The 72,089-nt window shown below is 34.0% G+C and overlaps 6 protein-coding genes across 6 annotated transcripts in view; 4 read left to right on the top strand and 2 right to left on the bottom strand.

The window, feature by feature from the left end:
- Window positions 1-15,117: 15,117 nt before the first annotated feature.
- Window positions 15,118-16,762, top strand: LOC133286350 (berberine bridge enzyme-like 8). The gene has a single exon (XM_061483754.1). It carries the CDS (start codon window positions 15,137-15,139, stop codon window positions 16,760-16,762), a length of 1,626 nt encoding a protein of 541 aa, XP_061339738.1. The 5' UTR covers window positions 15,118-15,136.
- An 11,656-nt stretch (window positions 16,763-28,418) lies between these two features.
- LOC133286320 (uncharacterized) lies at window positions 28,419-33,940 on the top strand. Its single transcript, XM_061483728.1, has 7 exons — window positions 28,419-28,434; window positions 29,987-30,057; window positions 30,519-30,611; window positions 31,140-31,241; window positions 32,985-33,215; window positions 33,676-33,729; window positions 33,872-33,940. The coding sequence occupies exons 1-7, from the start codon at window positions 28,419-28,421 to the stop codon at window positions 33,938-33,940; spliced, it is 636 nt and encodes a 211-aa protein (XP_061339712.1).
- A 10,692-nt stretch (window positions 33,941-44,632) lies between these two features.
- On the top strand, window positions 44,633-48,924 carry LOC133286307 (alpha-glucosidase). Its single transcript, XM_061483706.1, has 5 exons — window positions 44,633-44,958; window positions 45,111-45,829; window positions 46,623-46,853; window positions 46,963-47,609; window positions 47,787-48,924. Exons 1-5 carry the CDS (start codon window positions 44,705-44,707, stop codon window positions 48,684-48,686), a joined length of 2,751 nt encoding a protein of 916 aa, XP_061339690.1. The 5' UTR covers window positions 44,633-44,704; the 3' UTR covers window positions 48,687-48,924.
- Window positions 48,925-51,538: 2,614 nt separating this feature from the next.
- LOC133286348 (uncharacterized) lies at window positions 51,539-63,006 on the top strand. Its single transcript, XM_061483752.1, has 14 exons — window positions 51,539-51,617; window positions 51,701-51,762; window positions 51,847-51,958; window positions 52,766-52,848; window positions 53,336-53,401; window positions 54,266-54,366; window positions 55,664-55,782; window positions 57,762-57,802; window positions 59,221-59,309; window positions 59,493-59,670; window positions 59,748-59,864; window positions 60,548-60,592; window positions 61,956-62,084; window positions 62,642-63,006. The coding sequence occupies exons 1-14, from the start codon at window positions 51,569-51,571 to the stop codon at window positions 62,774-62,776; spliced, it is 1,326 nt and encodes a 441-aa protein (XP_061339736.1). The 5' UTR covers window positions 51,539-51,568; the 3' UTR covers window positions 62,777-63,006.
- Window positions 63,007-63,443: 437 nt separating this feature from the next.
- Window positions 63,444-66,824, bottom strand: LOC133286300 (wall-associated receptor kinase-like 1). The gene is made up of 3 exons (XM_061483700.1): window positions 65,951-66,824; window positions 64,937-64,990; window positions 63,444-64,817 (listed from the first exon to the last, which is right to left on the bottom strand). Exons 1-3 carry the CDS (start codon window positions 66,822-66,824, stop codon window positions 63,616-63,618), a joined length of 2,130 nt encoding a protein of 709 aa, XP_061339684.1. The 3' UTR covers window positions 63,444-63,615.
- Window positions 66,825-68,787: 1,963 nt separating this feature from the next.
- Window positions 68,788-72,089, bottom strand: part of LOC133286304 (wall-associated receptor kinase-like 10) — a 3,422-nt gene continuing 120 nt past the window's right edge. The window contains exons 1-3 of the mRNA XM_061483704.1: window positions 71,274-72,089; window positions 70,249-70,302; window positions 68,788-70,099 (exon numbers count right to left, since the gene is read on the bottom strand). The exon at window positions 71,274-72,089 is cut by the window's right edge and continues 120 nt beyond it. Of these exons, the coding sequence (XP_061339688.1) occupies window positions 68,946-70,099; window positions 70,249-70,302; window positions 71,274-72,089 (2,024 nt within the window). The 3' untranslated portion in view covers window positions 68,788-68,945. The remainder of the gene's footprint in view (window positions 70,100-70,248; window positions 70,303-71,273) is intronic.

Here is a 72,089-nt window from a genome sequence, read left to right on the forward strand (position 1 = left end):
AGAGATAATGATTGAATCCTTATCTCCATGATTATTAGCCCCATTTTCTGCACCTATTATCACGCAAAAACACCCCCCCTTTGTTAACTTACTGAACGAGGAAAAAAGTAGTTATTTTACACGCCGTGTTCGAGATAATCAAACTAAAATAGGTATTTTAAATTAACAATTTATAATCTTTGTTTTACTTTATATTGACTTAATTGCAATAAAAAGTGGGAGGAGTATGAATCGAACTTGTGACTCTGAAGTCACATAAGTTGCGCAGGACAATTATTCTGATTCCTGGTACTGTTTCTGAAAAGAAATGATTCTTTTCTATTTCTGTGCCTTGGAACAATTCTGAGAATCAGAATTACATTTGTTAACATATTTTATTTTTATTCCGAGAATCAGAATTACGTTTGATAACACATTTTTTTTATTCCGAGAATCAGAATTACTTTTGATAATACAATAAAAATTTATTTCTTTACTTTTGTTTATAGATTTTATCAACTATATAAAATAGCAAATGACTATAGATTTTAACCGAAATGCCAAATTTTATATTCAAAAAAAATTATCTAAAAATTTATAATATTTTAACCTTCGTTGTTTATAGCCATTTTATAAGGCACTGTTGAGTTGAGGAGGAAAAAAGAAAGAAAGGGTTTCTTGGTCCAATCCTTTTCACACTGTGGTGGAAGTCTTCATTTTTCAATTCTTTCATTCATGCACCCTTCTTCTTTAACCATTTCATCATCTGCATACCACTTCACTTCGCTTTCTAGAAATAAACCGTAGCAACAATCTAAGTAAAAAGTTATATGAGGTTTGTGTGTGATCCCTCAAGCAATCAGATAACCAGCCATAAAGAGAGAGAGAGGGAACGCAAAAGAGAGAGGGAAGGAGACAAAGAACTTCCGCGGTGAAGGAGGGTGGTGGTCTGGTGATACGTTGAAGGCCGATGATGGATTGGTGTTGGCGTGTGAGGGGTACCAAGAAGCGAGAGAGTGGGGGAAAACTGATTCTATTTTTGTGCCAGGAATGAGAAAAGTAGAAATTTTTTTATTCTTTTTTTTGTTCTCCAGCATAAAAATTAAACTGGTTCATCCGGAGAACAAAAAATTAAACCGATTTTACTAAACGAGTTTCTCATCCATTTTTATTCCCGGGAACAGAAATTAAAAAAAAATTCATTCCGGAAAGGTTGTCATGCACACTCATAGACTTTTATATAAAATAATCATTTTAACTAAAAGCTTAAGCTTGTAAGTGATGCACACTCTTTATGCAAGAGCTCTCGTGACCTTGTGGTTACCTTGACTCTGATATAATGGTAAACAACAATTTCACCCAATAGCTCAAGTTGTTAAGGTCCATTAATAATTTTATAATTATATTTTTCTAGGTTACCTAAACTTAGAGAGGATTAACGTTAGTTCCAAAATAATACATGTGAAATATATTGTTCGGGAGCAATCACATTAGCCGAGTTCAATGGGTCAATTATTAAGACTCATATAAGAGGTCACTCTTCTATATTTCTGTTGGACGTTTAGCAAGTGCACTAGTCGTACAAGTAATAAAATGATAAGTAAAGATCGTTCCCACGAGGATTTGTGTCAAGCACTGACTAACCATATGTACTTGAGTTGAATCAAACAAAAGTTTATAGATTGCATAGATTTCTTGTCACCAGAAACTACACTGAATTGAATTAAAACTTGATAAATAAATAAAATGTAAATTATAATGTAAACAAGTAGTCAAATGTCATTTCCCTCAAACATGAATCTATAGATGAACCAATTTCCATTATGAATTATCTACTATGTGATGTTGATCAACCTTTTTCTTATCATCTCAAGATGTAATCCCTTACTACCCTGATAGACACATTAATCAGAAACCCCAATCCCTTGGTGATTCCTTTCTTAATACATGCATTAATTACTAAGGTCTTAAGATCACATCAGAATCCTAGCATCAATCCCTTGACTACTAGAACACTGATGATGAAGTTGTCAAAAATAGAGAAACAATGTAAACATGTCTGTTCTACACTATTCCTCAACATGAAGAATTAATCAAGACAACTTCATACAATCATATAATAGATAAACAAAACATCTAATTAACCATTTATAAATTCAAACTTAGTTCCATTGAATTACAAAAGACTCTACTAAGACATAATTGAAATACAAACAAGAGAAGAAAGATCAAACTCCATTGACATGATAGTTGAGTCTTCAATCTCCAAGTGCAATTACATAGAAAATACTAACTATTACAAGAACTAATCCTAAAGAATTTGGAAATTCAGAGAAAATGAGAGTCAGATCAGATCTATGAAAGACCTGATCTGTTCTCCCTTCTCCTTGTGTGATGGGAAAAGTCAGAATGAGATATGATGGATTGGATCTGATGTGTGGAATCTGTCAGAATGTGAATCCTTTTATAATTTACAAATTACAACTGAAAACTGACATGGGCGCTAAAACTCTCATTTCTAGACATTTTAGCGCTCAACCTTGACGGATGCCCAACTGCTTTTAACTGTCTTGGGCGCTAAAACGCTCAGTTTTGGGCGTTTTAATGTTCAGGCGCTAAAACGCTCAGTTTTGGGCGTTTTAATGTTCAGCACCAGCATCTTTTGTGCAACAGGGCGCTAAAACGCTCACTAGCGCCCAACACATTTTCCCATTCTTCAGAATCTTCTTCCTTCTCTCTTTTGCTTCTTGAGCTTTATTTCCCTACAAAAACAATGTAAATTTTCAACATAAGCTTCAGAACTTGTATTTGAGAGATTTCCAGGACATTAACCTCTTTTCCATCCATTTAATCACACAAATTGATATTAATTCATGCTTGAAAACCTGATGAACTAAGGGTTCATCAATTTCTAGAGTAATATTTTTATACTTTCATGGTAAAGAATTTCACTCGCCTGTAGAGCTTGTGCTTATGCCTTTCGTTCAGGTAATCGCGCTTGCCTCACACATAATGAGGTTCATTGAGGCAAAATGGTTATGACTCATTCTCTCACTCATCATTGGAAAATTTTCCCTTATAAATACCTATCTTCAACCACTGAAAAGACACCTTCAACATACTAACGAGAGAGCAGTTACACTGCAAAAATATTATCAGAGTTAATGTGTCCTCACATATGAAATCTCCTTTTGCTCTCAACCTTCACCTAAGTCTATTCACATTGACTCTCCAAACAATCTTGGACTATACCATTGCCTATTTAATCACTGTTACATTGAGATATTACACCCTTTAAGAGAAATAAACCTAATCTTACTACAGAAACAGTTCATTGGTACGTCTCTAAGAATAAATCCACGACAATTTTATTTTTACATAAAGTTAGTCTCTAAAGTAATACATGCGAAAGACACTTAACAATTTTATTTCTATATATTTATATATATTTTTTGAACAACCAAAAGGGGGGTGGGGGTTGGAAACCATCCAAAACGACCGATCATAGGAGGTTGGTTCAAGTGATACATATTATGTTGGAATTTATGTTGATAATGTATAGACAATCTACTGGTTATGAATAAGAAGTGAGTTAAGTAAGAAAAGAGAAAAGAGAAGGTGAAGGGGTGTGTGGGTTTAAGAAGTTCCACATTGGACAACTAGTAGAAGGTGAGAGAGTTTATAAGCTCCCACTTCATATTCCTAAATTGACCCTTGGGTCACTACACATTTTGTGGAAGGGGAGGAGCTAGGTGGGCTTAGGTCTACCACAAACACACGCCGCACCGCTGCCGCCGTCTGTCCATCCGGCTCGGATCAGTTCGTACGTGTGTGTTAAATAAAAATAATTTTTTATTAAATAATTTTTAAATTTTTTGTCCAAAATGCCCCTATGATTATCAGTTACTTCCTCCAATTTTTCCAAATACCAAACATTTCTACCTGCCGATTTTTTGCGCGTTTTGAACCGAACCGGTTCTTACCTTTCGCGAACCGGTCATCGGTTATATTTGTTCACTGAACCGGTCACCGATTGTATCTGTTCACCGAACCGATCACCGGTCGTGCCGGTTCGCGGTCTTCAGTCACGGCGGTTCCCCGCTGGCGGCGGTTCATCATGACCGGTCAATATCTATAAATAGACATTGACCCCCCAAAAATTTTATCCGATTTTCTGCACTTTTACTCTGCCGGAATTTTTCCTTCTTCCGGTTTGCATTTTCCTTTCATACTTCTGGTGTAGTTCATCTGGCAATTGTTGTGTTCGTTTGGGCTGTTGACTGGTAGTGCCATCACTCTTCAGATGAAATCCATTCTATCTTTGGAGACTCTTGTCCATCAACCTTTGGCATCAGTGAGAGGGAAAATTGTCTTAAGGAGACACGTTCTGTGGGCTTAGATTTAATTACTCATAATGCATACATTCTTCATTCCGTCTCATCATCTGACATCAAGTGAGTATGTTCTGATTTTTTATAATTGCACTGTGTTTGATAATTCTTAATTCTCTTTTGTTCTATACATAGGTTCAAACCTCTTAGTGATATAATATCACCCACTGTCTTCAATAACAATCTTAAGACAATTTGGTGTTTTGAACCCGTGATCAGTATATTCTATTTTATGTTTATATACTATTTTTATTTTCTGCGTGATTAATCTGTGTGATTAATTTCTGTTTTTGTTTATGTAAGGTAAATGACAAGTGTAAGTACAAATGCTGCCAATCTTACTGCCTCTGTTCCAATGCATGCTGATAAACCTGAAAAACTCAATGGGACAAATTTCAAACGTTGGCAACATAAGATGTTGTTCTATTTGACAACTCTGAGTCTGGAACATTTTTTCAAGGAAGATGCTCCTAAACTGGATGAGGGAGAACATCCTGACAAGGAAAAGGTTGCTGCCATTGATGCTTGGAAGCATTCTGACTTCCTGTGCCGAAACTATATTCTCAATGCTCTAGATAACACACTGTATAATGTGTATAGTACCCTGAAAACTAGTAAGGAATTATGGGATAGTCTGGACAAGAAGTATAAAACTGAGGATGCTGCCTTAAAAAAATTCATAGTTGGCAGATTCTTGGACTTCAAGATGCAAGACTCCAAATCTGTTCTGAGTCAAGTTGAGGAACTTCAAGTGATTGTGCATGAAATTCTGTCAGAAGGAATGTCTTTTAGTGAGTCTTTCCAAGTTGTTGCTTTCATAGAAAAGTAACCAAATTCTTGGAAAGATTTCAAGAATTATCTGAAGCATAAGCGCAAGGAATTGTCACTTGAAGATCTAATTATGAGATTGAGGATAGAGAAAGATAATAAATTTTTTGATAAGAGGAATGGCAACAATCCTATGGTTTCTAAGGCTAATGTGGTTGAAGAGGGATCAAAGTCAAAGAAAAGGAAATATTCTGAAGATGGAAATGCTAAACAAGGAAAAGGCAATAAGTTCAAAGGCAACTATTACAACTGTGGGAATCCTGGCCACCGTGCAAAGGATTGTAAGAAGGAACAAAAGAAAGATCAGAGGAAGCCACAAAAGTTCAATACGAAAAAGAAGACCACTCAAGCCAACATGGTTCATATTGCTGATAAGGTTGAAGAACTAAATCTGGCAGCAGTGGTGATGGAGTGCAATCTGATGGGAGATACTAAGGAATGATGGGTGGACACTGGTGCCACCAGATATGTCTGTTCAAACAAATGGATGTTCTCCTCCTATACTCCTACTGATAATGATGAGAAGCTTTATATGAGTAACTCATCTACTTCAAAAGTTGAAGGTGTGGGTAAAGTGGCTTTAAAGATGACATCTGGCGACACTCAATGATGTGCTCCATGTGCCTGATATTCGCAAGAACCTAGTCTCTGGATCTCTGTTAAGCAAGAATGGCTTTAAACTTGTGTTTGTTTCTGATAAGTTTGTACTTATTAAGAATGATGTGTATCTAAGAAAGGGTTACCTTAGTGAGGGCCTTTTCAAACTGAATGTGATGACTGTAAACAATTCCAATAATATTAATAATACTACTATTTCTGTTTACTTGCTTGAGTCTTCTAATTTATGGCATAATAGATTAGGACAGGTTAATTTAAAATCAATTAAGAATTTAATTCATTTAGATTTACTACCTAAATTTAAATGTATTAATAAAAAGTGTCAAGTATGTGTTGAATCAAAATTTTCGAAATTGTTATCAAAAAAAAAAAAAAAAAAAAATTTCGAAATTACCTTTTAAATCAGTTGAAAGATCAACCGAGTTGTTAGATTTAATACATACTGATATATGTGACATGAAATCTACACCATCTAGGGGTAATAAAAAATACTTTATTACATTTATTGATGATTACAGTAGATATTGTTATTTATACTTACTTAATAGTAAAGATGAAGCTATTGTTGCTTTTAAGCAATATAAAAGTGAAGTTGAAAATCAATTTAACAAGAAAATTAAAATAGTAAGGAGCGATCGTGGGGGAGATTACGATGGCCCATTCGAGAAATTCTGTATAGAGTCTGGTATCATACACCAGACAATAGCTCCATATTCACCGCAATCAAATGAGATTGCAAAAAGGAAAAATTGGACATTAAAAGAAATGATGAACGCTATGTTAATTACATCCGGTTTACCACAGAATTTGTGGGGGGAAGCCATTTTGACGGCTAATTACATTATTAATAGAATGCCTCACAAAAGACAAACAACATACCATACGACATATAGAAAGGAAAGAAACCATCCTTGAAATACTTTAGAGTGTGGGGGTGCTTGGCTAAGGTTGCGGTTCCTAAACCTAAAAGGTTGAAAATCGAACCTAAAATTGTGGATTGCGTATTCATCGGTTATGCACTTAATAATAGTGCCTATTGGTTTTTAGTTTATAAATCTGATGTCTCAGATATACACGCTAATACGGTTATTGAGTCAAGGGAAGTTACTTTCTTTGAAGATGTATTTCCGTATATTAAAGTACACGAGTCAAGTGGTAACAATGATAATAACGATGTGCTACCTCGGGATGCTACAACTAATATTAATCCTGTAGAGGATGTAGAAGATGAACCTAGACGTAGCAAGTGGCAAAGAACAGCCACATCCTTTGGACCTGATTTTATGACGTATCTGTTAGAAAATGAGCCTCGAACGTATAAGAAAGCTATAACGTCCCCGAAAGAACCATTCTGGGAAGAGGCTATCAATAGTGAGATAGAGTCTATCTTATCCAACCACACCTGGGAATTGTTAAATCTTCCTCTTGGCAATAAGCCTTTAGAAAGTAAGTGGGTATTCAAAAGAAAAATGAATGAAAATGGCACTATTGATAAATATAAAGCTAGGCCCTTGGTAAAAAGCTAAAGGCAACGTGAAGGTCTCGACTATTTTGATACTTATTCACCTTTTACAAGGATCACATCCATTAGGATGTTGATCGCAGTAGCTGCATTGAATCAATTAGAAATACATCAAATGGATGTTAAGATCGCCTTTTTAAACGGCGACCTAGAAGAAGAGATATATTTAGAACAACCTGAAGGTTTTCGTTGTTCCAGGACAAGAACAGAAAGTTTGTCGCTTAATAAAATCCCTTTACGGGTTAAAACAAGCTCCAAAACAATGGCATGCGAAATTTGACAAAGTTATGTTATCAAATGAATTTCGAATTAATGAATGCGACAAATGTGTCTATGTTCGAAATACTGGAAAAGGATTTGCCATTGTCTGTCTTTATGTAGACGACTTGTTGATCATGGGTAGTAATAATCAAATGATTAAAGCTACCAAACAATTACTTAAAAGTAAATTCGATATGAAAGATATGGGGATAGCAGACGTTATCCTGGGTATTAAAATCCATAGAACATCGGGAGGGTTGGCCTTATCATAGGCTCACTATATAGCTAAAATTCTTGAGAAATTCAAAAGTTTGAATATAACCCCTGTGAAGAATCCCGTAGATTCTAATCTTAGTTTATTAAAGAACACTAGTAAAGCTACAACACAAAAGCTATATGCTCAAGTGTTGGGAAGCCTTATGTATGTTATGAACTGCACCAGACCTGATATTGCTTATGCAGTAAGTCTGTTAAGTCGCTTTACTAGTAATCCAAATGAAAATCATTGGAAAGCTATGGTAAGAGTTTTGGGATACTTGAAGTACATTCAAAATTTTTCTTTGAATTACAAGAAATACCCCGCAATTATCGAAGGGTATTGTGATGCAAATTGGATCATCGGCTCTAACGATACTAGATCCACAAGTGGATATGTGTTCACCCTTGGTGGGGGTGCTGTGTCTTGAAAATCGTCCAAACAAACTTGCAGTGCAAGGTTGACCATGGAAGCATAATTTATCGCTTTAGATAAAACCAGAGAAGAAGCCGAATGACTTCGTTATTTTTTGAGGATGTTCCTAATTGGCCAAAACTGGTACCAGCCGTATGCATACACTGTGATAGTCAAGCAGCTATTGGAAGGGTCAAGAATGTCATGTATAACGGTAAGTCTAGACATATACGTCGTAGACATGATACCGTAAGACAACTACTCTCGAATGGAATCATTACAATTGACTATGTTAAGTCTAAAGAGAACATAGCGGATCCGTTAACTAAAGGGATTCCTAGAGAATTGGTTGAGAATTTGTCGAAAGGAATGGGTTTAAGGCCTATCAATTGTTGATCATTGCGGTAACTCTACTTTGATGAGTGGAGATCCCACGAACTAGGTTTAAAGAGACAACTAAGTGATGATCGACTGTTCAAACTTCAAACACTTTGGAGTTTTTAAAACTCATACTCATTCCTATGTTGTGTTCAGATGATGTATAGTGAGTTACATCACAAGAAATAACCTAGTGAGAGTGAAGTGAGGGCTGCTTCTATGAGAAATTTTCAAATGCCGATTCTCTAAAACACTCGCAGAACCAGGCAGGTGTCCCACGACCAAAATGGGCACAACAAAGGACCAACAATGCTAGAGAAGCAATTGTGTGACTCCTATTGTCTAGGCATACACTAAAGGTCGACGGTTCAAGTCGGCCAGACCACCGATTGATCGAGTATATCTGATAGATTTTCACTAGAGAAGGTTCAAAGGTAACTCTAGCTATCTCGATGCAGTTGTTTCTCGTTGAGGAAATTACACTTTGCATTTATATTCTTATGCATTTTTTGTCACGATGAATTGACTTCTTATCCATGTGGGGGATTGTTGGAATTTATGTTGATAATGTATAGACAATCTATTGGTTATGAATAAGAAGTGTGTTAAGGAAGAAAAGAGAAAAGGGAAGTTGAAGGGGTGTGTGGGTTTAAGAAGTCTCACATTGGACAACTAGTAGGAGGTGAGAGAGTTTATAAGCTCCCACCTCACACTCCTAAATTTGCCCTTGGGTCACTACACATTTTGTGGAGGGAGAGGAGCTAGGTGGGTTTAGGTCCACCACACACACACGTGCGTCCGGCTCGGATCGGTTCGTACGTGTGTGTTAAATAAAAATAATTTTTTATTAAATAATTTTTTAATTTTTTGTCCAAAATTCCCCTATGACTATCCGTTGCTTCCCTTCAATTTTTCCAAAAACCAAACGTTTCTACCCGTCGGATTTTTGCGCGTTTTGAATCGAACCAGTTCTTACCTTTCGCGAACCGGTCATTGGTTGTATTTGTTCACCGAACCGGTCACCGATTGTATCTGTTCACCGAACCGATCACCGGTCGTGCCCGTTCTTGGCCATCAGTCACTGCGGTTCGCCGCCGACAGCGGTTCATCGTGACCGGTCAGTACTATAAATAGACACTGACCCCCCAAAAATTTTATCCGATTTTCTGCACTGTTATTCTGTCGGAATTTTTCCTTCTTCCGGTTTGCATTTTCCTTTCATACTTCCGGTGTAGTTCCTCCGACAATTGTTGTGTTCGTTTGGGCTGTTGACTGGTAGTGCCACCACTCTTCAGACGAAATTCGTTCTATCATGGGAGACTCTTGTCCATCAACCTTTGACATCAGTGAGGGGAAAAATTGTTTTAAGGAGACACGTTCTGTGGGTTCAGATTTAATTCCTCCTACTGCATACATTCTTCATTCTATCTAATCATCTGACATGAAGTGAGTATGTTCTGATTTTTTATAATTGCACTGTGTTTGATAATTCTGATAATTATTCTCTTCTGTTCTATACATGAGTTCAAACCTCTTAGTGATATAATATTACCCACTGTCTTCAATAACAAATTACGTTTAAGCAAGGTCTTGGGTTTAAGTCCTTGTGAATGCAAAAAACTCTTTTGGGAGAGTTAACTCCACCATAATGTGAAGGTTCAAGACTCGAACATAATTGCTTCCCATAGAGAATATTGGTTTATGCTAAAAAAATAAAAAATAAACCATCCAAAACGAAACCAAAAAAAGAAACACCCCTAGTTGAACCGCAACATGTTCAATGATCAACTGAACATTAAAATCGAGGAATGCTGGGTGCATGATCAACTGCTTCACATCTTTCTACAATGGAATTCCCTCATAATCAAATGAAATTGATTAAATAATTTGGAATCTCTATGATTAAATATATTCAAAATTTCCAACGTTATGTATTTTTTATTTTTTTGTAAGCTAATTCTCACAAGGGTTGTAATGAGGGCTTCGTTGAGATATTTTCCTCCCTCGTGATTCATGGGGTGGATGATATACACGGCATTCTTTAAGCTACCAAGCTTGCAGCAGGGTCAATTAATTCTCACAAGGTTAATTATCCCCAATATTGTTAGTTTTCGGTTCGAAGTGCTTATCATTTTGACATGAAATGAAGTTCGATTGGGCATTGACTTTAGGATAGAATCTTCTTCTGATAACTGGGGACTCCCGGTGATTAAATTTGGAATGCTTTATTGATAAGGTGGTTTTTCTTTGGATTATTTATCGCACTTTAATATTTGTTTAGGGACAAAATCATTTTATAACCATGTAAGTCATATTATTATTTTTTGTCATTATTCTATTTATATCTAACTGCTATGATTTATTAAATATGTTATATTAAATATAAACTGATCAATGATTAAGATTTATGGTATGACTTCTTATTTTTATATAAATGTAAGAATAACCTGTCTCATTTGGGATTTATATGCCAAGAATTAGTACAAACTACAAAGGCATTAGGTAATTAATGGTTTAGGAAGTTCAGTAATGAAGACCTATGAACACAACTTGACACGAGATGGAGCCATTACACGAGGGAAAATGAATTTTTTTTGAGTTTTCTCAAAGTATTCCTCGGTCAATGGCCGAAGACTGTTGGGAATGGTACGGGGGAGTCCAAAACCCATTGCAAAGGATACAACCATGGGCCAAGCGATGAATCACAATAAGTGGGCCGACACCATATTTTAACCCAAAACCTTAAGGCTGTAAGTTTATGGGTCTTTTGCACTTATATGGTCATCACTTGGTCTAGGTCTAGCCAATGTGGTACTTAATTACAACTCATACTTGAATACTTCCAACATCTTCCCCTCAAGTATGAGACCCAACATCATGTTCCCCCTTAAGGGCAACTTCTGCGGAAGTCTTTGTTCTTTAAGTATTGGAGTCACACTAGCCTTCTGCGGAGGCCTTGAAACATCATCTTCTCTAAATACCCAGCCCAGCCAAACCTTTGGCTCTGATACCACTGTTGGGAATGGTACGGGGGAGCCCAAAACCCATTGCAAGGGATACAACCATGGGCCAAGCGATAAATCACAATAAGTGGGCTGACACCACATTTTAACCCAAAACCTTAAGGCTGTAAGTTTATGGGTCTTTTGCACTTATATGGTCATCACTTGGTCTAGGTCTAGCCAATGTGGTACTTAATTACAACTCATACTTGAATACTTCCAACAAAGACTAATTATGTTGAGACGTAGAGATTATCGAAGTGAGTTTTGTCTCTACTAACAAGATATTTTCATACACACGACCGGAAATCGAACCCATATTTAAAGAACTCGGTCATCTACATGACGGAGATAGTCAAGTTTTAGCAAAGTATTTGCGTGGCTTGGTGGTCCTTCAATAATGCGGAAGAGAAGCGAGATTTTCAGAATTTTTATGAGCGTATGATATCTTAATTACGTTGTCCTATTCAGAAGAGGAAAGTAGTTTCGTAAGTTAAAGCACGTGGGACAGCATGTTTCCTCGTTTTTTCAACATTTCAATTTTATTCATTTTACATTAATTTTTTAGAAAAATTATATTTATAACGTATTTTATTTTATAATATCTTACAATTATTTTTTTACCATTCAATCAAAATTAAATTAACTGTCATAAAATTAAATAATATCAAGTGAAAGCTATTGATTTATTTAATTAAACGCTAAAAAATGAATATAAAAGGTTATAAAAAAATAGTTCTAATTAAGTACTTCATTATTGGGCTTTTTGACATAGAAATGCATTTTTCCAAAATTTTATGTCAAATGTATTATCAAACTAATGCAGGAAGATCTATATGTATATATAGTTGCACATCTAACACGTGCACATTTCATGTCAGTCCAATCAAGACACATTAGAACTAAGTGCACATCTCATGTCAGTCTAGTAATTAAACACATGTCAGAACGTGATGCATGTCTTAATATGGATGCGCCAGACCTAGGGCACATTTAAGTCCGTCTAATCTGATCACGTCATAGCGCATTTATGGCGTGTCACAGTCAATCTCCGTCATACACAACTACACACATCTACCTTATGCGCGACTATACGCGCAAACACCCAATACGCCTCTTGTTGCATTAGCCTGGTAATCTGTTTGACCAAAAAATTAAACTGGAGGAATATTTTGAAACACGCATATGTAAGGTAAAAAATGCTCATTATTGGCAGCATATTTTGTCAACGTTTTCCTTCTCATGCATTAATTCATTATCATTGCCAACGTTTACCCGGCACTCTCACATTTAGTGCTTTTCATATTTGGCTTTTTCCTTTGATTTGAAGCATAATATTCGTTTAATAAATTGTGATGACTTAGCAAGTATTGATATGATGCTAATTTATATTGTCAACATAATGCAAAATTTAAGTAGTTAATTGTCCGATAAATCTATTTGTTCCATCTTATCATATAAGATTTAAATTTTAACAACTCAATTTTTATTTTGTTTTTGAGTAAACGACTCTAGGAAATCTAGGCATGCACATGTGAAATTTAAATCTAATCAAACTTTGAATATAAAAAAATATAAATAGTAATATATATAGTTAATTTTGTCATTTTCTTGTGATGAGGAATGTTAGTAACACTATTTGATACTTTTTTAATATTCTGCTATTTGGTGAAATTACACGTTGCCCCATTAATAAAAAATAAGCTCAGATTATTATTTAGTGGATTAACATAAAATTTCAATCATATAATTAAAAAAGTGTCTAAAAAGAGGACCAACGGCAGCCCCTACCTAAATTTTATTTTTATTTTTATTTTATGTTTAAAACAATTTTTTTTTATTAATAATAGACTATTAATACTAATAATTAGCCCTTCTTCAAAAATATTTATAATAATTAGTATCTTCTACTAATTTTAATAATATATATAATTTTAAAATTTTATTTTTTCCCTATTATAAAAATTCCTGAATCTGCGAGTGTTAACTTCGTGATCAAAAGAGGGCTGGGCTGGGGAGTTTAATAAGGTGGAGTGCTCATCTCCCACAATCTGATTCTCCAATTTCCTATCTGATCGAACTCCCCCCTGTTCTACAGTTTGATATTGATCCAATTTTATTATTTAAAAAATTAGACCATTTAATTATATGATGCCAGCTACATTATTATTAAAAGTGTTTGACTAACTCTTTCCCAAGGTGGTAACATATATTGGATCTTTTAATTACAAAATGATGGCAAATGTTTTAATTCTTTAGTTCTTATAAACTACTTAAATACTTGATTATGAGTTCAATCTCAATGGCTAAAATGCTAAATGTGGAGTTCAATCTCCCTACCAAGTTTTACATTCAAATTCTGACATATAAATAATGTGAAATGAATGCACGAGCAACTATTTCACTTGCTACAATGTCATAAATCTAAACAAAATTATGTACCACAATAACTAAATGGCCCCAGAATTAATTATAATTAGCCCAGTCATCAATTTATATCGTAAATAAACAAAATGTTCAAACTCAAATTCATACATGGATAAGAAATAACCGAAATAATGTGAAAGTGAAACTGAGAAGTAGCAATGAATTCTACTTGGATTCACCACCAGAAATCACAGCTCCAGAAGACGACCACACCATAACTTTAGTCCTAATTATGCAAGCAAATCGTCACACGTAGATTTCAGAAATAAAAATATTGACCAACATATTATTGTCTCAAAAAAATAAAATACTATATATATATATGATAAAATAAAATCATTTTTCCAGCCACTTGACGTCCAGCAATTACAGATGTATGATTATGATTCCTCACATCTAATATTTTTACCTTTTGTATGATTATAATTTCACATATTTAATGTTTTCACCTATATATATGATAACTATTTGACTGCTGGACGTCAAGCGGCCGGAGGAAGGTAATATATATATATATATATATATATATATATATATATATATATATATAGTTTATCGTTTCTCAAGCTGGTTGAGATACTTTTATTTCCGGCTGCTAAATCATAACCATACAAAGATGGATCAATGGTGATAAAGGAAGAGAGAGAAAAGGAAAATCATAATTATTCAAAGATGAATCAATTAATATAAAGAAATAAATAAATAAAATGACGTAGTTTTGGGGTAGCCGGAGATAAACTTATCTCAAGCTGCTGCTTGAGAAATGTTTTTCTCATATATATATATATATATATATATATATATATATATATATATATATATATATTGACAATCATATTATGCAAGGTCAAAGAATGACAAATTACGTTTATAAATTTAGTCAGTTGAAATTTCTTTGGTCAAATTAAGAGGTAACGTAACCTAACCCATTTTCTCATTTATTCTTTAACAATTTTTGCTTCCAAGGGATCACTATAAATTCCAACACAGATCATGCCCAATAGACTCACCAAAAATCCTCTTTCCTTTCTAAGTAACACCCTCATTAAGATAAGCAAAAATGGGAGTCTTTTCTCCTAATAGAATACACCTAGCATTATTTCCCATTGTTGTGTTGCTTTCTATCCAATGGTCAACTTCAGTTGCAAATGCAAATTCAGCTCATCACAACACTTTCGTTCATTGCCTTGTAAACCATTCAGAGCCCTCTCAACCCATAACTGGAGCAATCTTCACACCAAACAATTCCTCATTCTCTTCAGTCTTACAAGCCTACATTAGAAACCTTCGTTTCAACACCTCCACAACAAGGAAACCATACCTTATAATCACTGCATTGCATGTATCCCATGTACAAGCAGCCATTGTTTGTGCTCAAAAGCATAACTTGCAGATGAAAATCCGAAGTGGAGGCCATGATTATGAGGGTGTGTCTTATGTGGCTGAGGTGCCATTCTTCATCCTTGACATGTTCAATCTCCGAACCGTTGAGGTTGACATAAACACTGAAACCGCTTCGATCCAAGCTGGTGCAACACTTGGTGAAGTTTATTATAGAATTGCTGAGAAAAGTAAAACTCATGGCTTCCCAGCTGGGGTTTGTCCCACAGTTGGAGTAGGAGGCCATATCAGTGGGGGTGGCTATGGCAATATGATGAGAAAATATGGTCTTTCAGTGGATAATATTATTGATGCACAAATGGTTGATGTTCAAGGTAGATTACTTGATAGAAAATCTATGGGTGAAGATCTCTTTTGGGCCATTAGAGGTGGTGGTGGAGCTAGCTTTGGTGTGGTCCTTTCCTACAAAATAAAGCTAGTTCGAGTTCCTGAGACAGTCACTGTTTTCCAAGTTAGAAGGACCCTTGAGCAAAATGCCACAGATATAGTCTATAATTGGCAGCATATTGCACCAACTATAGACAATGACCTTTTCATTAGGCTTATATTGGACGTGGTAAATGGCACACAAAATGGAACAAAGACTGTAAGGGGAACATTCATAGCTCTATTCCTTGGTGACTCCAAAAGTCTTCTTTCTCTCATGAATGAGAGTTTTCCTCAATTGGGTTTGGAGCAATCAGATTGCATTGAAACAAGCTGGCTTCAATCGGTGTTGTTTTGGACAAATATCAACATTACAACACCGGTTGAGATTTTGCTTGATAGACAACCACAATCACTTAATTACTTGAAAAGGAAATCTGATTATGTGAAGAAACCGATTTCCAAAGAGGGTTTGGAAGGGATTTGGAAGAAGATGATTGAGTTAGTGGATACAATACTATATTTCAATCCTTATGGTGGAAGAATGGCTGAGATTCCATCATCAGCAACTCCATTCCCTCATCGAGCTGGGAACCTATGGAAGGTTCAATACCAAGCAAATTGGAATCAGCCAGGGAAAGAGGTTGCAGATCACTACATAAACTTGACAAGAAAACTTCATAAATACATGACCCCTTTTGTCTCCAAGAAACCAAGAGAGGCTTTCTTCAATTATAAGGACCTTGATTTGGGAATTAACCACAATGGTAAGCATAGCTACTCTGAAGGAAAAGTTTATGGAGTTGAATATTTCAAGGATAACTTCAACAGGTTGGTTCAAATAAAGACCAAGGTTGATCCTGGCAATTTCTTTAGGAATGAACAAAGTATTCCTACTCTGCCACATCATAAGAGTTAGAATAATGGTGAACTCAAAAATTATTAATTTCTTATTTGTTGGTGTTTGTCAGTAATAGCTTTGATTATGGAAATAAATCTGGATGTTTAAAGCCAGTTACCTTCGGGTATATATATATATATATATGTTATTGTTGCACCATATATAGTTGTTCTTACGTGAAACTTGGCGAAATGTCGCAGTCACAAAAGTCAATGTATAGCTAAGAATGTCTAGTTTTTTATACTAGTAAATGGAACTTACCTTTAATTGTCTCTTATTTTATCTATACATTGGTTATAAACTTATATTGTTTAGTACATTTCGTATATATTCACACAACCTATTTTGTACATTTTGAAAGAATTTCTTTCATAAATATTTAATATAAATGCTGAGATTATTTTAAGTTTCATACATCAAATGCAAAGCTTACAGTTTTATAAAAGCAACCTTTCTCTTTATATTTTTCAAGATGAATAATTTTCACTCAAGTAATTTTAGTGGGTCAACAATTGAATAAAATTTGATGAAGTTTTAACATCCACTAAGCAACTGAAAGTAAAAAAAGGCTTGATTACAAGGGACAATTGGCTATATTTTTCCAGTTTAAAAATGTCTTGATTACAAGGGACATAAATTTTCTACTTCCTTTTTTTTCATTTTTAAACTGGAAAAATATAGCCAATTTCTTCGATTAGTTATTCTATTATATTGCATGCCATTTTAATTTAAATCTCGAAATATTTCCGTCTGTCAAAATCTTGGAATGTATAAATAATATATGATTAGGGTTTTATTTTCCGTCAGTCAAACAAGAAAAATATATTTCTTTTCCCAAAGGAAGTTTCTCCCTTGATATAGCGGCCGGCAACATTGATCAGGTCTTTCCCTTTAACAAAGTTAGCAAACGATATGGTTCCAAATTGTTCTTGACAATCCATGCTGCTATAAGAGTTATACTTATATTCTTACACTTCATTTCTACACCAAATTTTTTTATAGGAATCTTAACCACCGTTTGTTCATGGCCTTTTTTGCTTTCGTTTTTTATTTTGTTGATAAACTTGTGAAATGGCTATGTGATTGTATGTGTGTCATGTGACTTTGTAGTAACTTCCGTAATTTCGCTTTTAGTGATAAATAGCAATCCTCAATTCTATTAGAAATTTGGTATCTAAAAAAAAAACTTTTCTTTTCTAATCTATTCTTGCTCTCTTGCGATCTTTCTCTTTTTCTCTTGATCTACTTGATCTCTACATTTCATACAAACTATCAAAGGCTATTTGTAAGCTATAAAATTGACCAACATAACTCCACACATAACATCCTCATTACTTTATAACTGACATAACTGACTCATTAATATTCTAACTGACATAACTTACTCATTAATGTCCACTAACACAAACCTAAGGACATGACTCTTCACATTTCTATTTTCTATTTTTATCTCATTAAAATTTAACCCAACAAAACTCCCCCTTAAATTTTAATTCTTCTTTTTTGAATTTTCCACCGGTTGATTTTTCTCCGCGTTGCTTCCATGTTGTACTCCTTTCTTCAAAAAAAAAATTTTGTCCGGCGATTCCTTCATTGGTGGAAGATAGACAATCTTGAATTTTTCTCCGTCGACCTCATCCTCCGATATACTTCCACATCCATTCTTACACGTATGATCATCACACAAGTCATCATACTGATCAGTATCTGTATCACTATAACGTCCCATTAGTTTTACAACACCTATGCCAATTTTAATACTTTCTGATTCAACATGTGCTACATTAATAGCACGTTGGGCCTCTTCAACCACAGTAACCCCATCACTCATTGAGGACCGTTGATTCCCATCATCAAGCAAATAACTCAACGCATCATTTTCTGATTCCGCCCCACGATCTTCTTCTGGTTTACGCTTGAGCCAAAATGATTCCGCTATAAAAGTAACTCTAGGCTCCTCATCGTCGGGTTCTTCTTCATCGAGTCCAGCTTCCACGCGCCTCATCAATGGAATTTCAGACCACCGTCCTCCAGGGAAATGGTCTCTTTTCGGTGGTGTCGACATCTTCCACTTCCACCATAAATTCAATGCAGTCTCCGACTTCTGACTTCCAACCCGAACTGCGTCTATGTCGGTCTCCGACATCAACCTCATCACGCCGGGGTCGAGCTCTTCTCCAAAACATGAACTCAGTGATTTAGCCAGGATCTCGCCCATCCCGGTTATCAACACGGAACTCGGATTCGCGGTCTCCTCCATGCCGGTCTCCATCAAGCACCTCGGCTTCTTAATCTCCTTTTCGATTTTCGACTCTGTCTCCATACACTCAGGTTCCACGAAGTCTTCTACCTCGACAATGGCCTCGTCGTTCCCGTCCTTCTCCGCTTCTATCTCGGCTCCTTCGTTCTCCTCATCTTCTATCTTGGCTCCTTCGACCACAGTCATCTCCATCGTCTTCTTCTCCGAGTCGTCTCTTACGCGTTCTGACACGTCAATCTCTTCCGCGGATGCATTGCCGTTGGCAACCTTGGATTTCGCCATCTCGGTCTCATCTTCATCCGCATCATTCTCATCATCTTCATCATCATCATTGAAGATTTCATCTTCTTCATTAATCAGATCAAAACGTCCAGGCAAGTATTTTGTTATGAAGGCCATTAGAAAATCCTTCCACATATTATTGAAGTCGCAGCAGTTCCATGTACGGAACCATTTGATTGCGCTTCCTCTGAGTCTTCTCATGGCTACCTGCCATTTGTCCTCCGTCCAGGTTTTTTCTTTCCGAAAATGTTCCTTCAAATAGAGAAGCCAATCCAATGCTTCATCCTTATCTCCATGGAAGAGTGGCACTTCCATCTCGTTCTTTTCCTCCATAGCCCAAGCTCTGATACCAATTTGTTAGAATTTGGTATCTACAAAAAAACTTTTCTTTTCTAATCTATTCTTGCTCTCTTGCTCTTTTTCTACAGATCTCGGTTTTATGAAGTTCTTTCTCGGTTTGGAAGTAAAACAAAATGAGAAGGGAATCTTCGTGTCACAGGAGGCTTATGCAAAAAAGATTTTGAAAAAGCACAAGATGGAAGATTGCAACCCGGTTTCAACACCAATGGAACCCGGTTCAAAACTTTCTAAGTTTGATGGAGGAGACCGTGTTGATGCAAGCAAGTACAGAAGTTTGGTGGGAAGCCTACGCTATCTCACATGCACGAGGCCGGATATCTCGTTGAGTGTCGGCATAGTAAGTCGGTTCATGGAGGAGCCAAGATACACACATTGGAAGGCGGTAAAGAGAATTCTGAGGTATGTTCAAGGTACAGTTTCACATGGGTTACACTACTCGAGCTCGGCAAAATACAAGTTGATTGGATATTCTGACAGTGATTGGTGTGGAGACGTAGATGATCGAAAGAGCACGGCTGATTATGTGTTTTTCATGGGCAACACGACATTCACTTGGATTTCGAAGAAGCAACCTATTGTGACACTGTCGACATGTGAAGCTGAATATGTAGCTGCATCTTGGTGTGTTTGTCATGCAATGTGGCTCAGGAATTTGCTAAGCAAGCTGGAGGAAAAACAAGTCGGCCAAACTGTGATCCGAATTGACAATAAGTCGGCCATAGAGCTAGCAAAGAACCCGGTAAATCATGAAAGAAGCAAGCATATTGACGTCCGATTTCACTTCATCCGGGATCAAGTAAAGGAAGGAAATGTGGAGCTAACACACGTGACCAGTCAAGAGCAAGTCGGGGACATCTTCACAAAGCCACTACCGACGGTGCTGCTCAACAATTGCAAGAAGATGCTTGGGATGAAAGATGGCAGAAGCATTTAAGTTTATGGAGGAGTTTTGTTGAATAAACTTTAAATGGTTTGTTAGTTTTATATTTAATAGTCTTAATTAAGCAATCTTGTTTTTAGGTAAGTGAAAGGCAAGAGTTGTGAGAAAGTGAAAGGCCAAGAGTTAGAAGAAAATGAGAGGCCAAGAGTTGGAAGTTTAATTTTGTGGTTTATGGCTATTTTAATGTTAGGTTCATGAAAAGGCAATCTACTGCCTATATAAACTAATCCATATTGTAAGCAAAGTACACAGAGTAAAAGTTGAAGAGAAATACAAGTTTTGTTCTCTGAAAAAAAAAAAAAAAAAACACCCTCATTACTTTATAACTGACATAACTGACTCATTAATATTCTAACTGACATAACTTACTCATTAATGTCCACTAACACAAACCTAAGGACATGACTCTTCACCGGAAAACTCTTCACATTTCTACTTTCTATTTTTATCTCATTAAAATTTAACCCAACAAATTCTTATACATTTTCTGTTTCAAAATATAAAAGATATATATATAGGAAGGTTATACTTACAACTTTTTTTACAACCTCTTACAACCATATCTTAAAACCGTTGATTTCTGACAATCAACAGTTATCATTTATTGTGAATTAATAATTAATTAATGAGTTTAATTTGCGAAAATCATAACCGTTGATTGGCGAAAATCAACGGTGTTAAGATATGGTTGTAAGAGGTTGTAAAAAAAAAGATTGTAAGTATAACCTTCCTATATATATAGGGGTTAACATTTTTGGTCGGAGATAAACTTATCTCAAGTTGCTTGAGAAATATTTTTTCCTATATGGGCTTATCGTTTCTCAAGCTGTTTAAGATAATCTTATCTCCAGCTACTAAATCATAACCGTACAAATATAGATCAATGGTGATAAAGAAAGAGAGAGAAAAAGGAAATTAATCAATTAATATAAGAAAATAAATAAATAAAATGACGTAAAGAAAACACAAAAATTTTCCTAAATGGTGGATATATTCAAATAAATATAGTATGCCCTAATAGTTTGTTCTTGAATATCTCTACTGTTTTTCCAAATTAATCCGGTGGATATGTATAATTCAGAGGAATATGTATGTGCAGCAATCAAATATTTGCCATATATATACTTGAAAGTATTAAATGCTGGAAATCATAACCATTCAAAGGATGAAAGCATTAAATATGGGAAATCATAACCATACATCTATCGTTGTTGTACGTAAAGCGGCTACAGAAATGATTTTACCACACATATATATATATATTACAATATTTATACCAATAACAACAATCATTAATTCACACCTTGATGAATAAATAACAGGATAAGATATACCTTACTTACTCGTTTTCAATATTATTGGATCATAATCTTATTCTTTTTCTCTCCTCTTGAGATTCAGATCCAATGATATTAAAGATAAGTATGTAAAGTTTTTCACCAAAAAAAGAGAGTATGTAAAGTAGATAAGAAAATAAAAAATAAGTAGAATAATTTATCCCATAAATAGCAATGTGTTTTTTTTTTTCTTTTGACAGTTGAAATTGGTTTAAATAGCGTTCTTGAACCATTAACCCGGAACCTTTTAGAAGAACACGAGCATTTGTACTATCAACTTGAAAAGCCCACACTCATGGTGGGTATGAAGAACAATAGTTTATAAATCCATTTTGATTTTCAACCCTGCTCATGAAGTGGACAATGTACTTGTTCGGTTGGGTCGCATTATATGTAAGAACAACACAAGCCCATATTTATTGTCTCTATCTTTTTCAGTGGCTGAAAAATAAAGGTATGTGCTAGAGAAGAGGATGAGAGGTTCTTTTATTTGAAGGAAGGAATCCTCCCAAGAAAACAAAAAAGCTAAGGGGTTGTTTATAAAAGCTAAGGGGTTGTTTGCTAGATGTATTTCTTTTAAAATCCTGGAAAAGTATTGTTGGAATTGTGATATATCCCTGTTTGGTAGAAGACATGCAAATTTTTGTCCATGATTCCACTTTATCCGTGATTTTGGTTTTAGTACAAAATATGAACAGAAATACCATATAAAAATACCACAAAAAATGTGGTAGTCCTAGAATCTGGATTGTTGGGAAAAATAAACATAATTTTTGAGACTTTTGTACCCTTGCTTTTATCGTCCCCTGACATCCGATGAACCTGCGTGTTGATCTTCTTCACAAAGGAGGACACCGTTTCTTCTTGAAAGAGAAGAACTGGTCACAGGATTATGCACTTGTTTGTGTTGGTTTAATGGTCTGCACTATTATGCACTTGTTTCTTTTTTTATTTATGGGTATTGGGGCTGGTTTTGTGGCCAATTTCTCCCGTATCAAGAAGTGGTTGGTGAAGTTACACTGGTATGTTCTTATGCTTTCAAATTGTCTTTTGCTTTTTTTCCATTAGATCCAGTATGTTTTGTTGTTTCCTAAACTGGGTGAAGAGAAAAGACGGAACAAACATGTGTAGATCATGCTTGAACAAACCTGTGTAGGAGACCCACGAATAAAGCTCTGCCAAAGGGTTCTCTCATCACACGAGGCTATTTTGGTAAAATCATATCACATTCCCAATAATATATATGTCAACCAAACATAACATCAATAATATTTAGTTAATATTACAGGTAAAATTTTGATCTACCAAACAACTTTTTGGTAACATTTCCAGAATATTCACTTTTCTACCTTATTCTTGGAAATCATGATTCTCGGACAAAAAAAAATTTCTCATCTACCAAACGTCCTCTAAGAGATAATTAAGAAAAAAAACGAAGTAAATGTCTAAATATTCTTATGTAATTTATTATTTTAATGTAGTTATATTTATAGGGAACATATTATCTCTTTTTCAAAAAAAATTTCTCTTATTTATAACTAATTAACAACTTTTTATAACTTCACTAATATCTAAATATTGATAAAAACTTCAATCACCGAGAGTACCAAACTCGGTGCTCCCAGTTGACCAGCCCAATATGACCATCCCAATACCAAAAGGTCTATGCTACCTATACTTCATTTATCTAGCAATGTCAAAGCAGCCTCGACAGTACTGTTATTCCTACTCCCATGTAGTAGGCTTTTCAACGTAAGACACCCGAGTATCTTATGTTGGGGGACTCTCCTCTCCTTTCTGCCTCCCCAGGCACCCGAAATAACCTATTGGAACTCTCTATTCACATCCTCCCATGCACAGCGATTGCTATCAGCATTGCAATAGCTACAAAGTGCTTTTCCCCTGTAAGGATAAGCTACCTTGGCTCTTCTCTACAATAGTTAACTTGGCTTACTCCCTCACTGGATTGGAACCTATAAATACCCCTTCTTTACCACTAAGGACACACACAATACCACTGATTCATGAGTCCTTACTCTGTCACTTTGGAGAGCCATTCAAATTCCATCATCGGTTACATTATTCCGGGCAAAAAACATCCCTCGAAGACTGAGCTGGTCTCCACCCTAAATTATATTATTTTGGGTGAAAAATTCACCATCAAAGACTGAACCGATCTCCACCCTTAGTTATAATACCGGGATACACAACTCCCCAATATAAGTCTTAGAAGATCGAGCAGATTCCCACCCTCGGTAACGATGAAGTCTGAGCTGGTTCTCACCCTCGGCAACAACAAAGACTAGGCAGGCCACCACCCCCTGCTAAAAAAAAGTCAAAGATGACAAAATCTTCATCCAGGACACTCATACCGACTGGAAAATTACTCCCAAAGACTGGGCAAGTCTCCACCCCTAATAATCGATATGTTATCCTAAATGGAAACCCCTCATCTACACAGAGAAGGTTGAGCAGGTTCTCACCATCGGTAATAACGAAGACCGAATAGGTTCCCACTCTCGGGAACAATCGACTAGTCCAAACAACAAAAGCCAAATGTATCAAACAAACCGTGAAGACAAGCACACTGATATATTAAAGCATGGAGAAGACAAAAGTTCAAAGCAACAAATTCAAAGCAAATATAGATAAAGAAGCAAATGTTGTCAAAAAAAGATTATTCTAATACAACCCAAAGGGGTCGGCATACTGACCCATCAAATAGCAAAGTAAAAATATATACGAAGCAAAAATAGCATTCCAATCCTTCAAGCCGCTCCCCATCTTGGCCGTTAACAGTTTTAACCTTATCTTTCCTAGCATGATTTCCTCCACCTTGACTACCATTAGCTTTAACCTCGCCTTTCTCAGTATCATCCCCATTTCCTGATGAGCTATCAGGTTCCAAGATCACTTTGAAAGAATTGTCTGCAAACTTCTCCACCAAATGGTCGCTTTTCACAACATAATTGAGGTCAAGATGTTCAAAGTCTAATTTCGCAGATGGATTGCAAAATTCAATTGGGGCAATTGCATTGTTGAAAAAATCAATCAGAACCTCTACTAGTATTTTCTTATATGTTTGAAAGGTTACTTCTGTGTCCTTGTACTTCTTAATAGAATCCTCCATGCTCCTCATATTAATTATGGCAGTATACAAAACTTATTGCATTCTTTTCAACTCGGTAGTCAACTCTTGCTTGGATAAGCTTTTATTTGGCCTTCAAAAGCTCTTCAACAGTCTTCGAAAGCCCTTTATTAGCTTGTGCAAGCCTTTTAATCTTAGCTTCATGCCCTTCATTGGTCTTCTTCAAAGAGGTGTTGCTATCCTCCAGTACCTTATTATTAAATTTAAGGTCACTTACCTCCTAGCCAGACTGACCGACCCACAGGGTAAGCTCTTCAACCTTATAGTAAAGCGAAATATCTGCTAACCCCTTTCAACGCATTGACTACCACTCACTAGAGTCGCCTCCTTGATAGCCAAAACTCAAGCAACAAAACCATTAAGACTTTGGGCGATCACTTATTGAGCAGAAGAAAGGTCATCAAGAACCTTTATGTGGAGCAAACCGAGTGGCGGGATAGAAGAAAGACCTGCCTCAGTCAACCCCAATGCCTTAACCAAAGCAATGGACCCCGAAAAAAATGACTCCAGATCGGCCACAGAAGGGTCTCCGACTTCCCCCACTGTCAAGTCCAAACTCTCATTGAGAGAAAAGGCGACAACCTTAGTCTCCTTTTAGGAGGGATGAGTGACCTTGCCAACTTTGGCTTTCTTCTGAGAAAAGGGAATAATCTCCATGACTTTAGTTTTCTTCGATGAATAGAGAGTGATCTTTTCACATTTCCATTTCCTCCCAACCTCCACAACTTTGGTTTTCTTTTGGGAAGATGGAGTGGCCTATTCGCTTTTGCTCTTCCCCCCCCCACTTTGGTCTGGCACTGCCGAAGCCCTATTTCTCGAAGTCGCACGTTCCCGGTCCTAATCATCTTCAATTATAAGCGGCTTACCAGTTCTCTTGGCTAACTCACCATCAGAAAGAATTTTCTTTTTAGATTTTGGCGGAGCAAGGTCTTTGCCTTTATCATTCTTCCTCACCTCATCTTTCTTCTCCCCTGTTGGAGGAGCATACTGCACCTTATCACCACTACCCTTGATCTCCACAAAGGCTTCTCGACCGAGCTTTAGAACCTCCGACGATATACTCTCAACTGCAAAGAAAAAATCAAAGTTAAAAACAAGTATTCCAAGAAAAAAATATATCTACACCAACAGGCAACCGAGTGCTTCCAACACAACCCCTCACCTCCATAGTCAATTACCCTCTCGGTTGGCCATTTTCTTATTTCTTCCTTAATCTTGAAAAGACTGTCAGCAATATATTTTTTTGAGTTAGACAACGTATCATACCCAAATGAATAATGGCAGGGCGGTATTTCATAATGCCTCTTAGACAAAAAAAGGTTGAACCGATACTCACCATTCTCAAGACTCACATAAAAGGGCTTAGCGTCCCCTTGAAGCTCAGAGCGCACCTAAAAATAGAACTTTTTGATGTGTTTAAGCGAATTAGTATAAGTGGTAAAGGCAGTCCCCAGCCTAGCACCCGCCTTAAGAGAGATCCAAGCCCATTTTTACTATGAGTAAATACCCTTTTCGGTCCTCAACAAATTTTACGATGCCCGCTTTAGTCCCTAGCAAATAAAAAGGCTATTCGTGGTCCATAAGAAATTCAAAGTGGACCCATTTTAGTCCTTTTGAGGGACTAATATGGATCTTTTTTGAATTTGTGAGGGACCACGATTTCAACTAAATGGGTCCATTTTGAATTTCTTAGGGACCACGAATAGCCTTTTTATTTGCTAGGGACTAAAGCGGATATCGTGAAATTTAGTGAGGACCAAAAAGGGTATTTACTCTTTTACTATAAGGAGAAACTTGAAAGCAATAAAAGAAAAACCAAACATTGTAGTCCCACCGATAATATTTACACACTATCTGGAACACCCGGATAAGGCCCCAGAAGTTAGGATGAAGCTGAGAAAGCGCCACTCACAAGTGACGCAGAACCTTAACCTCAAGCTCAAAAAAAGAAACCAAACTTTGATATTGGTAAAATAGCTCTTATACATAAAGAAATGGTACGAGGCTATACCTTTCTCCCTCGGGCGGTCACAAACCCGGCCGATTCTTGAACATAACTTAACCTCCACTGATCCTCATGTGCTCCTCCTTCAGTGAGGTTAAACTTTCCCTCAGTTTTATACGCCTCCCCCAAAACCAAACAATTTGAATAATATGATACATTGACAAGACATCTGCATCAATCCAACTCATTGCTAATAAACGCTCCAGTAACAGATTACTTGCCATATATGTTAAGTAGCAAAAAACTGTCAGATAGACAAACTTGGGAGGAGGAAGAGAAAGAAGACCAGACTCGCCTTTGGAACCCCTACGACTCAATTAATTGACTCTAGCCAACCACTGATGACTCTATTTTACCCCGAAGTTTTACTCTAGCCAACCAAGCTCTTCACGAGCAGACCCGCCAATGATTCGACCTTTAGAGTGCCCAGGACAGCCACTAGAGCAACTAGATCCACCAGCTTCACCAAGATAAGGAACCACAGCACCCAAACTCATTGACGACATAATTTGGTGAATCTCCTCTTCGGAGAAACCCAACAGCTCTGGAATTCTACTATAAGGTAGAAACTATACCCCAGGCACCGAAGCGCCACTAATAATCGCACAAGACTTATCCTCTCCATGGTGAGCAAGTAGCTCGCATATCGTGTCCCCAATACATACATCATCAAGAGCAACAGAGTCAAAATCAAACTCCTCCACTTTGGTTTTTACCTCCAACTTCTTCATTTCTTCCACTGACAATTCCTTCATTTTTACCATTTTAAACAACAACTCAAGCGATTCATATACAACAAAAGACTCAACCCAAAACCTAATCACAAGCAATAGCAAAAAAAATAATCCAAGAAACAAAGAAAAACAACACTAGCACCAAAACAAAAAGTATATCTGTTTGTAAGAACAAAGACTTAATGAAGAAAAACTCAAAAAATTCCCCTCACAAAAAGCAAAGCCAACCTAAGTTTTAGCTGAAGTAGGAAGATAAAGCAGAAAACTGAAAGACAAAGAATGGCTTAAACATATAAGAAGAGAAAATGAGCTTCAGAAGAATAGAAAAAGCGTGAAGACTGAAGGTTCAAGATATTGCTGGTAGTTCGAAGGTCCAGAGTATGAAGGTAAATGTTTTGAAACAATAAAATGACGGAGGAGAATCCTTTAAATAGAATTCAAAATAGCCACACCAAGAAGTTGGATCAAAGCAACTGTTTGAATTACACTACAAGAAAAGGTGTATTTTGCGACTGAATATCAACGACGGTTAGAGTCAAACCGTCGCAGAATACATTATCACGACTACGACGCTGTAATGAACCGTCGTTGAATGCAAGAATTCTACGATGGATATCAGAGACGGTTTGTAACCGCCTCAGAATATATCATTTCACGACGGTTACAACCGACCCAGAATATAAAATTTCACGACGGTCATCTAACCGACTCAGTATATACAATTTCACGACCATTACCCTAACCGACTCAGAATATAACATTTCAAATGGAAGTTAAAAAGATTTGAACACAAAACGCATTGGAGGAACTAAATGACAACAACCACTAGGTCATTGAATTCCTTATAATATATTATTATTATTAATATATGTGCCCCAATATGGAGGCTGGAACAATTGGAATGATGAAAACTTAATTGATATAGTGGAATTTGGAGATCAAACCGAAGATTTCACATATTTGATCGAAAAATCAATCTAACTTTATTTTGTACTGCTCGCTCGCTCAATGGAAAAATGGGTTAGGTTCTACAGGATGAAACGTGTAGGACTTAGAGACAATGATGTGATTATAAGGAGTAATAATTGATCATGGGTTTCAATTTTGGGAGTTTCATGTATAAGAAACGCTAGTTGACAATTATTCATGTAGTAGGGAGATTACAAAAGAGGTGGACACAATGAATAATAACTACACGTGTATAATGGCAAGAAAGAGGTTGGGATCAGTTAGAACACAATAAGGAACAGTGACCTAAATGCCACTGTTTCCCAACTTTTTCCCCCCCTAAATGCCACTCGAATAGTATTATTTTCCAATATGCCACGCTTTGAAGTTCGCTACCACTGATAGCGAACTTGGTAGCCAATAATTTCTTGACACGTGGCATACTTTCGCAGGAAAAGATGACTGCCGCAAGTCCAAGTTCGCTACGACTGGTAGCGAATTTGGTAGCCAATGATTTTGTGACACGTGGCACATTGTTGCAGAAAAAGTTGACTGAACGAAGTTCGCTACCTGGGGTAGCGAACTTCGTGGGCTACGTGGCACAATCTCGTTGCCCAATCAGAATTATTGTACCAATCACAATCAAAAAAAGAAAACGAAGAAAAATAACTATTTAATTAATGTACTAATCACAATTAATGTATCAATCATCAATCACAATTAATGTATCAATCACCGATCACGATTAATTTTGATCACGATTAATGTACCAATCACCAATCACAATTAATGTATCAATCACCGATCACTATTAATTTTGATCACAATTAATGTACCAATCACCAATCACAATTAATGTATCAATTACCAATCACAATTAATGTATCAATCACCGATTACGATTAATTTTGATCACAATTAATGTACCAATCACGAATCACAATTAATGTACCACACAAAAACACTTAATTGCATAAGCACTTAATTGCATACCGTTTTTCTCCATCAATTGCATAAGCACCTCATCACAATCCACACGTAGGTTCTTCCCACCATTACCATTTATCATTACCTTCTAACCAAGCACCTTGATCTTATTCAGTTTGTAAAGATAATTCTCATCCCTTATGTTACAATAGTCATGATAATGTCAACATCAGTTGGCAATGCTAATTCCCATAACAAAGTCTTAGGTTTAAATCCTGTGAATGTAAAAAATTCTCTTTAGGAGAGCTAGCTCCACGCCACCATGATGTGGATATTCCTGCTCGAATAAGATTGCCTCCCATGGAGGATCCTGTGATTTGTCCAGAAAAAAAAAGCACACACAATGGAATGCTTAAAGAAATTATAAACACGATAGAAATTATAATTAAAGTCTTAGGTTAAAGAAATTATATTTAATATTTATAAATAAAAGAAATTGTAATAAATACTATAAATAATATTTATAGCATTTTTCATTTTTATACATGTCATCTACTTTGGTGGAATCAATCAACGCAGGTATAGAATAATTGCAGCTAGCTAGAACATGATAGAAAAGAAAATTAGGACAAGAGAAAGATAAATGAAGAGGAAGACCGGTTGTGTTGAACTTGTTACCAATAGGTTGGAACTTGTTACTAATAATATGTATTTCTCGTAATAATCCACTTTATGCAAAATCCTTATTTATAAAATGTAAGCCAAACATACTTTTTAATTTATTTTAATGCTATTAACTAATAAGTTACTTAATTGTTTTATGTTTAATGTAGGAAATTGCTAAAAAGAATACTGCCAACAGGGCAAAGCTAACAATTCCTCACACTTTAGGCTCAAAGTCTATTGCAAGAAGAAAAAGAGAGCTAGTACATATTTTTATTTTTATTTTGTATGATTATGTGATTCTATGGTTCTTGTTAAGTAAAAATACCTTTTTTGGTTATATAACTCATTAAGTACAGTGATTTGCATTCACTATTTTTCTACTTGGTTTCAATTACTCATCTTTATGTGTATGGTTTGGTTTAAATGATGGATGACACTCAAGTTTGGTTGAGGAACATGGTAATCTGCATTTGATGAATTATAGTAGTTTCTACGGGATACACTTAATAGATAACTTGTTATTTTTTGATAGAGATGCAATTGGTAATTCTGGTTCCCAATTTTTGGGCTTATTCTTGATATTCTGTAAACATTAATTTCATGCTTTGCTTGTTTATTGTTTTGGAGTTATCATTGAGCATCTCGTGGTGTATCTTGTGTGATAGGCATTGTGTAAATTGTTTTGTTCTTAATTTTTGCTTGCTGTCCAACTCTGTATTGCTATTAGTACTTGGTTTATCATACAGAGTCTTGGTAAATAATTTTTGTTGGTTATTTTATTGTTTTAGGAAATTGAAAAAGGTAAGCCTATCAGTAGAGCGGAAATGTATGCCTATGGGCAAAAGAAAAAAGATGGTACATTTGTGAATGAAAAGGCTAGGGAGAAAAATGTAGGTGGAATATAGTTGTTTACTTGTATTCCTATATGACAATGTTACTGAATTTAAATTGGTTGTTGGATCAGATTTTGTAGGATTTGTTAATAGCTTCACAAAATGATGGAACTTTATCCGAACAAGATGCTGGCAAAAAAATTAATTGAATGCTTTTTAATAAATTAATTACGCATTTATTACAGTTTTGAAAATAATTACATATTTATTGCACAATATGACGCCCAATTTGGGCGTCACTAAAGACCTAAATTGGGCGTCACTCAAGAGAAAATCACGCATAATTTAGACGTCATTCATCAGGTGTTGACATGTATCGTATTTTTTTTCCCAAAAATAATAATAATTTAATCATAAAACTTCTGAAAGCCATAACTTTTGACTCAGGTATCCAAATCAGGTAATTCTTTTTTTGATTCCACATAACTTTTCGAGATCTACGCAATGACATCTCATTTGATATATTTTATTTCTCACAATCATAATTTAAATTTAAGTCAGGTAATTCTTCTTCCTTAGAGATTTAGAATATTAATTTAATTATTTCCTTTATTAATACATATGTTTCAAATTGATTTTTGAGTTTAAATCACAAATCAAATCTTTATTTTGTTTTCCTTAATAATAATAATTGTTATTTTTTTAATTTAAATCACACATCAAATCTTGATTTATTTTTTATATTAAATCACAAACCCAGAACACAGAGGCTTCTGAGTTTAAAAATGTGACACGTGTCAACACTTGACAATGGATTTCAATCAAGAGGCAATCACGTCTAATTTAGGTAATTTTATTTTTAAAAAACATTCATAAGCCATAATTAATTTCAGACTACAAATAATAACCCAGAAGCTTATAACATTAATCATTAATTTCAAAAATAATATCCTTCTTCCTTAGAGATTTAGAATATTTATTTAATTATTTCCTTTATTTCTACAGATTTTTTAAATTGATTTTTTTAGTTTAAATCACAAATCAAATCTTTATTTTGTTTTCCTTATTAATAATAATTGTTATTTTTTTAATTTAAATCATATATCAAATCTTGATTTATTTTTTATATTAAATCACAAACCCAGAACACAGAGGTTTCTGAGTTAAAAATGTGACACGGGTAAACAGGTGTCAACACCTGACACGTCACCAACGACGTCTAAATTGAGTTTCAATCAAAAGGCAATTATACCTAATTTAGGTAATTTTATTTTTGAAAAACATTCATAAGCCATAAGAAAAATTATTATAAAAAAAATGTAAATCACAAATCAAAATTTTATTTATTTTTTTATATTAAATCACAAATTCAAAACTCAGAGGCTTTTGGGTTAACCGCTCTTATAATACCATTCTTGCAAATTTAAATTGTGTTTGTGAGAAATAAAATATGTCAAATGAAATGTCATTGCGTAGATCTCGAAAAGTTATGTGAAATCAGAAAAAAAATTATCTGATTTGGATACCCGAGTCCAAAGTTATGGCCTTAAGAAGTTTTATGATTAAATTATTATTTTTTTGAAAAAAAATATGACACGTGTCAACACATGATGAATGACGCCTAAATTAGGCATGATTGCCTCTTGAGTGACGCCCAATTTAGGCGTCTTTAGTGACGCTCAAATTGGGCGTCATATTGTGCAATAAATGTGTAATTATTTTCAAAACTGTAATAAATACGTAATTAATTTATTAAAAAGCATTAACTTAATTTTTTTTCCACAAGATGCTTTTGTTGAGGTGTTTGGGAAGGAGCACCCTGGACGTGTACGGTGTATGGGATTTGGGGTCTGCCGTTACCAAGTTTTTAAACGTGGTTCTAGTTCTGGGGCATCTTCCTCAGCATCTACAGACAATGAAATTAGAGAGTTGAAATCTAAGGTTCAATCTTTAGAGGAAGCATTGGCTTTTGTGGTACGTAGCTTTGGGGGTCAAATGCCCCCTGGTTTTGCATCAAATGGATTGCAACAGGTATATAATACTTTTACCAAAATTTTCTTATGTTTTCTGTTTGAGATGATGATTGGAACTTGTTTTAGTCATGTATTTTAAATTGTATAATATGACTGCAAGGACAGAATACCCTCTTTTGCTTATATCATATTATATTTTATTTACTCTAGGTTCGATATGATGTGTACCTGTGAGATGATTATTGCTATTGTCACTATCAACATATAGTACATATGATTACTGAATAATTTGTGCTCTTGTCGCTGCTTTATTAGCATACATATTTACAAGGATGAACAATTTTTTTGGATAATAGTTTTGGTTGGTATAATTATATATAAATCTTAGTAGTTATGGTTCATCGAGACACTTATTAATTGGACAAAAACAATTTTTTAAGTAAAGGCTTTTAAATTATTTTTCAGTACCCAATATGATTGAGACTTATATTTGAGCTCTGTTTTTTTTTTTTTTGCAGCCTCAAGATTTAGGCTCTCCCAATGGATTCAGGCCATCCTCTTCTGCTAGTCATGTACCAAATGCATAAGGACCTGAACTTCAAGGACACCCATCTCCTCTATAGTTCTCCTTTTTATATATATTTTTTTGTTTTCCAGAACAATATCAGGGTGATTACTTTTTGATGGATAGCTTTGGTGATTACTTTTTGATAGATAGCTTTTGGTGATTACTTTTTGATGGATAGCTTTTGTATTTTGGTGTATATCACAATGTCAGGGTGATTGAATGTCTTTTTGGTGTTATGACAATGATACTTTAAGTAACAATTACATTTCCCCTCTATATTTGATGTTTTAAATTATTAGAATTCAGTGCAAATGGTTAGATGGTTATTTTTAGAACAGTTTACTGTTCTAACTTTAATTATGGATGAAAAGCCTTGATATTTTTAATTTATTTATATAATTATTATAATATTTGTAATACCCTATATTTTCTTTTAATAAAATAATAATAATAATAAATATTTTTGGATAATAATGATATTTAGTATTTTTGTAATTAATAAAATTGGTATTTAATATTTTTAATTATTGAGTTAATAATAGTTAAAATAATAAGAGGTAAGATAATAATAGTAATATTATTTGATTTATGTGATATATATATATATATATATATATATATATATATATATATATATATATTAGATGATAAATTATGATTAATTGATTTATTAATTGATTGATGATTTATGTATTTATGTTTGATTAGTAATGATTGATTAGTAAATTGTTTAGATATGATGAGTCAACAAACATAAATTGTTTAGATATGATGAGTCAACAAACATATATTGTTTAGATATGATGAGTCAATAAACATAAATTGTTTAGATATGATGAGTCAACAAACATATATTGTTTAGATATCATGAGTCAGCATTGAGTCAATAATGTATAAGCCCTAAACTTCAACTATAAATAGAGACCTAGCTTAACCAAACCAATTCACTCTCCTCTACTACTCTCTCTCTTCTCAAAAAGTTTATTTCTCACTCCAAAAAGCTTATTTTAATTATTTTCAATCTTTATATTTTTTTTTATCAACCGGTTCTCTATCCCAAATTACTCTTTTCTTCTAGAAGTTAGCGCGGAGACCAGGTAATCCTAATCTCTAGGTGGTTGTAGATTTGTTGTGTATAAAATTTTATTGGGTGTGTCCTAATCTTTAGGTATTTATATGTTCGATATATGTAATCCTAATCCTTAGGTTATAATTTTGTTTGAAGTTTATTAATAGTAATCCTAATCCCTAGAGAGTCATAGATTATATTGATATGAATTTTGGTATATGTAATCTAATTCATAGGTTATTTCTTTTATATAAAACTTGGATGTAATCCTAATCCCTAGGTATTTTTAGATTATATTTTATGTAAAATTTGGTATACGTAATGCTCTAGGTGAATGTAAGATAGTTTTATATTAAATTTGTTGAATGTCATCTTAATCCTTAGAAAATTTTAGGATATTTTCATATATTATATGTAACCCTTAGGGGTATTTAAATTAAATTATTTTAATCTCTAGAAATTAATTGGATTAATTATTGGATTTTGGCTTTACTCTAATAGATGTGAATATTTGAATTATGATGAGGATCGGATTTGGATTTTACTGTGATGAATGTTGAAGATTTGAATTATCATATCCTTGAATAAATTGGAAAGTTATGATGATGATCAGATTTGGATTTTACTGTGATGACTGTTGAAGATTTGAATTATCATATCCTTGAATAAATTGGAAAGTTATGATGATGATCAGATTTGGATTTTACTGTGATGACTGTTGAAGATTTGAATTATCATATCCTTGAATAAATTGGAAAGTTATTATGATGATCGGATTTGGATTTTACTATGATAGATGTTGAAGATTTGAATTGTTATATAAATTCGAGAATTTATGATAATAGTTGTTTGAATTATGATACTTTGGAAAATTATAATGCCCTTGAGTAACTCATTTAGAGATGATAATACTTAAAGAATAAATAATTATGATTGAATCTTTTCTGATTGTGTGTGTTTGTAATAAATTAATGGTGGGAGGATAGCTTTGGGATGGTACCTCCCAAGGTGATGAACACAACTTTTGGGCTTTGTGCCTCCGATGTGAAACTGATGTGAAAAAGATTATATCCGTTCTTTCCAAAGTGGTGTCTGGCAGGGTTTCCCGGGATACTAGTAGCAACTTTGAGAAGAGGTGTGCACACTAGGAAGATGTGAATTGATTATGGCCAATTTTGATTATACGTGGCTGGTAACAGTGGTTTTTTCCCGGGTCACGGGGTAGACTGGCAGGGTTTCCCGGGTCTACCATGGTTCTCTTCCCACTAAATATAATGAACTTAAACATTATTAATAATGAAATTTGTTATTTGATTTGATTATGAAGAATGTCATTGAGTTGTGAATATTATCATATTATGACTAATGTTGTGCTAAATATATTAGTTGATAATTACCAAATACATTACATGAACTTAATAAAGATAAATATTATATAATGGAATTTTGATTATTATATTGATATTTGATTTGATTAATGTGGAATTGATTTGAACACTATTTGACATTTGATTTAATTTGTTATTACTCACATTAATTGTATTTTGATTAGGATTACCAGCTTTGCTGACTTTTGTGTTTGTTTAACTGCAATGATCCTTCACGGGGGAGCAGATTTTCAGTGAAGCATGTTGCAAAGGATGGGGCTAGCTGTGGGCAGTAAGGATCACAACTCGGATATTTCTAGCTGTCATAAATATTATGTATAAAAAAAAATTGGAGTCTTAGATTTTTATTTCAGCTAGTTTCTAAGTTTAGAAATTTATGAGATTTAAATAAATGCATATGACATATTTCCTTTATTTAAACTTTTGTCTTTGGTTTTATTTTAATCTAATAGAGTTAGCCTTGCACTTGTCCCTGTACAGGTGCGGCAGTAACACTTTCCAAATTCGATTATTTTGAACTTCTGCTGTTATTTATAAAATTATTGAATTTATTTATGCTATTATAAATTGTTAGAATTTGGGGTGTTACAATATTGGATTATAAAAGATTGATTTTTAATTCAATTTTCCATTTTTAGCAATTAAACATATATTGTCATTCCTAATATATATATATTTATATAATTGTATTTAAAAAATAAATGTTAATTTTAATTTTTTTTTGGTAAATATTAATTTTAAAATTGTTAATTTATCAGCTTAAATGATATTCAATGTTTAAATTTCTGAAAATAAATTATTAATATTTATTTGAAAACGTTTTGTAACAGTAAATATTCCATTATTTACCTAAAAAAATAGTGTATTATTTTATTATAAAATTATTAAAATATAAAATATATTAAATTTTATTTATTATTCCACGACGGTTACGAACCGCCTTCGTATATGTATCACAACAAATATGAGGCATTTGAATTGTTATTCCACGACTGTTACGAACCGCCTTTGAATTGTTATTCCACGACTGTTACCAAACAGCCTTGGAATCCTTATTCCATGTCTGTTACCTAACCGCCTTGGAATTGTTATTCGACGATTGTTTATTAACCGCCTTTGAATTGTTATTCCACGACTGTTTCCTAACCGCCTTGAAATTCTTATTCTACGACCGTTTAGTAACCGCCTTGGAATTATTATTGCACGACCGTTTACTAACCGCCTTGGAATTATTATTCCACGACGGTTGTACAAATGACGTCAATTTGAATTCCACGATCATTTGCGAACCGTCTTTGAATATTCATAAATTTCTTTAAAGGATATGCTATGGCAGTGATAACCCGTCGTTGATTTCCCCGTCGATGGTTATTCTAGCGGTTCAGTGAAATCGTCGTTGAATTGCCTCTCGACGATAGTAACTATGACGGTTGGTTAACAGCCAAAACGCGCATTTGGAGGCGGTTTAAACCGTCGTTAAATGACCTATGAACTGCCTCTGTATACCTCTTTTGTTGTAGTGTTAACAGATCATATGATAGGTAATTTTGTAATTTCACCAATGGCAAGACAACTCTTACATTACCACGTCGCATTAAACGTGCAACATCTTGTCGCATTAAATGCGCAACTTCTTGTCGCATTTATTGCTTGCACAACAAAAGAAAAACTGTAACATCTATAATAATCTTAATATGTGAATTTTGAATTATGAAATAATTATGGTAGTTAATTATGAGATTGTGAAATGATTAAGGATTTAATCACGATGCATGTGAGATTATTAGATGGAATGTCTAATTTTAAATAATAAAGTCACTTTGGGCATAAAGACATTTAGTGAGAGTTTTGGGATAAAATGATAATTAGGCAAAAATTATGAAAACTTGGAAATAATGTGGTGAGTCATTATTTAATGGCCTAAGTGAAGGTTGAAATTGTTATGAAATGATTAAGTTGTGAAATTAGAAGTTAATTGGTGATGAGGACATAGAAGGAATACAGTGGGTTGTTGCTTTATGCTTTATTAAAGTTAAAACGTTGTAACTTAGATATTTTGAAGCCAAAGCTCATCTTATTCGTTCTTCCTACGTGAAAATCGAGAAACCATTTGTGAGAAGCTTCAAAACTCAACTCTCTCAATACTCCATGAAATCACTTAATGTAAAAAGCAAATGTGCATAGAAACTAGAGGAGAACAAAATCTATAATTCACAATCCTTAGAAAACCTTTATGTTGAAAGATTCTCCACCATGATAGTGGCGCCCCCTTCTTGAGTGAGAATCTTAGTGAGGTGCATTGCTTGAAGTGAAGGTTGGAGAACACTCCTTGATTGATTCTAAGAACATCCATGGTAAGAAATCCCCAGTTCATCAAGTTTCATGGAAGTTCATATTTTTAGGTTTTCATTTGGAAATGTAGCTTGGATGAGGTGGTTGGAGTATGAATTAGGCTTAACTCATGTTGCAAAGAACGCTTGGATGATGATTTTAATGGTGAAAAATGTGTTTAGAAATCCACTTGGGTTTCTCAATCTTTTTCCATTTTTTCTGTTGGAACTGAATAAGGGGAGGTTACCCTAAATCTGTTTGGATGAATTCTACTACTGTAATTATTGGTGAGACAATTAGAGTGATCCTAAGTGCTTAGGTTGAGTGTGATCAAGGTGTAGTCATAGACTCGTGAAATTCCAGTTGTAAAAAGGTTTCTTCAAGCACCTGTTGGAAGCTTGATGATAGTGAAATGATTGACCTCAGTTTGGACGTAGCTCTCAAGTGGTTAGAGAGTGAATCAAGATATATACCGGTGTGATTCTTTCTTTCCCTTATCTCTTTGATTTTGATCAATTGATTTCTTTTTGATTCATTGTATATGTTGTTTTGAATATGTTTAAGGGATATGAATTGATAGTTCTCAGTTTGATTTTGTTCTTGCATGATTTTTTGAAAGAGGTTGCCATAAACATGATTTTCTTCTCTTTTCCCATTTAATTTTGATTCCACTGTTTAATCTATGAATTGAATGTTATTGGACATGTTTTAATTCCGTTATTGTTTTTAGAAAAGTTTGATACTATGTGAATTTTTTTTTTGGTTGAAGGTGTTATAAAAGGGTTGTGTTTTTTATTGTTTCTTGCAAAAAGAAGTAACACACAATTCACCTCCTCTTGTGTGATTATTTAGGCATTTGTTCTTTTCACTTACATAGCCTTTGTCTAGGGGTGTTCGCAGTCTAGATTGGATCGGTTTTGGAAGTAAAAATCATCCGATCCAATCCCTTCGGTTTGGATTTTTTTGAAATCCGATCCGATCAAATCCAATTTTTTTCGATTTGGATTGATCGATTTTCGATTTTTTGAAAATCCTAAAATTTGTTTCATGATTATTGTGCAAATAACATCTTTTGTATATATTGGCTTTGTAATTTTATTTTATTTTTGAAATACAAAAGCATCAGTAAATGATAACATAGTGTTACGATCTGATAGATCGTGAATGTCCAATCAGAGATTGATAATTTAATATTAGATCTGTTTGTCCTCTCTCAGGTACCTATGAGGGAGGTACCCTAGAGATCAGTGGATCACTGTGCACAATAAAAGAAACGACATAGTCAAGGCGTAATGTGTGTGCACAGTGATAAGCTAAGAGAGAGGGTTTAGAGCGTGTGTACTTTATTGGTTTAACCCCTTATTTATATATGGGTTACTTGGCAGGAGTGGATTTTTGGGCCTCTTAAGAGTATTGAGGGTCCAATTGTTGATCTATTGCTGTCGTAGTAAGATTAGTATAAGTAAGGAATATTTCCTTAATTCCCTCTTAGTTGTTAGCCCTATTTGGACCTTCTAGAATATGGGTTGCTTAGCTGTCTGGATAGGATCGACATTAATAGAAGATTCCCCTCCTGTTTGCGTTGTCCTGTATTGGACCTTCTAGAATATTCTCCTTTGTCAGGTCCATGACACATAGTCTTTTTTTTTTGAAATTGAGATATGAAGCTCTACATAGATGAAATTTTGTTGATGAGATGTGATTAGGTTTTTTCTTGGGTTTGGTTGATGGGTTAATGAATCTTGGGTTTAGAAATTTTTTGGCTATGATTGGGGAAAGACCCAAGTAGGTAGAAGAGAATTAATATATTAGATCGGTTTGGATTGGATCAGTTTTCATCAATCAATCCAAAAATCGATCCAATCCAATTAAAATTTGCGGTTTTTTTTTTTTTTTTCTGTTTTCAATTTTTCGGTTTATTCGATTATCGATTTTTCAGTTCGATCACCGCGGTTTAAATCAGTTTGGATCGATTGATGAACACCCATATCTTTGTCTATATCATTGTTGTCAAAGACACCCCTGTAATAATCATTACACCCCTTGGGATTATATATATGCCTGGCTCTTTAGCCTCACTAACAATTCATACATCATTTCATGCTCAAAGAGAGTATGATAGTGACATTTCATTCTCGCAAGAGATTGAGCATGCTGCATGCAGTGCTTCTTGCTTGGTGAGCATGCCATAATTTATTTCTCAAAGAGAGTAAAATTTAATATTGTTTTTATGTTACACTACCACATTAATGTTTTTGGTCTACGTTATTGATAATGTTCATTACTACGAAGGATTTTAGATTAATAAAGGGTGTAATCACCATTATGATTTGGTATTGTCAATTGTATTGATTGGGTCAAGCGAAGAAGTATATGTCTGTTCTTTAGCTTTAGAGTAGATTAAAGTTAAGAAAATTATATCATCACCACATAAATTTAACTTTATTTATTAATATTGTTTTTATCTCTCATTCTGAATTAACTTTTACTTTTTATAACTTCTACTTTTTTAAAAAACAGCATCCAAATGTATTTTATAATAAAGTGCTTTTTTTTATAAAAAAAAATAACTTTTGACTAAAAAAAGCTCATCTAAACGGACAAGTCATTTGATAAAGCTAATCCCAAATCAGTTTTTTTTTTTGTAATTAGTAAAAACCCCAAATCACTTCATTCTTATATATGATGGGATATGATTCGTTTACAAACTTTTTTTTGCAAATTACACTAAGTACGATCGGTCGTACACTGCATAATTAAAGTATGACCGATCGTATTTAGTGTAGTTTGTAAGAATTTGTAAACAAAAAAATTTATAAATATAACCTGCCCCATATATGATATATTATATAGCATCAAAGAATATACCTAAGGATCACATCACATTAAAGAATATACCTAAGGATCACATCAATATATGTTTTTTTTTGGTAGAATAAAGGCTAAAATCCCAAAGCAAACAAACCAAAAACAAACTAAATCAGAACACATCTAAACCAATCAACAGAACTCAAATCACAAAAAAAATAACCATTTAATTTCTTAAGGGGAGATCAGAAATCAAATAATCTTCCTCATCTGGGCACTCAATAGGAAGATTAGCAAGTCAATCCACATAGACAAGGGCGGACCTACATGGGGGCGTGCATGGGCGGCCACCCCCCTCTAAAATCTGAAAAAAATGTCTACATCCCCAAAAAAATACATAGTATATTTCAGTTTTCATAACTGGTGGGTTACTTTAGCAAAACTAGTATTGTGTGTCCTTTGGATCTGAAATGAGTTGCATTGATTTCATCTTGTTGATGATCGGTACAGTCGTTTTGTTCAAAGCTTTCGACTTCACTTTCTGAGTCTCCTTCTTTTGCTTCATTTGATACCCAAAATCTGTTAGCATGAGAAAGAAGCTTGATACCCATTTTCCTGTTGTGAGTATTTTCACTTTTTCTTTGTAAAGTTTTGATCTTTTTGTAGTTTCATGCTGTTCAAATGCTCAAAAGCCAACAAAAAGTGAAAGAAAAAAATGGGTATAAAATAATTATAGTTTGCAATAATTTTTGGAATTTATTTGTTTAGCTTTATGGTGCTTGATAACTGAAGTATATGGGTCTGTAGTGATGTGGGCATTATGGAACTTTATGATGTTAGTTTTAGGTGCTCGCCTAATTTGGGTTCTATGAGCTTCCCCCTCTTTTTGGATTTATTTTAGTTATGTGATTATATTTGTTATTAAAATTATTTAATGGGTGCATCTCTTCAGACCGTTGTACATGTTTTTTGGTTTAAGATTATGATTCTCCTACTTTTCATTGTTGACACGGCACATGGCAATGAAGTAATTTATGTTAAATTCGTCAATTTAGTATACTTGTTAAATTATATTTTATTTAAAATTCTATAAGTTGGATTTGTTAAATTTTCGCCCCCCTTCATATAATTTTCTGGGTCCGCCACTGCACATAGACATTGTCTTCCTTGTATGCATGAGGGAGTTTCACCGACCACCTTCTTGAGAGCTATTTTCGTATCCGAGATACAATGTTTAACTGGTGAAAAATAGTTCCATTATAACTAAATAAGAATAAACTAAATAAAAATTAGTCATTAAAACAAAATTAACAAAATAATTATCAAATGAAAATTAGAAAAGTTTATATCAGTTGAGATAATTATATATTAATAGGTAAAATAGAGTGAGTTAAAAATAGAATAACAATTATTCTGAAAAGCTAACCCAGTGTACAAATATTCATAAATCTGTTCAATTAATTTATACGATTGGAGTGTGTTTAGGTTTGAATTAAGAAGACTATTTGAAGTCTTAAAAGTAACATAAATCTATCTATTTGAATGCAAAATCGTATACTAAATCAAAAAAATAATAATATTGATTTTACAGTTTAAACCAAATACACACAAATAATTATCTGTTATTTTTTTAGTTATACATCCAAAGAATTTTTTTTACAACATTATCTTAAAAGAAAAATTCACTTAACTGAAACTTCACTTCTCGGTAAACTCAAATTTAAGCAAAATCTAAATCTAAATCTAATTGTATTAATATGACATGAGTACATGACCCCAAATCTTAATTAACCCATACAGTGGCGGACCAGGAATAATTTTTTGAGTTTTATTAATCTCCTTCAATATAAGATAGTTATATGTGGTAGAGAAAAAATGACTGGGTTCCACCATTGTAAGAAAAAAGAAAAAGAAGAAAAAAGTAGGGTGCGAAAATCGAAGTGAGAGAAAATGAGATAAGTTACCTTATGTGAAAGAAGAGTAATATTTCTCTAATTTTTTATGTCCGCATATTTAATGGTGGGGCCCCGAATTTTTTTTGCAATCAATCATCTCTTTTTATAAAAATGAAAAAGGAAACAAAGGATAAAGAGAGCATGGAAAATGAGTACGTGACAGGGAAGAAAGAATAAGTTTTCTCTCTAATCAATTTGTGTTGCTACATTATTTTAATCATCTCCGTACATTACTACGTTACTAACTAATATAAGAATAAATATTTTTTTGGTCCCTAACAAAAAACTCGATTCACACTTTAGTCTATTATAAAAAAAAATTAGTCACATGATCCATATGAAATTCAAAGTGAACTCATTTTGGTCTTTTTGAGGGACCAATGTAGGTCTTTTTTGAATTTATGAGGGACTATGATTTTAACTAAATTGATCCACTTTAAGATTTTTAGGGACCTTGAGACTAATTTTTTTTTGTGAGGGACTAAAATAGAGACCATGTTTTTTGTTAAGGACTTAAAAGAGTATTTACTCTTAATATATATATTGAACCAAGAGACAAATAAACACCAACAATCAAGAAAAAAAAAGCTGAAGTAAAAATTTTTATGACCGGGCCACTGATCCCATACATAACTGTGACATTTTGTATCTTCAATTTTTTTTATCATAAGCAATTTTTAATTAAATAGAGGGTTTAACATTTCAGCTACACAATTTTTTTTTTTCTATCACATTCACATAAGAATAAGTGAATTTAAGAGAAGAAAGTGAAAAAATTAATTGGACTCAGTACTTGTGAGTGTGCCAAAAAAACTTTTTTTACACAAAAAAAAAAAATATAGATTATTATCTCTAATGTTTTATAAGATAATTTTATTTTCTACGTATACATAAAAATATATATAACTTGTATTTTTTTTTTTTCTCTTTTCTCTTCTTATAACCACACATAGACTCTTTATATATGTGAAGAAAATAAAATTATCTCTTACAACTATATATCATAACCGTTGATTTCCGCTAATCAACAGTTATCATTTATTATGAATTAATAATTAATTAATGAATTTAATTTGCGAAAATCATAACCGTTGATTGACGAAAATCAACGATTATGATATATGGTTGTAAGAGATTGTAAAAAAAAAATGTTGTAAGTATAACCTATCCCCTCTTATCATACTATAAATATTCATCTCAAACATAAATATACAAAAAGAAGTTTCAATCCAAATGGAAAATGGTGGTTGGTTGCAAGAGCACCAGGACAATACTCATCAGTTATGTTTCCAAAAAAAAAAATACTCATCAGTTATCCCAATTCAACTTGTCTTGCTTCTACCATCTTCATTGGCCCCAAGGTGGATGCATATAAATTGATATACAATCATTTTTGTCAATGTTCACACTCACATCGACACTGGGACAATGGCTACAGATTGGAGGACTGAAACCAGAACCATTCTGACTCCACTCTCATCAGCCTTCTGTATCTGTATTTGTCTCATCTTTTGCTACGCTGTGGCAGATTCATCATCGGAAGTAACTCCAGTTGGTTATGGCTACACCATCTCAAGTGTAAACAATAATCCCACAAGAAACTCTTTGACTGCTTACCTTAACCTCATCAAGTTCTCCTCTGTTTTCGGACCCGACATTCCACACCTCAACCTCGCTGCCAGGTAACAACAACAATTTAACGTTGTCCAATCAAACCCTGAAACTGCACATACATATAATCCATCCCATTAAATTATCATAATTTTTTTGACACATAGAGATTCATTTGCTATCTATGATATCTATAATTGGTTATTATTATTCTGAATTGCAGTTTTGAGACTAAGGATAGGTTAAGAGTAAGAATCAGTGACTCCTATCACAAAAGATGGGAAGTTCCACAAGAAGTGATTCCTAGAGAGACCTTTCAATATCACCCTTTCCGTTCTCTCAATAGCAAGCAAGGTTTCAACCATATCCAACAACCAAAACACACTCTCACTCATCCACACTCAGACCTGATCTTCACACTCCACAACACCACCCCATTTGGTTTCACTGTCTCACGTAAATCCTCCAACGATGTCCTCTTCGACACTGCACCAGACCCTTCAAACCCTGCAACGTTTCTCATCTTCAAAGACCAGTACTTGCAACTTTCTTCATCCCTCCCTGCACATAGGGCCTCTCTCTATGGTCTCGGGGAACACACCAAGAGCTCCTTCAAGCTGCAACCCAACGAGACCCTCACGCTGTGGAATGCAGACATAGCTAGTGCCAACCTTGACGTGAATCTTTATGGGTCTCACCCGTTTTACTTGGATGTTAGATCGCCATCCCCAGATGGAATAGTGAAGGCTGGGACAACACATGGTGTTTTGTTGCTTAACAGCAATGGAATGGACATTGTGTATGGTGGCGATCGTGTTACTTTTAAGGTGATTGGTGGGATATTTGATCTGTATTTTTTTGCTGGATCCTCTCCGGAACTTGTGTTGGAACAGTACACTGAACTCATTGGGAGGCCTGCTCCCATGCCTTATTGGTCCTTTGGTAAGTCATAGGCACCTCTGGTATGAGATATAATATATAAAATCATTAATTTGTCATCACTTTAGGTTGAATTGGTTCTTTATATGTTATCCCTTTGCATCATGAGTTTGATCCTGTTTTTTGGGGGATGGGTGCCCAACATTATTATACATAACTATTTGGTTGTTTCTTTAATCTTATGGTTTCTTTGATTTACCATTATTGGTGTTATGAATAAAAACATTTCTAGGTTTACCCTTAACATGTCAAGTTTTTGAGAATATTGGTAAATTGAATGGTAACGAAACAGTTAGCTAAGCCATTGGTATCGTTGCTTACTTGTTGCTGCACAAGTTTCTAAGTGAATATTGGTTCTCATATTGCAGATGCATATACCTATAGCAGATTTTTGAAAGTAGAGAAACAATTGAATAGAAGAATCCTAGGCATTAATCAAAGGAAGTTTTCTTGAATGGGAGGGGTTAGTAAATATAGCAAGATTCCTTTTTTAACAGAAGTAAATATAGCAAGTGATAAAGCTAAATAGCTTTATTTTCTTTTCCTTCTAGAAAGCTTTTAGCACCGATAAGGACAAAGCTGATAAATCATCACACTATTTTTTTCATAGTGATGGATCTTGCTACTCTGTTTCTTACAAGGGCACTTGCGTGGTTTATGAATTTTTCTTTGCATTATTTCACAGACATTATTAAAAAAAATCTAACTTATGAATTGCAATTGTCTGTCTGTTCATGCTGATCCATTTTATCTACTTGCCATGCTAATCCATATCTTTATTTTCTCTTTTATGAAGGTTTTCATCAGTGTCGATATGGCTACAAGAATGTAAGTGATCTCGAGGGTGTGGTTGCCAACTATGCAAAAGCAGGTATACCCCTTGAAGTTATGTGGACAGATATTGATTACATGGCTGCATTTAAAGATTTCACATTTGATCCTATCAACTTTCCACTGGATAAGATGAGAAGATTTGTTGATACTCTTCACCGAAACAGTCAGAAATATGTGCTTATCTTGGATCCCGGTACCTAATTCTGACACCATAAAATTTCTTTCAAACAAAACATAGCATAATCTTCTCTTAATGTTTGAGGAAGCATCTGTTATTGATTTGAGGCAAATTTTGTAAACAGGTATCAGTGTAAACAAGACATATGCAACCTTTATTAGAGGTTTGCAGGCTGATATCTACATAAAGAGAAATGGAGTCAATTATTTGGGTGAAGTTTGGCCTGGACCAGTTTACTACCCTGATTTTCTAAACCCCCGCAGCCAAGCATTTTGGGGTTGGGAAATCAAAATATTTCAGGACCTTCTCCCTTTCGATGGTCTTTGGCTTGACATGAATGAGTTATCTAATTTCATTACTTCTCCTCCCACTCCATTTTCTAGTCTTGATAACCCTCCCTACAAAATTAACAATGCTGGAGTTCTACGACCAATTAATAACAATACAGTCCCAGCAACATCTTTACACTTTGGTCATATCACAGAGTATGATGCCCACAATTTGTATGGACTCCTGGAAAGCAAAGCAACTAACAAGGCTTTAGTGGATATAACGGGTAGAAGGCCATTCATTCTCAGTAGATCAACTTTTGTAAGCTCTGGTAAGTATGCAGCCCATTGGACAGGAGATAATGCTGCTACATGGAATGATTTGGCATACTCAATCCCATCAATATTAAATTCTGGAATCTTTGGAATTCCAATGGTTGGAGCAGATATATGTGGTTTCTCAGGAGATACAACTGAAGAACTTTGCAGGCGCTGGATCCAGGTAAAAAAAGAAAATTGATCCTCAAATGCAGTAGTATTCATATACTTGTCTTGCCTAAATTTACTAAAGTCACATGTGGAAAGTGCTATGATTTTTGTTTTGTGAAAAAATATGCAGAAACAAACTTTGAAATGCATAGTATACATGTCTAATTCTTTTTATTTTCCTGAATGTAAGTTGGGGGCTTTTTATCCCTTTGCTAGAGATCATTCAGCTATAGAATCCATCCGGCAAGAGCTTTACCTTTGGGATTCAGTTGCTGCATCAGCTAGGAAAGTGCTTGGCCTCCGTTATCGTCTTCTCCCTTATTTGTACACATTAATGTATGAAGCACATACAAAAGGGACACCAATTGCAAGACCCCTTTTCTTTTCATTCCCAGAGGATGTTGCAACATATGAAATAAACTCTCAGTTTCTATTAGGGAAAGGGGTTCTGGTGTCACCTGTACTAGAATCTGGGGCAGTCACTGTTGATGCTTACTTTCCTGCTGGAAGCTGGTTTGACCTCTTTAATGTCTCAAATTCAGTGAATGCAAAATCAGGCAATTATGTCACTCTTGATGCACCATCTGATCACATAAATGTGCATGTTGGGGAAGGTAACATTTTGGCCTTGCAAGGAGAAGCAATGACAACTGAAGCTGCACGGAAGACTGCATTTCAGCTTGTGGTGGTTGTCAGTAGCAGCAGAAATAGTTATGGACAAGTCTATTTGGATAATGGGGAGGCACTTGACATACAAGTTTGGAGAGAGCAGTGGACATTGGTAAGATTTTATGGTGCATTACACAACAATAGTGTTATTGTTACATCTAAGGTCACTAATGGAAGATTTGCTCTGGACCAAAGGTGGATCATAGATAAGGTAACTTTCTTGGGGATACCAAAGCATAAGGGATATAATAGAACGGATTTGGCAGGGAATGAGTTAAATGTTGTGAAAGGTACAAATCCAACGAGGAAGACAGTTGTGAATACACAATTTGATAGCTCCTCTCAGTTTCTTATTATAGAAGTTTCAAAATTGTCACAGCTTATTGGAGAGGAGTTTAAGATGGAGATTGAAATCAGGTAAAGGGAACTTTGAGAAAGCAGATTCCCACTGAGAATCTGTGCTTTTTTCATAGTTGTACTTCTTTGTAGAGTCCCTTCTTTCACCCCATCTAAGGTTACTTATTAGGGATGGCATTTTCTTAAGTCAAAACTCCAACATTCATAAAATGTCATCTTTTGTATAAAAAATAAATATTACAGAATACTGTCTAGTGTCAACAGTTATGAAGCTCAAGTATGAGCCTATCCGTCTATCAATAATAAGGGTGAGTTTTACCTAGTACGAGCAGTTGCTTATCATTTATGCCCTCAAATTTGCAGTTACCTATATTTTTGTGGTTTCGTGAGTCCTGCCCTTAAAGCTCTAAACACTCTAACCTTAGTTATTTCAGTTCTTGTAGTTTCTAACTTCTCAGACTATCAGTGCAGTATCCACAAAGCGTTACGAGATCATATGATCATATCCATAAGGACATCCTCAGATGACTATTTTTTTCAAGTCAAAATACTAAATTATTACCCCAAGAATATCGGTTAAATTAATTTATAAATGAGCCAGCCTGCATTTATAATTATATATGATAGTTCATATAAGATTTGAAATGCAAAATGCGTAAAAAGTAGAATATTAATACCAAACCACTGTTTGCAACGGCGGACCTGTTTGGTCGCCAATTGTCCGCAAGTGCGGACATAAATCTATGAAATTTTATTTATTTTATTTTTTTAAGTATAATAGTAAAGCATGATGTTGGTTAAATTAGGCTTTGCCTGGATATATAATGAGGGATGAAATGAAAATGAATAGAATACGGTGAGATGGAATGAGATGCCATATGTTTTATTGGATATTTTATGATGCCATATAACAAATCAGCTTGATTAAAAAAAAATGGTATTGGAAATAATTTTTTATGTTAATTTGATATTTTTTTTTTCTTATTTATATTTTTTGTTTTTTAATGCATTTAAATTTAAAAAAAAAATATTTCAAGGGCAGACCCCGTCACTAAATATGCGGACATAAATAATATTTTTTGAATCCGCCGTCACTGTTTGGCACATTGAGGTATTATAATCATTGGTACACTTTGTATGATCTGTTATTCAAAGTACTTAAATCAAAAAGATGGAATATAAAAACCTTAATGAGCCTTCAGTTTCACCTTTTGAGTGAGATGGCTGTTTATTATAATATTAAAGCCTTTATGATCCCGGGATTACAAATTCGACCATCACTCCTCTTTTTTAGTAAAATTTAAATTCAGCATAAGCTAGAAAAAAAAATGGGATGAAATATTGTTATCAAATACTAAAAAAATGAGTCTGTCCAATATCACTAATTTATCACATATCTCAAGTCTCAACTCAAATTTTTATGTGCTATGACTTTAGATTTCTTCACATGAACTCTACATTTTACTCACAAGCCATTTGAATCCCAACAACTACATGAATATTACTTAATGCACATTGGCACGAAGCACATCACCAAATGTGAAGTGATATATTTAGAGTGTAAGTGCTAATAAATGAGGTGAAATATTGTTATCGAATGCTAAAAACTGAATAAATATATGTATAAAAAAATTATATAAATATTATTATGTGTGTAAGTTCATATACAACGAGATTATCATTACAAGCGATCTGCAAAACATTCACCTTCAAATTGAATACTTTCTAGAGATAGCCACAATCAACATGTCACATAAAAATGCAAACCATGATTCATGAAGGTAGAGAACCTTTGTAAAGATGTCTGGTAGTTGTTCTTCAATCCACATGTCTACTCTTAAGAGCCTTACCATAACTTGTACCTAATAATTTTTTTTAATTAATAATAGCTAGCCATCAAGAAAGTACTCCATACAATTTAGAAAATGGAATTTAGTTTGTTTTGAATTTTTATTTTTGGGAATTATTTTTTATGTGAGACTTTATCTCCTACATTTTACATGAAAGTAAATGAAATGCATTTTTCTCTTTTTCTTTCCTCTCTTCACGAGACATTACCAACTTTTACGTAAATGTAAGGGATAAAATTATTTCTATTTCAAAGGAGAAACATTAATCGCTTTATTCTTATACGTTTTTATCAATAACTTTGAAACATCATTTTATTTTTTATTTGTTTCTAGTTTCCTAAAGTTTTAATAAAAAAATAAAAATACTGCAGCATCTACAAAACTATAGAGACAAAAAATATTTTTAGAATTATCAATAAAAATATATTAAATAAAAAGAGAGAGTTAATTTTATTCTATCTTTCTCAGTACTATTTTTGAGAGAGATTTAAAATCTTAATCCTAAATCAGTTTCGAATGGAAATAATCGCGAAACAATAAACTGATAAAATATTTTCAAAAGAAGAAAAGAGAGAGTTAAAAACAAGTCCAAGAGAATTTAGATAGATATAGCTAAGTGCCTGTTTGGATCCTCTTATTTTTAAGCTAGAAGCTACTTATAAGCATAAGCTAGGCCAAACAGGTTTTGGAAAAAGCTCTTATAACGAAAAGCTCTTTTTTTTATAATGAAGAAAAAGTTGAAAATTAAAAGCTCCAAGGAGGAGCTTTTTTTTAGCTCTTATCTGTTTTTCTTGAATTGTGTGCTTTTTTTTTAAAATGAAGAATGATAAAGATAGAGAGAGAGAGATAATTTTCTTGAAATATGTGCTTTTAAGTAATTTTTAAGCTAAATTTTTTATGTAATTTCCAAACAGCTTTTAGCTTCTTTTTTTAAGCTCTTTTTTTTAGCTTTAACTTATAAGTAGCTTCTAGCTTAAAAATAAGAGGATCCAAACAGGCTCTAAGTCACTCAACAAAACCCTTCAATAGTGAGTGAGAGGAAGCAGGGTTTAAGAGCATAGCCACCCCTTTGTTGTTGGGTAGAAGAAGTAGAACCATGTTTACTCGCAGTCGCACGCTTCCTCTCATTTCTCTCTCCTCCAAAGGTACTCTTTCGCTTTCTCTCTCTTCTCTCTCTGCTTTTCTCAGTTAACCTAACTGCGTTTCTCTTTGGCGATTCCAAATCAAGTGTGGGGTCTTCCATTTGAAGCTCTCTACACCACCAACATCGTCGGCGATAGTCCCGTTCTTGTAAGGAATCCATTCCCTCGTATCTTTGGAATTCAAATCGATGCATGTACCTGTGGCGGTAATTTTTGTTCAATTGTTGAGCAGGTTCGGGATTTTGTTCATTCTGCATTGTACCATCCATTACATGGCTACTTCTCTCAAAGATCCGGATCTGTTGGAGTTCTTCCCAGTAGTATTAAATTCAATCAACTTCAAGGTCTTGCTGTATGCATTTATTTATTGTTCACTTACTTTCATTTTCAAGAATTGATACTATAATAGTGTATATGTTGGATTATATTAACTTAACTACTTTCAAATGCAAGTTTCTAACTATTGGTGACTCAAACTAGCAATGAAAGACTGGCATTTTAATTTCGATCTTTAGCAACTTAGGCTGCTGAACCATGAATCATTGATGTTTATCTAATGGCTTGTTGTCAATTTCAAAGTTCATAGCTAATCAACACTAGAACCTGAATCATATTCGTCAGAGGCTCTGATACATGTTGATAAAAGGTAGGATTCCATGGCTTAAGGAAGGATGTTGAGGTTGTTTTGAGAAAGAAAGGAGTAGGGAGTAGAGATTACTATGGAAATAATAGCCAAAAGGTTTTATTAGTTTGGATTACACCATGGAATTTTTTGGCTTTATGATTTTGTTCTGGTGGAGCTGTTGCTATTGTTGCTACTGTAGCTGGCAAATAATGACATCCCCTTGTTTCCTTGTCAGTTCTACAAGAGAATGGAGCTAATGTTAATGTTGTTTTACTATACCTGAAGGAGGTCAAGTGTTCTTTACCCCATTAAGAACGACCCTTTGTTTGATTATTTTGACAGTCGGTTATAACCAATTAGTTTGGGACGTTGATTTTCAATATTCTGCTTTTGGATGATTTCAGTTCAGACAATTTTCTGGTCTAATACTCATTGCCAATCTAAGAAGTTGGAAAACTCTATTTGACCTTGATTATACTTTTTTGGTGGTTTGTTCTAATGTAAGTAGGGTGGTGACATATTTCAGGCCGAAAAGCATATATGAGATACTTGGATTCTATTTACAAGCAGAGTGACATATCGTGGTTTACACCAGTGGAGCTTTTTAAGGTACACTCTCTATGGGATAAAGGTTTTCTAGTGCTCAACATATAGAACAATATGACTCAAAATGTGAATTTAATAGTTGAAATTGAATTACAGTTTAGTGCATTTCTTTCTGTTTATTGAAAAAAACACTTGGTAAAATTTTCATGGATTGAAATGAAAATCTTAAAATATTTTCCTTTTCTTTTGATTTAAACACTCTGTGGGACAATATACCTTGGAATATTCAAGTTTATCCTTTTTCTATGGTGGAATTGATCATTGAAGTTTAAATGTAAAGCCAAGCACATATTGGACATTAGAGCTTTGGTATGCAATTTTCAGAACTTATGCATGTATTTTCTTGGGTATATTATTAAAGTTTAATGATATCAGTTTTTGGTGCTTGAAACAGCTGTATTTTTTGAAATGACCCAATCATATATCTTGATGCAGCATTTTAACTCTTTTATGTTCTGAAATTTGTTTTTTTAATTTGATTTTTTTGCAGCCTTGGTATGCTCATGCTATTGCTGAAGCCATCATGCGCACTGCAAACTTCTCTGTTCCTCTAAAAGTAAGCTCACTGCAATTTTTTTGCATGTGATTATTGTTTCTTAGTCTACGTTCATCTATTCTTTTTCATCCATCTAAATTTCCTTGAACAAATGTAAATATATTATGAGACTGCCGTTCTTGTTGATGTGCATATGCATTTTTATTTTTTTATTTTTATTTTTCATTTTTATATTTTTGGCGAAGGGCCGGCTTGGCTCAGCGGTAAGCTTGCTTGCCGTGGTGTGTCAGGTCGCGGGTTCGAATCAGCCTCTCTGCAAAAAGCAGGGGAAAGACTGCCTAGAGTATTCCCTTCCCCAGACACTCACGAAGTGGGTATTTGAACTGGGTCGGCCCCTTTTATATTTTTGGCATGAATGAAATCTTTTTCATACCTGAAAGGAAAAAGAAAAGGAAAAAAAAGAAGAGATGAATAATCTTTTAGCTGGTTGTAAGTGCAGAAATATCATTGCTCAAAATAGTTCAGACAAGTTGAGAGCCTTTGTAGAGATGTCTGTTAGTTGTTCTTCAATCCACACGTCTACTCTTAAGAACCATACAATAACTGTACCTAATGTTGTTCTTTCCTTCTCTTACAAATCTACTGTTAAGAGGCCAACCAAATGTCTCTCGTATTCCAGCAACTAGACTCATTATGCTGCTATTCTGAACTTATCCACTTATCACTTATGAGTTAATGTTTCAGTTCTATATAAGTATGTTTCATGTCTGTTTTCTATCCACAATTTGTGTAATATTTTTCTTTAGTAAGCCTAATTTTCTTTTTGATAAAAATCAATAAGCATCATAAATGTATCTCGTTTACAGTCTGTTACTTTTTATTACTTAAATTAGTAGTTGATACTATCCTCTAATATGCAATCAGATTTATGAAATTGGTGGTGGATCAGGAACTTGTGCCAAGGGTATAATGGATTACATAATGTTGAATGCTCCTGCAAAAGTTTATAACAGTTTGACTTACACGTACGTGCCTTGATAGTCGATATAATATATATTTTATTATAAAACCAAATTATAATGTTTAATCCAGTTTTTAGTTTTTACCTATTTTGTTAAGATAGTGGGCTTTGCTTATATTTTCTGTACCTCTTTTGTCAGTGTAATTCATCTCTCCAAGTTGCATAATTCTTCCATTAGTAACTTGTATTTAGGGTCATTCTTTAATTTGGAATATACACTTTCATTGAGATATAACATATGAATGATAGAGGAAGTGAGAAACTAGCAAGCTGCGTACCTTTTGGTTTTAATTGATTCTATTCTATTCTCAGCCAATTCAGACAAGAGGGTTTAAATCTTGGACTCTGCAGGTAGTACTAACATCGACATGCGACATGCGACACATCGTGTGACACTCTGACACGTTAATTCTAAAAAATTTTAGATTTAGACACGTTGTGACACATTTTAATATTAAATAATTTTTGATATATAGTGTATATTACATTTCATATTTAATAGCTTAACCTAAAAATGAAACAAAACTTATAATATCCATCAATTTAACCACAAAAGATTCAAAGAAAATAAATCATTTCCACAATTCCATTACATTAATACAAAGCAAAAATAATAGAATATCTATAGAAAATCATAAATTATGTAGACTACATTCATGGAGTATTTTCATCTAGAATAACACTTTTTTTAAGTTTTTGTTAAATGTATTTTAATTTTTTTAAAATTATAATTTTATTAATGTATTTTAATTTTATAAAAGTTACAATTTTATTACAAAAATGCCATTTGACTGTGTCGGACATGGTCAAATTCGTGTGTCGGATTGGTTAACGTGACAAAAATGTTGACCACGTGTCGTGAGCGTGTAGGATCGTGTCAGATGTCGGACACCAACACTTTAGGTTTTTTGAAATGTCCGTACTTCATAGCTTCTAACGTTAAAGGTTCCGTCTTGAATCTTGACAAATCCATTTCGAAGTCCAAAGTTCCTTCTGCAGTCAAGCCATATGTTTGGGCAGCAGTGCTTAACAGGATCCTTCTCATGATAAATCTGTTATGTATATAATTGATTAAAAATTTGGGGATATCTCTTATTCTTGTTTGTTGTAGTTGTCTATTAGTCTTATGAATACCGTGAACATCAAATTTCGGGTGTGTTGTGGTAAACATCTTATTGATTACTCTTGATCAATTGAATTTGAGTAGATATTTATTACTTTAGTAAACTTGTCTTGTATAACTATCTTTCTTTGGAATCATATGATTCACATCCCGATTAACATCCTGTTTTTAACTACAGCTCAGTCGAGATTAGTCCCTCACTTGCTGAGGTGCAAAAAGAAACTGTTGGTGAAGTGCGCAGCCATATACCGAAATTCAGAGTAGAATGTCGTGATGCCGCAGACCGGAGTGGATGGGGTAGGATGCTATAATAATTCTATCACAATTGAGTTGCATGAATTTTGTAATTTTGTTGTGGCTTCTAAAAGTGGTTAAGAATATAAAAACTGAGCTACCTGTAGTGTAACCACTGATCAACTGCTTAACACACGTTATAAACAAAAAGTGCTACAAATTTGATAACGGATACCCTTAAGAGTATGCTAAGAGAACTGTATTGTCATGTATTAGTGTGTTGCTTTTGTAATTGATGAATATATGACCCAAATCTTACAAGAGTTGAATCTTTATCTAGGCACAGGATCCATTTTTATGCCGACATGTATTAGGACTTCAGATATAATCTCATGACAGCCATATAAATTGGAAAAAAACTATAGAATTTGTTGCTAAATAAAGAAGTAAAGGGGAATCATAAGGTAATCATTATTAAACATTTTAATGAAACTAAAGATGAATGTCCATTGATTTTGGGGGCTGATTTTGGTAGTTACAATTATGTATGATACAATAGAATTCTCAAAAGCGTAACCACTAATAAATAAGTTATAAAATTATCTATGGACATAAGTTGAAACACCTTCCTTGTATTTAATTGGAAAATTAGGCATCCTATAAAATTGGATATTGGGTGCCATTTCTAAGTAGTAAGTAGCTGTCGTATGTATTAGTTCTATTTTCGTACTTATTCCTTGATATTTCGTGGTGTATTTGATCCGTTAGAAGTCATGGTTCCTCACCCCCTTTTATTTGTGACGCATATTGCATGTTATCAACCTTATAAATATTCGTAGACAATAATCTTTGTAAGTCACATGCTACGAATATGATAAGAGACTAGTCAGATATTCTGATAATATTTACCACTACGCCTGAGAACACAAGGTATAATGTACTGGGTGTACACGGGGCGTTACACTTTATGCTAGTCACAAATCATAAATATGATGCTATTATATAAAAATCCATATCAAATAAATTTAAAATGCATAAATTTAACCAATCACATTATAAAATATTTGTTTTCTCATGCGTATATTATTACACAATAATGATACAATAAAATTTGAAAGATAATAATAAGAATAAATATGCCATGATAATTACTATCCGCTGATCACTCTAAAAAACCAACTAAAACACTTCCAATGACTCCGGGCAAGGTAAAAGAGGTAGAATCTAGTGGATCTAAACACCAACAAATATTCTGATAATGTGCCTTAGAAATTATTTAAGCATAAAGTAACAGTAGGTAATGAAGATATAGACAAAAACCTTAAATTTATGCCCAAAACTATGCAAAAACATAGATTTCCTCAAATTTTTGGATAATGGGTTTACCTCAAAGAGGTAAAAAAACCAACCCTTAAGGAGTGGGTTGCATCCCTTTCTTTCTCCTTATAGCATTTTCCTTAAATCCAATAATCACCCAAAATCTACTTCTAAGAGAAAGGAAATGGGTAGGGTTTCAAAGTTTTCTCAAAGCTTCAAAAGGATACTTGAGATATGATGGAAACTTGGAATCTCGAGTTATTGGAATTTTCTTTGCAAAATGACCGGTATGCCTCCCCCTTTTTTTCATATGACGCATTTCATCTATCTTCTCCATTCTTTTCTTAATTCTCCTATTCTTCATTTCCCTTGTTTTTAGGTCCCATTGTTTTACCAATATTCACTTCATTAGGAATCTGAATGACAGAGGAATTAGGAATGCTTAAATTGAAATACTTAGTGCTTGCTTGTTTCTTTTCAAACATTATTTTATGGGGGTTTGGACTTTTGATTTTTTTCGGTGGAGGGGAAGAGATAGTGAACATTGATAAGTTGAATGGGTGATGGTGCACTTTAGGATGCTAGACAAGCTCAATATATTGCTGTTAATGCCAAATAGTTGCTATAGCTTGATAGAATGAGCATGGTACTTGGAGCTCAAATGTATCTTGTGTCAAAGATACATTTACGAAATAATGCTAATATCATCGTTCCCTCCTTTACAGGGCATGTGGAGCAACAACCATGTTGGGTAATAATGCTTGAGGTGAGTTCTATGATTGAGTTGCTTTTATTTCCTCCGATTCAAGTATTTTAATAAAAAGACCTAAACTTGTTTTTTGATGTAATTTCTAAGAAAACAAAAATCCTCATGTGATCTAGTTTTGTGATCTCTCCCACCAAGAAAATAACTAATGATAGTGGCACAGTGGATTGCGGAGTGGCTGCTATAATGAAGAAAGCGTGCAATTAAAAAACCTCACATTTAACGGACTTCTTGTTTTTAATATCCTTCAGTTCTTCAAACTATTCTATTGCCATCCTGTATCAATACGATCACCAGTTGGCTTTACCATAGAAGAGGAAGAGCTGGATCTGTCTATTAAATTGTAATAATAATAATAATAAATAAATAAAAACTAGTAACAGGGGATTGATGGAAGAGGAAAAGAAGGGACAGAAAACGCATAACAGAATACTAGAAAAAAAAGAGATCAAGATTATCTAATTTATTACAAGCATAGCAGTAAAAACATATTTAGTAGTAGTTATTATCAACACATGCTACAAAAGTGACCCATGAACATGAAGAGAGAAAGAAGAGAACTAAAAGGAGGAGGACAAGTACACAAAATATTGCATTACAGTGCTGCTGGGGACTAGGTTTATCGGCCGAAGGTGAAGGAGCTGTGTTTGAAACTGGTTGAGGACTTGTTACACAACTGCGTGGGAAACAGTTACAGAGCTGCATCCAATATTGATTGAAGTGTCAAAGGTCAGAGTGAGGTCGAAGAAGAGTCTAAGTGATATATAAATGGTGCAAAACAGAGTTACAAAGCAAGCCCTAAAATTTGTTTCAACAGAGCAAGCTGCTGTGTACGACTTTATGTGATGCTACTTTTTAAGTGATCTGAAATCCCTAAATTAGTTTGTAGATGTTGATGAACCTAAAAGTCCCTAATTTGGTGCAGCCATTGTATGTATGATGGGGTTGTAGCTGAGGTGAGCGAATAGGGCTCCCTGCAGTGTAGAATAGTAGCTGTTACGGCTGCTATTGCAGTGCTCTGAACTGCTACAGTTAAACGGTCTGCCACAAGCATTCAAGCGTGGCCAAGAGCTGCTTCACTCCACACTTGTGTGGTAACAGCCACTATTAGCAACCCTGCCCGCCAGCCTGTTCTTAAAGGTTAAACAGGTCGATTTGAATGAGTTATTGGCAGTAAACATATGTGCTGGTGGTTCCCTTTTAGATACGATCTGCTGCCCAAATGCATCTTTACAAATTTGAAATAATTATCTGGGCTTTGCTAATAACCTATGTATTAAACGTTGCAGACTATAAATGATCTTCTGCCCCTTATTTTTTTCTCTTGTTAATGTTACATTGTATTATAATAATAATAATAATAATAATAATAATAATTATTATTTAGATTTTCACAAAAATTAATTTATTCATTGTAGGTACTTGATAATCTTCCACATGATCTTATCTATTCAGAGAATCAAATTTCCTCATGGATGGAAGTCTGGGTCGAGAAGAAACATGACCGGTAAGTCTCAGCTTTGCATGTGGATGCAGATGCTGTTTCTACGTACACTGTGACATGTATACTAATGCTTCGTTAGGTAGTAGCTACAGAAAAAAAGGATGCTTCAAGAAATGTTTGAAATTATAACATAATTCTGTGGCCTCTTTTATCAAATCTATATCAATGACTTTCCTCCTTTAATAGAGAAACAATCAGCGAGTTATACAAGCCATTGCAAGACTCACTTATTACACGTTGTATTGAGATCATGGAGCTGGATAAAACCAAAACAACTCAAAGCACTGCAGTATCTACACTGAAAAGTATATGGTCTAAAGTTTATCCAAAACCGCGTAGATGTTGGCTACCAACTGGTTGCTTGGTAAGAGAGTCTTTAAATCTTCGTTACGTCTGGGATACAAATTGATTTTTGTATTTATCATACCTTCATTTTTCCAGAAATTACTTGAGGTTCTCCATGAGGTGCTACCAAAGATGTCTTTGATTGCTTCTGATTTCAGCTATCTGCCAGATGTGAAGATACCTGGTGAAAGAGCTCCATTGGTTTCAACTAAAGTAATTCTTGTTATATGTTTCCTGAACAATACAGCAGTTGTCTACTTTCTCATCTCACAAACTTTAGAGTGAAGATCTCATGCAGTAGTCCATAGAATGGAGTCTTTTATCCGTTTGCTTTGGGTATTTAGATCATTAATTCTACTCTTCACATGTGATATGATTCAGAAACAATATGTTCACTAGTTGTGAGAAACTGCGACTTGGGTGACCTTGTCATTTTTCTTTTCTGTCTAGCTCATCGTGCAATGTTATGTGTAAAAGGTGTATCATTGTAACTTTTCTACATTAACTGCTTAATGACAATTCACAATAGTAATCAGAATGGGAGAACCAGAGACTCTAAGTCCGCAAAACCTTTTTTTTTTTCTTTGCTAATCTTGGTACTGTAATTTGTTATGGCTAAGCTATTGATATATTAACCCATTGGCCCGTGGAGGAATATTCACACAGAAAGAAAACAGAACACATGTTGTAAACTTAAAATACATGGTGATAACCCAGCTTCTACTTATTCTATCTCATGGATTGTGTTAATGATTTGTATGGATCTGTATACAGAGATCACAAGTCATTATCATCCTTAGTAGTCACTCCTTTATTTTTCTACCTAAAAAATCAAACAGAAGCTTCTAATGTGTATTGATAATTTTAATTAACTGGGTTTTCCTTATGAATTGCAGAAAGATGGCTGCAGCTCAGATTATGAAAATTATGTGGAGGCAAAGGTTCGGTTTACCACTAGCTTCTCTTTTTTTCAATCTACTTTCCACCTCCTCACTCTCCACTTTGTGTCTAACTGCTGTTGTAGAAATGATAATTAGATACTGTATTTGTATCTTGAGACAATCTTGCTTAATTTAACACTATGTTTTTGAATAATTGATTAATAAATTATATGAAGCATTCTTAATTCGGTAACTGTAAAGACTCCAACATACTTGAACAATGCCAATTTGAACTTCCCAGAATTTTTTAAATTTAATAATGTTAATGAATAATGGTCTCTTTTTAGTCATTTTCCTCTACATTTCCCCCTCTTCTTCTTTTCCCCTTCTTTTATTACTTCTATATATATATATATATTTATATATTATATATATATATTATTACTATCTTATTTATTTATTTTTATTTTTATTTGTTTATCTTTTTTCAACTTTTTTGTATCTTTTATTTGGGTTCATCTACCACCGACCCCAATTAATTTGGGATAAAAGTGTAGTTGATGTTACCCACCATAGGACCTAGGAATTTTTTTGGATGCTTTTAATAAAAGAAAATAATACATTAAAAAGACGATTGAAATGAAAGTACATCTGAGGGAGGATAAGAAATTATCGAATAACAAAAGCCAAAGTGGCTCAGAAGAACAACCATGCTGCCTAATCCATTTTTTATCAGTCATAGAAAATAAGAAGTCCCTTGAAATAACGTAGGAACTGCTTTTTTGCATTGTCACTCTACCCTGAAGGAATCAATTTTCATTAGTCAAAATTTGCATGTTGGAGTAATTTATTGGTATCAACTCACACCCTTTTGTGAAGCACATCCTGAATGTTAGGTTAGAAGTTATAACGAATGGTCTAAATTACTAACATATTTCCTTGGTTAAAATGGCTGTTGAATCCCTTGGTAATGGAAAGAACCTGTTGCATTGGCAGCATAAATGGCATGATATAATGTAAAATTGCAATCCTATAATAATTTTCTTTAGAGTGCTGGATTTTGTGTGTTCATATAATTTTTATCCTGCAAGGTGCACTGATGTTTTAACATGATCCTTATATAAATGATTGGCCTGTCTCTTACTAATCACAAGTGATTAAAAAGTTCGGAGTTATAATTGGTATGCATCTTGGTTAATTATTAATTATTCATTATATCCAGGTCTTTTGTTGTATTCAATTCCAATTAGAAACTACTTAAGTTCAATGATTATTTGTGGTTATTTCATAGGAATACTAAACTAATTAAGCGGGCTGTCATATATAAGTGACGATCCTCTCACTGTCTCACAAAACAATTTCTTCCTGAACTTCCAAAAACTTATTTTTGTACTAAAGCTTACGTGTTTATCTTTTATTGCAGGGTGACGCTGATATCTTTTTTCCTACGGACTTTTGGCTTTTGGAACGAATTGATCATTATTGTTCTGGGTGGCTAAAGCTTCATGATGATCATTCATCGAAAAAAGGAAAGAAAAGGAGAACAATTAAGGTTAGTTCTTTTGCATTTTGTATATAACATTATTATCACTTCTCTGCACCCAAGGCCTCAAGCAAATGAGAAGCAAAAGTTGCAGTGGTGGGTTTCAAAACAAAACACTGCCAATGTGTATTCCATAACAGAGCGCATAGAATTCAATTTTCTTTCTTCTTATTTAATGCTTTTAAAAAGTAAATCTTATTAACATAAGACGTACATATAGAATAATAACGTCTTTTATAAAAGAATAAAATCTTAAAAGATAGTTTTCCATAATATCAATAACTGCAATAACTATAAGGGCAATCCCAATTGCACAAGAGAGTAGGGATAAGGGTCAGTTGGATGCAATATTACCCTTTATTTTTGCGAAGAGGTTGTTTCCTAAACTAATGTTGTGCAAGATACTGATTTTTCAGTAATATTAAACTAGAATAATCTATTTAATTATGAGTCATTGATATTTGTTTTGGAATATTTCTTTTCTAGTTATGAGACATAGCCCATATGTTTTGTTTCAAATTATTAGCAACTTTATGTACTCTAGCTTAATAGTTTGTTTGATGTAGCTGGAAACATCATCTTTCATGGAAGAGTTTGGTTTACCCACAAAAACGAGAACTAAGGATGGATACAACCCACTCTTGGATGACTTCAAGAATACCAAATTTTATCTTAGTGTCCCTACACACAACATTAAGTAGATGGTCGATAGACTCAATACAAGTACTTCCATTCACAAGGATGTGTCGCGGGAATTTTGTTGAGATTATATTATGTAAGTTACCTGGATTTCATCATTTGATGATCTATGAGCATAAATTAGTTTTTTAAAAATAACAATATGTGGTCATGTACCATCGATGGCCAATTTTCCCTTGGACATGTGACCCCCTACCCTCTGAAGCCCTAGAAATTGTATAATTTAATTGAAAGATGGAACATTTTTATTTATGTTTAAGAATAACACAAGTTGTGAAGATTGTCTTAATACCATAGGGTCATATTTTTATTTTTTTTTGGTAGGTCATTGGGTCGTATTTGTTAGTACATAGTTTTGTACACTGCAAGTTGTCACTATTGAATAGCAAGTATCAAGTGTGGAGAGAAATTAGCCAAAAGAGTGAAAGGATTGGAATTATCTGAATTTAGTTAGGCTTCGGGTTTGTACACTGCAAGTTGTTCGTCACTATTGAATAGCAAGGTTTTAAGTGTGGAGAGAAATTAGTCAAAAGAGTGAATCGATTCAAATAATCTGAATTTAGTTAGGCTTTGGGTTTGTACACTGCAACTCATCCCTTTATATATGACAATATAGGAAATTAAGTTCCAGTGCAACTGACTACACTTTCTGATCCCCAGAGCCTCTTCTAATCCTCCTGTATATAATATATGCTACAATGATCAATACCAAAAACAAAAGACAGAAAAGTGTTATGTTTTATATAAATAATTCTCAACAACTATGCTTGTAGAGATTAGGTTATATGTCTGCAACGAAAATTATTTTCTTTACCGGAACTAAATTAACAGAATTCACCTATTATTTTAATGGAAGAATATGCATAATATCTGTGTCTCGGGAAAGTGTTGCGCTGCTTAGAGTTGTCAATGAATTTGATGTAGAATATTCAGCCCAAGGTTGGTAGTCTTGAATGCCAGCAAGTTCAATTTCTTCAGGGTTTTGCTGTGCATTAGACTTCCTATCCAATCTTCGGATCTCTTCTAATTCCAAAGTGACTTCTTTCATAGTTGGTCGTTTTCTTCCATTCAACTCTAAGCATCTATTTCCAAGATTGGCAACTGCAATTATATGTTCTTTGTCCCCTTCCATCGTGACTCTCTTGTCAATAATGTCAAAAAGACGATTCTCTTCCATACTCTGAACAAAATATGAAGCTAAACTCTTGGTTTCTTCAGATATTGTTGAGGATATTGGCTTCTTCCCTGTTAAAAGTTCAACAAGAACTACTCCAAAACTGTAGACATCACTTTTTTCTGTCAATTGACTAGTTTGAAAATACTCTGGATCCAAGTATCCAAAAGTTCCTTGAACTACTGTGGTGAGGTGAGTAGCTTCAATGGAAACTATTCTGGATGCTCCAAAGTCTGCTACTTTTGCCCTATACTTTTCATCCAACAATATATTTGTTGATTTGATGTCTCTGTGATAAATGGGCTGAGATGTAAGCGAGTGTAAGTAAAATAGAGCTCCTGCAATTTCAGTGGCAATTCGCAAACGCATATCCCATGTCATTGGTAATACCTCATTCTCATCATGCAAATATTCGAAAAGGTTACCGTTAGGAATGAATTCATAGACAAGCAAGGGGATTTCTGTCTCCAAACAACATCCTAACAACCTAACCACATTTCTATGGTTAATTTGTGAAAGGATGACAAACTCGTTGATGAATTCTTCAACCTTTCCTTCGACCTTAAACTTTTTCACAGCAACAATTCTACCATCAACTAGCATGCCTTTGTAAACGGTACCTTGGCCTCCCTTTCCAAGAACTCTGTTCGTATTAAAGTTGTCAGTGGCCTTTTCTAATTCCTTTAAGCTGAAGAGAATAGTTTGGTCGACATTAACTTCACCAGAAGACATTCTTTGCTGTAACAACAGACCACCATTTTTTTTGAAGAATTTTTCTTTGCGTTTCTTTATCATTCTTTTCCTTACAACTTTATGCAACAACCATAGAACAAAAAACAAAATGATGGATCCGATGCTTGACAAAACTCCTACACATTTGGCACAGTAAATTAGGTGATTATAATTGTCCAATACAAATATAGATAAGCATGAAAATATAAATGGCATTTGTTATTCTTCATTAATGAGTTTGTGAAGTAATATATACCTACTATAGCCCTCTTCCTCGCTTGACTATTCGTATCAAAGAATCCTGATATAGCTGAAACGTCAACCAAATTAGATTATAGGTTAGAACTCTTGTATACATTTGTTGAGGTAAAATTGAATTTTAAAATAAATATAAAAAATCAACTAAACTATATTTTACAAAAAACATAAGTATAATTAACTTGTACTAATGTAAAAATAATAAATCCTACACTCAAAATTAATTGTTGATCCTTTTGCAGGCAGCTAACAACTCAAATCTATTAGTTATGTGTTGAGAGTATAATTTATATCGCTGTAACAATAAAAGTTTTACACTGAATATTAGCGTGGGTATACTATTTATCCAATGATTGTAATTTATTGACTTACATATAATAATAATTAAAAGTATATATCACCCCCAATGTGTGATGGTCACCATGGTTAAAATTTATTGACTTACATATAATAACAATAATTGAGTGATTGTTTAAATCCCAATGGGTCAAAATTGCAAATATATACAACTAGTGGTAGTTCCCATCAAGTGGTAGACACAACATAAGATAACACGGATTTCAATGCCTCACAACATGAGAAAATAATCTCCAACAACATGAGAAAATGATTTCTCATATATATATCTTAAAAATAATATATCAAATTGTGACGGTCTATTTATATACTAAAGATAGCCAAACAATTGAATAAGATATTTCTATTTTAAATTAAAATATGATAATTCAAGCTAGAATAAAATCCTTAAATAATAAATATTGATAAATAATCTCGAATCCAAAACCTAATTGCCAAATTAAAAACCTTACATAACTAATAAAACTAAAAGCATAACCTATATGAGCCAGTATCAAAATTTACCTGATAATAGAGTAGGTTGAAAAAAAAAAAGTGTTAAAAGAATGTAGTATTATCATTTATAACACGATTCTTAAAATAAACAAGAGTAAAAGATAATCATCAAGTAATGGAATAATAAACACATGTGAGTTGCAGAAACAGGGGTTCATACCAACACAGCCTCCAGTAATGTATGGATCGCCATAGGCGCCTAGGGAGCACTCACATCTCCAACCTGAGGGTCTGTACAATGAAGATGGAACGATAGTGCAGTTGGCACCTGCATGGTCGACTTTCATGGACGAGTTCAGAATCACCCAATCAAGCACCGCAGGAACATAACTCACATCCAAGTCACGAAAACTTCGATACTCGTAAGAATTCCCAAAGGGTACTCGGTACCAATATTCTGTTGCAATCAGCGCGTGACTACACTCATCACTCACGCTTCTGTTGCTCAGGTTTTCGAGTGTTACATTAAATTCCGAAAGATACTCAGGTAGTGATGTCTGGCAACAGAACCTACCAAGACAACCATCGCTTCCGAAGTCGATGTTATTGTTAACTTGTTCGTTGTCGTACTCGTCACAAACGGAAACGCACCCACTAACTTGTGATCCATTTGATTGCAAAAACGCAATCTTATTGCAACCAATGGCAGTGAACTTGTTATCATCCTTGGAAAACACGAAAGGGCTTCCTTTAAGGTCTATGATTGGCCGAGAATCTTTGCTTTTGCAGTTCCAACTGAAAACTGGATTCATGATGTTAACCTTGCTGTTACTGTCATCAATGGATGTCACTTCCAGATTTAGAGATTTCAGGTAAGGTATCTCACCTTGAGAAGTGTTTCTGCATTCTATTTCAAACCACTTGTCTGCATAGCATTTGGGATCACCTATTCCAAACGGGTAAGGTATCCCAATTCCACAACTGTAATAATCACAACCAGATTGTGTCGTGATTATATTCTGTGCAGATGCCAATGGATATATGAGCCCTACTATCATCAAAATGATTATGTGGAATGCAAATTGCACAACCATTGTCGTTAAAGGAAGGATAACACTTGTTGAAGCGCGTGTGTAACTCTGTATCTATAGCTATCTTAGCAATTAGAAGCATATATAAGAAATTTCTCGGGTATGTTCCCTACAAGTCAAAATTTTACTAGTAGTAAGAAGACTTGTGGCGGCTTGACCAATGTATATTAACACGTTTATTGAAAATTCTACAAACATACAAATTTTGAACGAGTAGAAACTACAGATAAGATAAAATTGAACGAAATTTCCTGATCGTCCTGTAGAAATAATCATTTAGGCTTTTATATAAGGGGTTTGCATTCATCATTTAACATGATCACAAAAAGTTTCCTACGCACATAACATTTTGTGGGGTCCGCACTTTTTAAAGCAAAATAAAAAAAAAAAAATTAAGGCACGCAAAACGAATCTCTATAACATTACACAATCACTTTTCCTACAATATAACTCTTATAAAACCCTTTATTATAATATCTTATAAATCTTTGTGGTTATTGTTTGATCCAAGGGGATCAATAATGTCAAGCAGGAGATTGGTAACGGCATAGTCAGAGCGTAGGGTGTGTGTACGGTGACAGCTAAAAGAGTATGAGAGCGTAAATCTGTATCTGATTGGTTTAACTCCTTATTTATAGATATGTTACTTAATAAATGCAGAGTACTGATCATAATATGATTGTTAGGGAGATTTATCCTTGGTAGGATAACAACCTTACTCTAATTCTCTTAGTTATCACTTATTGTTAGGCTGTTGGGATATGTGAGTAGATCCTTTAATGTATTAATTAACATGATCATGTTACGTGAGAGAATCCTAATTATACAATGGTGGATATGGTGGTAAGGAAAGAAAGAGAAAAAATATAAAGATATAGAAAGTTATTCAATTATCACCGTTGCTTTGGTTATTGATAGTTAAGATCCTTGATTTGGTTATTGATGATTAAGATCCTCTCATATGATATGATCATGTTAAATAACACATGAGATAATCTATTTCCGTTGGGATATGGACCCATATTATGCTATAAAAAGGTTTATCATTGTCAATGAATGAGACTTGAACTTTATAAAAATTTTAGTCGTTTGTCTATTTCTTTATAGGGAAATATTAATCCCATGTGACATGAGAGAATTTTTCTCTTATGCACTCATAACTTAGAGGAGAGAGGAGAAGAGAGAATAGAGGAGAAAAATAAAATAAAGAGTGGGCTCCACCCTTGATTTATGAGTGCATGAGAGAAAAATTCTCTCATGTCACATGAAAGTAATACTTCCCTTCTTTATATATTAGCATCATTTCCACAATTACGAATCCGTCACTATGTTCTTGAAAATTGATCGGGAAACGTCGTCCGTGGAAGTGTTTACATAAACTTTTGGTCCAACCTAAGGAAATTTTCGAGGTAAATACTTGAATTGAGATAATTTAGACTTACTTTTATGTCACATTTTGTTTTGACTTATTAAGTTGCCTTGGCCAAATGGGATAGGTGCTGATACTAAAAACAAAATAAGATGCTTAAATCGTGGTGGACCCAAATAATCAAATTCCCATCCGCGATTTCTGGCTGCTGTCTGGTTACTTAGGATATACGAAATTTCTTTAGGTGTTGTGTATGGACTACTGCCGCTCAACTCATCAAGGGAATACTTTTCTCTTCGGCTGTGTTTTGAGGCGTTTTGCTAACCATATTATAGTTTCCATTTCATATTTAAAATATTTGCATTTAACAAGTTTACTTATACTTTTGCATTTTTTAAGCATACTATTTCTGACTATAAAATATTTCATATAATCTTCTGCTGTTAAACCGTTGTTTCAGTCTCCACCCGAACTGAAACATAAACATAGGTGAGAGATTATTAAACGTAAGTATTACCAAACAATTCTTCCAAAAATACAAAGTTAGGCCAAATGCACATAAATAATTTTATATCTCAAACATATCCTTCACACCAGAGTCAATTGTCCTTTATGTTAGATAATACAAGAATCATTTATGATAAAATACATGAATAATTTTATTATATCTCTAATAATAGGGAAATAAATTTAAAAAAATTCACCTATTATCTTAATGTAAGGATAGGCATAACATCCGAGTCTAAGGAAAAGGCTCAGCTACTTAGAGTTGGCAATGAATTTGATGCAGAGTATCCACTCCAAGGTTGGTAGTCTTCAATTCCAACAAGAACAATTTCTTCATGAATTTTCTGTGCATTAGACTTGTTATCCAATCTCCGAATCTCTTCTAATTCCAATGTGACTTCTTTCATAGTTGGTCTTTTTCTCCCATTCATCTCTAAGCATCTATTTGCAAGATTGGCAATTGCAACTATATGTTCTTTCTCCCCTTCATCCGTGACTCTTTTATCGACAATGTCAAACAGACTATTCTCCTCCATACACTGAACAAAATATGAAGCCAAACTCCTGGTTTCCTTAGATATTGTTGAGGATATTGGCTTCTTCCCAGTTAAAAGTTCAACAAGAACTACCCCAAAACTATAGACATCACTTTTTTCTGTAAATTGACTAGTTTGAAAATACTCAGGATCCAAGTATCCAAAAGTACCTTGAACTACTGTGGTGAGATGAGTAGCTTCAATGGAAACTATTCTAGATGCTCCAAAGTCTGCTACTTTTGCCCTATACTTTTCATCTAACAATATATTTGTTGATTTGATGTCTCTATGATAAATGGGTTGGGATGTAAGTGAGTGTAAGTAAAATAGAGCTCCTGCAATTTCAGTGGCAATTCTCAAACGCATATCCCATGTCATTGGTAAGTCCTCATTTTCATCATGCAAATACTCAAAAAGGTTACCATTATGAATGAATTCATAGACAAGCAAGGGGATTTCTGTTTCCAAACAACATCCTAACAACTTAACCACATTTCTATGGTTTATTTGTGAAAGAATGACAAACTCGTTGATGAATTCTTCAACCTTTCCTTCGACCTTAAACTTTTTCACTGCAACAATTCTACCATCAACTAGCATGCCTTTGTAAACGGTACCTTGGCCTCCTTTTCCAAGAACTCTATTCATATTGAAGTTGTCTGTGGCCTTTTCTAATTCCTTTAAGCTGAAGAGAATAGTTTTATCAATATTAACTTCACCAGAAGTCAATCTTTGCTGCAACAACAAACCACCATTTTTTTTGAAGAATTTTTCTTTGCGTTTCTTTATCATTCTTTTCCTTACAAATTTACGCAGCTGCCATAGAAGGAGTAGCAAAATTATGGATCCGATGCTTGACAAAACTCCTGCACATTTGGCACAGTAAATTAGGTGATTATAATTGTCCAATACAAATATAGATAAGCATGGACCTATACTATTAATAAGTTTAGGATCCAAGGAAGAATAAATGGTATTTGTTTCTTTAGTAATGAGTTTGTGAAGTAATACATACCTATTATAGCCCTTTTCTTCGCTTGACTATTCGTAGTAAAGAACCCTGGTATAGCTGAAACATAAACCAAATCAGATTATGGAAAAACTATTTGTTATTTAAAAGGATGTAAGTAGTACATAGTTATAACATGAAAAGATTTTTTGTCTCTCTCCTCATTCACATCAGCTGATGTGGAAAGTGAAAAAAAAAACTTTTCATGTTATAATTATGTACTACCGGGAGTATATTGAGTAAAAAATTAAAAGGACACAACTTAATCACACACTATACCTTTATATTATAGGTTAGAACTCAAATGTATACATTTGTTGAGGTAAAATTGAATTTAAAAAGAAAAAAAAGAAGAAGGGGGGATTGGACGGAATTAATTAAATTTTATAACATGAATTTAGTAAGTATATATTAAACAAAACATGCTAAATGAGTATTAAATAAGTATACAAGTATTAGAAAAAATAGTAGACCAATATAGGCTGATTAATCATTTTGACCCAAATTTAAAATCAATTTATCATTTTTCCCTCTTCCCAAACTATTTTGAGTAAACACTTTCTTGAGTAAGTAACTATTTTACTCGAGTATGTTCTGGTCAATCACTGATTAAATAGATTGATATATATAGTTTCACAGTATCAACATGTTGGTATTTAGTTTGGAAAGAGGGCAAAGTAATAAATTATTTTAAAACTGGAGTAAAATTGTCAATCAGCATTATGTTAAACATTAAACCAAAGCTTTTGAACCAAAACAAAATAATCGTCGAAGTCAAACAGGAGCTGAAATTCTTTTCCAACTTAGCTTAATTAGCACCAGCACACTTCTTAGAGCTAGAAAAAAAAACATGTGATTCTAAAATGACGTTATTTTAAGATTTAAGAAAAAAAATTTGCAACAGAGAAAATTCATGTTGCATAAAAGCAAAATTTCCAAAACGGCTTATATTTTTTTTTTTCCATATACTTATCAAGTTATAAGATATTATAATAAAATAATGTAAATGAGTTGTTGTAGAGGGATCATACCTGTGCAGCCTCCAGCAATGTAGGGATTGCCAGCGAAGCCAAAGAAGCAGTTACATCTCAGACCACCTGAGGTTGTGTTTTGTGAAGATGTAACATTAGAGTCATAGCAGTTTCCATCTGAAGGAAGTTTTAAGATGGAATTGTTCAACATCTCGTTTAAGATCTCCCACTCAAGCATCGCAGGAACATAATCCATATTTTTCAGTTCACCAAATATCTGATTAGATGATTCAGATTCATAGATATAGTAGCTCTGGAGCCAATCGCCTCTTGCAATTAACGCATAACTACACTGATGACTCACACCTTCGTTCCTTAGATCTTCAACCGTTGCATTATATTCTGAAAGAGACAAAGGCAGTGAAGTCTCGCAGCAGTACCTGCCATGACAACCACCGCTTCCTTGGACAAAGCTATCGTAATTAACTTCTTCGTTGTCATCACAAATGGAAACACAACCACCAACAGTTGACCCATTTGACCTCAAAAAAGCAAGATTGTTGCAACCAACGGCTACAAATTTGTTGTACACCTGGGAATACACGAAAGGGCTTCCTCTCAGGTTTATAACAACTGGCTTAGCGCTTTTGCCTTTGCAGTTTGAATGGTAAATCGGATTCTTGATTAGAATTGTGCTTCGCTCTTCATCAATGGATGTTACTTCCAGATTTAAAGATTTCAGGTAAGGTTTCTCACCTTGAGAAGTACTGTTTCTGCATTCTATTTCAAACCACTTGCCTCCATAGCATTTTGGATCTTTCATCCCAAAAGGGTAAGGGATGTCAACTTCTCCACATGTCGAATCACAACCAGGTT

The sequence above is a fragment of the Gastrolobium bilobum genome, unplaced genomic scaffold (assembly GCF_033153095.1).
Source record: "Gastrolobium bilobum isolate Gb01-03AN ecotype WA unplaced genomic scaffold, APGP_CSIRO_Gbil_v1 utg1891, whole genome shotgun sequence".
NCBI lineage: Eukaryota > Viridiplantae > Streptophyta > Magnoliopsida > Fabales > Fabaceae > Gastrolobium > Gastrolobium bilobum.

Excerpts from the sequence above, each read along its gene's own strand:
- LOC133286350 (XM_061483754.1), top strand. The coding sequence starts at position 15,137 with ATGGGAGTCTTTTCTCCTAATAGAATACACCTAGCATTATTTCCCATT.
- LOC133286320 (XM_061483728.1), top strand. Across the intron at positions 30,612-31,139 it reads CAAGAAGAAAAAGAGAGCTA|GAAATTGAAAAAGGTAAGCC; the intron begins GTACATATTTTT and ends TTATTGTTTTAG. Across the intron at positions 33,730-33,871 it reads CATCCTCTTCTGCTAGTCAT|ATAGCTTTTGGTGATTACTT; the intron begins GTACCAAATGCA and ends ACTTTTTGATAG.
- LOC133286307 (XM_061483706.1), top strand. The coding sequence starts at position 44,705 with ATGGCTACAGATTGGAGGACTGAAACCAGAACCATTCTGACTCCACTC. Across the intron at positions 45,830-46,622 it reads CATGCCTTATTGGTCCTTTG|GTTTTCATCAGTGTCGATAT; the intron begins GTAAGTCATAGG and ends TCTTTTATGAAG. Across the intron at positions 47,610-47,786 it reads TTTGCAGGCGCTGGATCCAG|TTGGGGGCTTTTTATCCCTT; the intron begins GTAAAAAAAGAA and ends CCTGAATGTAAG.
- LOC133286348 (XM_061483752.1), top strand. The coding sequence starts at position 51,569 with ATGTTTACTCGCAGTCGCACGCTTCCTCTCATTTCTCTCTCCTCCAAA. Across the intron at positions 51,618-51,700 it reads CATTTCTCTCTCCTCCAAAG|TGTGGGGTCTTCCATTTGAA; the intron begins GTACTCTTTCGC and ends TTCCAAATCAAG. Across the intron at positions 59,671-59,747 it reads GGCTACCAACTGGTTGCTTG|AAATTACTTGAGGTTCTCCA; the intron begins GTAAGAGAGTCT and ends TCATTTTTCCAG.
- LOC133286300 (XM_061483700.1), bottom strand. The coding sequence starts at position 66,824 with ATGGTTGTGCAATTTGCATTCCACATAATCATTTTGATGATAGTAGGG. Across the intron at positions 64,991-65,950 it reads CATTACTGGAGGCTGTGTTG|CTATATCAGGATTCTTTGAT; the intron begins GTATGAACCCCT and ends TTGACGTTTCAG. Across the intron at positions 64,818-64,936 it reads GAGGAAGAGGGCTATAGTAG|GAGTTTTGTCAAGCATCGGA; the intron begins GTATATATTACT and ends CCAAATGTGTAG.